The 72,089-nt window shown below is 42.4% G+C and overlaps 2 protein-coding genes across 2 annotated transcripts; both read left to right on the top strand.

Annotated features, from left to right (window-relative positions):
* Positions 1–24,110: 24,110 nt before the first annotated feature.
* LOC308297470 (uncharacterized protein) lies at positions 24,111–27,180 on the top strand (the record flags this gene model as incomplete). Its single annotated transcript, XM_080740875.1, has 5 exons — positions 24,111–24,232; positions 24,368–24,505; positions 24,635–24,852; positions 25,615–25,827; positions 26,732–27,180. 5 exons carry the CDS (start codon positions 24,111–24,113, stop codon positions 27,178–27,180), a joined length of 1,140 nt encoding a protein of 379 aa, XP_080597001.1.
* Positions 27,181–28,466: 1,286 nt separating this feature from the next.
* LOC308296918 (uncharacterized protein) lies at positions 28,467–33,145 on the top strand. Its single transcript, XM_080740272.1, has 6 exons — positions 28,467–28,904; positions 29,062–29,151; positions 29,455–29,601; positions 30,015–30,065; positions 30,707–30,763; positions 31,209–33,145. Exons 1-6 carry the CDS (start codon positions 28,496–28,498, stop codon positions 31,424–31,426), a joined length of 972 nt encoding a protein of 323 aa, XP_080596398.1. The 5' UTR covers positions 28,467–28,495; the 3' UTR covers positions 31,427–33,145.
* The last annotated feature ends 38,944 nt before the right edge of the window (positions 33,146–72,089 follow it).

The raw sequence follows: 72,089 nt of genomic DNA, 5'->3' as shown, positions 1-72,089 counted from the left end.
CAAGAACGTTACTTACTTAATGACTTAAGTATGGCGGATTACAATAAGTGTTTTGCCATTGCATTGCATGGCAGGCACACTTAATTATGGATACACAAAATATTAAAAACTTGTCTTCATGTTCTATTTTTTTTTCTTTTTTTCGGTTCATCTGTTTTCATTAGACGTCGAAAAATATGTCCCCACATCAGAAAAATTAGGTAAACAAGAGAAACTCAGCAGAAAACATTTAGCCTTTAGTAAGCTTTGCAATAGGGTGTGCCAATATGTAGTTCTAGAGCGGCCATTTGTTGGGTTCAACACAGCCTTACGCAGGTGTTCTGATTGGAGTAGAGCATTAGTTCTATGCCAATCAAACAATTGAAACACCTGTTTGACCCAAAATGTGGCCGCTCTAGGACTACAATTGCATCACCGTTGGCACGTACACTATAGAGACTCCTGAGTCAAAAATGTATTATATTAAACGTAAATACATATTCATTGATGTTTGTACAACATGAAATTCCTAAGTATTTTCTGATATTGTATTGATCAGACTTGAATACTCTATGCATGAGGTTAATTCCAGTTCTACGTATAGTGTAACCAGACTCTTTGGAGGTGGCAAGGTAGCATCAGTAAGCCTGACAATGGGTCTACTTTGGAGAGATTTCATGGCATGCTTGGAGTTGATCTTCTCCTTGGTCAGCGGGCTCCTGCAACCAGCAGTGCAAACTCTGCAAGCTGCATTTTGCCATCCTTGTAACTCTCCAGGTCATGCTGTGTCAGCCTGCCATCCTTCAGAGCGTCTTTGATGGGGTACTGGTCGCCACTCGTATGATCTTGTAGCACAGATGCCTCACCATAGGGACCCATACTGTTGGGTCAAACGTTCAATCCTTTTGAGTTGACGCTGTTGGGTCAAAGGTTGGGTCAGTTTGACCAAACATTGGATTAAAAATACTTAAAATTAGTAAACCATCTGTTGGGCTATGGATGGCCCGCCCACATCATCAGATAAAATGCATTGAGTTCATAACCCAAGTGTTGGTATAGGCTTTTGAATTCGAGTTTACCCAACACATGGTTCACTGCATTGCACCAACTTGGGTTAAAATAGACCCGCCCTCTCTGTCTATCAACACATTGGTTTGTGAATTGCACCACTATTGGGTTAAACTAAGTGGGTGGGCAGTTACCCAGCATGCAACTGTGCTCCCATACAGATATTTTTTACAAACTTTTCCATTATTTTATGGTTTTAGATAGAGAAAACAACATTGTATTGTAGATGATCGCAGTGGATGTAGCCCAGTCATAATCCCTAATTAAAAATATATAAAAAAACATAGTTGCTTACAGAAACAGAAACCATGGCTAAGATGGTCCAGACTGACACATACAAACAGGTTTGCTGTTCTTTTAGAGTGAAGCACCATAGAATCTGTTGTGTTAAAAGTTGTGACATATTGCCACGACCAGATGCATAATTTACTCCGCATGCATTCTTCCTTGAGTAGATTGAGCATGAAAAACGTCATTGAAGAAAATGTTGTAAAAAAAATGAATAGATTTAATGTGAATGCGCGTACAATCTCAACAACAAGGTCACTTTTAAGCCATTTTTGGGTGTTAGATTCCAACCCATCAGCAGTATCACATTAACCCAACAGCAAAGTCACTTTTAACCCATTACTTGGTTGTACAATCCCAACCCAACATGTAGGGTCACAGCCTTAACCCAACCCTGCTGGTTATCAATAACCCATGCTGGGCTGGTCCAAAACAGCGTTACATGTTGGGTTACCTAAATAACCAACTTGGGTTGTTTTTGACCCAACATTTTTAAGAGTGCATAGACACCTCCCAGTCACACAACTGTCCCTGCAGTTTGATGTACTGTTTCTGATCAATCAGACCCACCTTGGAAGCTTCAGCTGGAGACATTTCCTCTAGTGTGTCTGGATCCACAATAGACGTGGTGGTTTTGGTGGAAACAGAAACCCCTGTGTTTTTAGGCATAAGGAATTTTAAAACAGCCCATTATGATTAGCTGACATAATAGCCCATAAGATGATGATTCGTTCATAATATTTAGAGAGCTATCTTGCATATTACCAGTGCTTAATTTGTCAATGAATAGGTGCCAGATCCACATTATTATAAAATTAGCAGCAACATTGTGGCCCAGCAGAACACTGGTAGTCAATCTATCAATTTGGAATGATCAAATGTTGGGAGCGATGGAGAGATCAAACAAACACTAAACAGACACAATACAAACAAATCACAAGACTGGGGAGGAGAGCTCATTGCAGACATGCACCTAATACATGATTCATCCATGTCATTCATGCTGCACCAACACACATGATGCACCATATTTCATTAATTATTATGATTATTATGATGATGATCAGCTCAGCCCATTTTGATGGCCCTTTGCTAACATGGTGCCTTACAATGACTTTCTGGTGGCCCTGGCTATATCTACTCTTTAAAAGAAAAGACAAATATTCATCAGATGCCCAACACAAAGATAAAGAAAACATTTCATCTTACTTTTCTTTTCTGCTTCTTTCATTTCACGGAGCTGCTGAGCTGCAACGACAGATATTTGTACATTTATTTGTACACAGCCATCGACAGAACAAGCAAACTATATGCAAATCTTTAAATCAGTGGTTCTCAACCTGTGGGTCGGGACCCCCAGGGGTTTCCCCACATGATTTTGGGGGGTCCCCAGATGACAGTGAAACAACAATTTAAAGACTTTTAAGACCTTTTTAAAACCTCAAATAGAAAGAAAAGAAAACGACCATTACTGCATAAAAAGTAATCAACAAATTATACTATAAAAAGAAAAACTGGTCAAACATTGGCCAAATTATCAAATAAAAGTTATAGTCCTTGCCAAATGGCCGTTGTGTGTCTCATTGTATAACTTGAGAGCAGCAGGCGCAAAGGACTTTCCCCAGTCTCTCCCCTCCACCTTGAGATCCTCGGAAATGATAGATTTGTTTCAGGATTCCAAGAATTATTGTTATTAATATTATTATTATTATTATTATTATTATTATTTGGGGGGTCGTGGCCTGAAAAGGTTGAGAACCACTGTTTTAAATAATACATTTCTCACCAAGACGTGTGTTTTCAGTGATGGCATCTTCACATTCCTTCTTTGTCGTCCTCAGCTCCTCATCTCGTTTGAGCTGTTGGTCTTTCTCTTTTAGTCTTTCGTCTCTCTCTGTCAGTTGTTTCTGTTTTTCTGTCAGTAATGTATTACTTTTTGTAAGCTGGTCTTTTTCTGCCTGTAGTTTACTACATTCTGTCAGTTGCTGCCGGCCTTTTTCTGTTAGTTTATTGTCTCTCTCCACCAGTCTCTGGTTGATATTCTCCAGTTCAATCTCTCTTTTCTTCAGTAGTTGATCTTTCTGTTCTAGGCTCTTGTTTCTCTCTGTCAGTAGTTTGGAACTTTCTGCCAGTTGTTGGTCTTTCTCTTCTAGTCTCTTGTCTTTCTCTGTCAGTAATTTATTACTTTCTGACAGTTTTTGGTCTTTTTCTGTCAGTGATTTAATACTTTCTGACAGTTGGTGGTCTTTCTCTTCTAGTCTCTTGTATCTCTCTGTCAGTAATTCATTACTTTCTGCCAATTGCTGGTCTTTCTCTTCCAGTCTCTTGTCTTTCTCTGTCAGTAATTTATGACTTTCTGCCAGTTGTTTGTCTTTCTCTACTAGTCTCTTGTCTATCTCTGTCAGTAATGTATTACTTTCTGACAGTTTTTGGTCTTTTTCTGTCAGTGATTTAATACTTTCTGCCAATTGCTGGTCTTTCTCTACTAGTCTCTTGTCTCTCTCTGTCAGTAATGTATTACTTTCTGCCAGTTGTTTGTCTTTCTCTACTAGTCTATTTTCTCTCTCTGTCAGTCTCTGGTTGATCTTCTCCAATTCGCTCCCTGTTTCTGTCAAAACATAATGGATAAAACATATTTGTAAGTTTAGATAAACCACACACACTCAAAGAATCATATCATCTCTCATATACAGTACCATATATTACCAATTAGTAGCCCGGTGGCAAACTGCCGCCGGGTCTCATATATCCGCCGGGGGTCCGACCCCATTTTGCGCAATAAACACCTGTCTCAAATAAACGCCAGGTTCGTTTAAGCGCCTGGGCCATTATTTGCAATTAATATTATCCTGATTTGGTTTTATGTAAGTGTGGCGGAGAGAGTCGCAGCCCCAGCCTGAAGCCTCAAAAGTCTAGTATCTGCTCTTGCTCCATAGGGATGTCCCTTTGGAGAGATGGTTAAGATATTGGACTTTCGCGCGGGAGACCTGGGTTCGAAGCCGGGTGGGGACGTTCGGATCACCTCCGTTACATAAGAGCCTGGGCCATTATTTGCAATTTATCTTTGTTTGGTTGTTTGGTATTGTTTGCTATTTATTTAATTTAACTGGTAATTTATGTTGCATGGCAGTGGTGCGCTGAAAACAGCAGATCTACAAGCTCACAGCACGTCGCAACGCACCACGCTCGCTCAGTGCACGCACTGAGGCATTCAGCCAGACAGTCTGCTGCTGCCTCTGTTAAGATTGAGAGTCATGTAGGCTACTCTGAAAAGTTGCTAAGGTGCAAAGTTTGCGTGAATACTTTGATGGCAAAGGATTGTGATGTAGAAATCTCTACTACTGGATGTTAATCAATCGTTACCTCGTAGTTTACATGCCGTAGTTTACATTTAATCCACTATTTTGAGGTGAGACCATGGAGGCTGAATCATAAATTGGAGTTGGCTGAGAATTCCATACATTATGGTTTAAAGTAACATTGAGGAGAGCTGAGCTGGTCACTTGGTTGCATATGCTTCAGAGTCCAGAGTATGTGCAGATGCAGTGCGCTGGAGTTAATTGGTATTTAACCTAGATTTACGTCTTTGCTGGCTGATGTAATGACTTATGGAGCAGATTCCAATAGTATACATTTTTTAAAAGGCTTTCATATGCTCTTGATATTTTTTTCAAATGAGATTTGTCCTAATAGATTTAAATGTGCTCAGTTTGGATATCATTCCAATAAATAAATTAATCAATTAATTTTCAGATCAGTGAAATTAACCGCTAGGAACATCCCTAAAAAACAGGAACAGATTGTATCTGTGATAAAGAGGAAAGAAGCCCAGCCATAATATGAAACTGTGCATTAGTTGGGTGCACATTGCACATACAGTAGGCCTACATCTGCAAACACGCATGTGACATTCATTAGAATATTATGGATGAATTTTTTGGGGTAAAATATAAACCTTGCCATTTAGTTTGAGAAAAGTAACCAATTAATGGCCCAGTGCTGGCCGGTGCCAAAATAAATAAAAGCCTGTTACCAATAGCCGCCTGGTCTATTTTAAACGCCCGGGGTCCACATCAATTTTGCAAAATAAATGCCCGGGCTACTAATTGGTAATATACGGTATGTATCTTCAGGGCTGTTTTAATGTCAAACTGGGCCCTAGGCACAGGCCCATTTTCAGGCCCCTCCGCGCGCAGGCTAAAAATGTGGGTTTTTCCGTGAAATGATTTGTTTTTCTCTGTTAAAAACGGGTCACTAAACAATAATGAATAGCCGCAAGTCGCTCCCCTCCCCTCCTCACCAAACAATAATTAATAGGCTAATATAATGTAAATCACTCCCCTCCAACTCATATGTAAACACAACAGCACTCTACCCCCAATACAATTTTAAGGTAGGCCTATTTGTACTTTACTTGAGTATTTCCGATTTATGATACTTTTACATCTACTTCTAGCTTGGAGGTCGGTACTTGATACCACACTAAAATGAAGCATAAAAAGGCAATACTGGAGATGTAGCGTACATTTCTACACAGTGAGGGTAATTTTCAGGAGAGTTTGGACAAGGCAAAGCTCTTGAATGCTGCCTTCAGGTATGGCATGGAAAGAGGGCATTTGCATTTCTTTCACCATAGATACTGCATTCATGGTCTGGAGAGGGCACTTTTACAGGTGGATAAAAGAGCAGGGGCTCAAGCCCCCTTTGATGTATATGTGCACATGCCTGGTCCTGGAATCATACAGTGCACTTCTATGATTCGGTATACCTTATGAGCTATGATTCATTCATTTGTGTTCCCAAACAAAATACAAAATATAGTTATAATAATACTGCAATGCATTGTAACAGTGATTAATGGATTTTAATGGTGATTACTAGTAAGACGCCTCAGGGCGACAAGCAACCTCGCCCTTCACCACAGTCATCAGGGGTCTCCATATATAGGCATAAAAGGGTAGGTCGCGCCACAGTGATGTGGACATCAAGGATGTGGACATCAGGGATCTCCATATATGGTCATAAAAGGGATTTGTTCCCCCTGGCATCACAGGGATCTCTCTAACAGGGCATTAATATTGATGACATCAGGGAACTCCATATATGGGCATACAAGGGATTCTGTTAGTGTGAGATCACAGTGAAGCAAGAGTGTGATGTCAAGCTGTGACGTTTCTCATGGTAAACTGCGACCTTCGGTCGCAACAATTATGCATTACAATTATGTGGATTATTAACAATACTAGACGCTGGTTCGGGCGGCCCAGCGTCTAGTCGGCGACCTGGCCAACTCGGAACAATGTAAATAGGGAATGAATGCCCCGCCCTTTAGGACCAGTTTTGACCATCTGTCTGCCTGTGTCCATTTATGCCCATATATGGAGATATCTGTATCTGTCTGTCTGTCTGTCGGCGTCCATTTTATGTCCATATATGGAGATCACTGCAGTTATAGTTCTGGGTCCATTTTATGCCCAGATATGGAGATATCTGTCTATCTGCGTCCATGTTATGCCCATATATGGAGTATCTGTCTGTGCCTCCAACTGTGTTGCAGACACAGTGCCGGTTCCCCCTTTAATGCAAACCTCATTATACCTGTTGTCATAGGACCCGTTTTGAACATCTGTTTGCCTGTGTCCATTTATGCCCATATAGGACCCGTTTTGAACATCTGTTTGCCTGTGTCCATTTATGCCCATATATGGAGATATCTGTATCTGTCTGTCTGCGTCCATTTTATGCCCATATATGGAGATCTTTGACCATCTGTTTGCCTCTGTCCATTTATGTCCATATATGGAGATATCTGTATCTGTCTGTCTGCAATCCATTTTATGCCCATATATGGGGGCATTCATTGAACGCGCGTGCCCGTGGGACGAACGGTTCTCGAGATACGCGGATTACATACATACATACACACTCACAGAGATTTTTTGTTGACTCATGTGGCGTACGTGATGTCAGAGCCTTTTATGAAGTGATGTCACAATGAGTCAGAGCTTTCGCCGATTTCCTCCGGAACAGCCTGATGTCAACAATCAACCCCGCATAAGGAGATTCCGAACGTTTCGCGCCGGGTGCCCATATATGGAGTATCTGTCTGTGCATCCAACTGTGTTGCAGACACAGTGCCGGTTCCCCCTTTAATGCAAACCTCATTATACCTGTTGTCATAGGACCCGTTTTGAACATCTGTTTGCCTGTGTCCATTTATGCCCATATAGGACCCGTTTTGAACATCTGTTTGCCTGTGTCCATTTATGCCCATATATGGAGATATCTGTATCTGTCAGTCTGCGTCCATTTTATGCCCATATATGGAGATCTTTGACCATCTGTTTGCCTCTGTCCATTTATGTCCATATATGGAGATATCTGTATCTGTCTGTCTGTCTGTCGGCGTCCATTTTATGTCCATATATGGAGATCACTGCAGTTATAGTTCTGGGTCCATTTTATGCCCAGATATGGAGATATCTGTCTATCTGCGTCCATGTTATGCCCATATATGGAGTATCTGTCTGTGCCTCCAACTGTGTTGCAGACACAGTGCCGGTTCCCCCTTTAATGCAAACCTCATTATACCTGTTGTCATAGGACCCGTTTTGAACATCTGTTTGCCTGTGTCCATTTATGCCCATATAGGACCCGTTTTGAACATCTGTTTGCCTGTGTCCATTTATGCCCATATATGGAGATATCTGTATCTGTCTGTCTGCGTCCATTTTATGCCCATATATGGAGATCTTTGACCATCTGTTTGCCTCTGTCCATTTATGTCCATATATGGAGATATCTGTATCTGTCTGTCTGCAATCCATTTTATGCCCATATATGGGGGCATTCATTGAACGCGCGTGCCCGTGGGACGAACGGTTCTCGAGATACGCGGATTACATACATACATACACACTCACAGAGATTTTTTGTTGACTCATGTGGCGTACGTGATGTCAGAGCCTTTTATGAAGTGATGTCACAATGAGTCAGAGCTTTCGCCGATTTCCTCCGGAACAGCCTGATGTCAACAATCAACCCCGCATAAGGAGATTCCGAACGTTTCGCGCCGGGTGCCCATATATGGAGTATCTGTCTGTGCATCCAACTGTGTTGCAGACACAGTGCCGGTTCCCCCTTTAATGCAAACCTCATTATACCTGTTGTCATAGGACCCGTTTTGAACATCTGTTTGCCTGTGTTCATTTATGCCCATATAGGACCCGTTTTGAACATCTGTTTGCCTGTGTCCATTTATGCCCATATATGGAGATATCTGTATCTGTCAGTCTGCGTCCATTTTATGCCCATATATGGAGATCTTTGACCATCTGTTTGCCTCTGTCCATTTATGTCCATATATGGAGATATCTGTATCTGTCTGTCTGCAATCCATTTTATGCCCATATATGGGGGCATTCATTTTATGCCCATATATGGAGAACGCGCGTGCCCGTGGGACGAACGGTTCTCGAGATACGCGGATTACATACATACATACACACTCACAGAGATTTTTTTTTGACTCATGTGGCGTACGCGATGTCAGAGCCTTTTATGAAGTGATGTCACAATGAGTCAGAGCTTTCGCCGATTTCCTCCGGAACAGCCTGATGTCAACAATCAACCCCGCATAAGGAGATTCCGAACGTTTCGCGCCGTTTCGGAAAAAACGCGCGTCGGGTCGGGTCGAGGCCGGGCACTGCACTCCGCGCCGCGGCGGAGAACGTGCGTGCCGAATCTGAAGCCGGTGGGACGAACGGTTCTCGAGATACGCGGATTACATACACGCAGACAGACACGCAGAGACTTCTCGCATTTATAGATAGATGATCCTGGCCACAAATTAGTCATTATGAAATGCCTTAGAATGTGTTATGCTTATTGTTATAAAGCATTGTGAGTATCAATAAGTGTTTCTAATTATAATTGCATTGTAAATGTGTTCATGAATGCATTATAGACATGGGTGTTGTTTAACTAAACATATCGCAACTCCCCTCTCTTCACATACCTTTTGGTGTGGTTTCAAACCTCTTTGCAAGATCTTTCCTGTTGATCTTACTCAGGAAATGCACCATGACCAAATTTGAATTAGAGGGGTAATTCTGTATGATCACATCCACGGTCTTCATCTTGTCAGCGTTCTCCAGAAGACTCCTTGGGAGCGGCTGCAGACCTTCAACAGGTTCAGGCTTTTGCAGAAACCACTTGAACCTGTCGAATTCCTCTGCCTTCAGCTGGTCCAGGGAGTTTAAGATGCGATCCTCTGGGGTCTCCATGGTGGATTCCTGCTACAAACATGCAACGAATAAATATATATATATATATACGTATACGTGTATATATATATATATATATATATATATATATATATATAAAATATATAGGCTATATTTTTTCTTTTAAGTGCCTATCCCGAATTAGTTCGGGATATATTATCGCATCCCAGAGTGCCTATCCCGAACTAATTTTTTTTTTTTTTTTGAAAATTTTTTTTTTGATTTTTTTTTTTTGGACCCCATCAAATCTAGTGAACATGATTTCAATCGCGATTTTGCATGTTCCACCCCCATACAACCCCATCTAACATACAGGGCAGCCATGTTTGTTTACATAACATGTAAAACATAATGGCGATTATCTCAAGAATGCCTGAACGGATTTCCAATCGGATTTTTTTGTTTGAAAGCTTTGAACAAACTGCACAAATCCACTCCAATGCAATCCAGGATTGCATTGGATTTTTTAGAGCTCATTCTTCTCTGTTTTTTTCCCATGCATGAGGTGTGCAAGGTTTAATCATGGCTAAGTTGACGAAAATAAGGCTTCTAAAATGCTTGGTAGCCAATAGCTAACTTTAAGCTAACTTCATCCTCTTCCTGTACATGCACAAAGGAAAGTGTTCAGGCAAGTCATGGCTGCAGGGCTTCTGCATATACCAGCATATCTCTATGGGATTTTCTATGGCCACTGGGCGCCCTCTAGTGGTGAAAGGGGTGGCACTAAATGAGTTAAGGACAACTTTGTTTTTTTTACAACAAGGGTTCATATTTTAGATTGTAATTAGAGAAAAGAAAAAGTGAGTGTTAAAATATTTTCATTTGCTTCGTTCTATTGTTTTATCGCGTTTACCATGCTAAAATGTGGGGCATGCGTACGCATGGGGGCATGCGTACAAGTGGCTAAATATGTCTTTTTAGACACAATAAGCCAGCAGTTTCTTTATTGCTATTTACAATAACACTACTAGCCCCCATAAGTCACATCCAACCATGAAAGGTTGCGTTGTATCTTGGGAATGGCCTTATTCTGAGTGAAATGACATATTTAGCCACTTGTACGCATGCCCCCAAACACTGAAATAAGAATCTCTAAAACAATAGAAAGAAGTAAATGAAATCATTTTAACACTCATCTTTTATATTCTTTAATTACAATCTAAAATGTGAACCCTTGTTGTAAAAAACTAAAGTTGTCCTTTAAAGTTACAATGTTTGTATAGACAGTTTTCCTGAGCGCTTCCCTGTAGATGCAAACTGTGGTGCAAACAGCAGCCAGTGGTGGAGTAGAAGTACAATTATTGAAAATGGGAAATACTCAAGTAAAGTACAAATACTCAAAATTGTATTTAAGTACAGTACTTAAGTACAAGTTACTTTACGCTGCTGTTTACACCGCGGCAATGGCAGGCGACGCCTTCTCCAGTGTGTTGCTCAGGAAATCAGTCTACATAGCAAGTCTGATAAAATGAATATCAAATATCGAAATACTGAATCAAGCAACCTAAAAACGGTCCAGGGTGAAACACAACAGCCTGAGTACACGTTTGAAATTGAAAATCCTTTTAACATCTCAGCGTCATTGTTTTAATTCTTCAAATGTGAGGAGACGCACCACAAGCTTCAGTTGAAGTTGTGTACATCAGTGAATACATTTCTACATTACACAGTTCTCTACGTTGTTACTACAGCATCCCAGCGGTACGCAAGTTAGCGATGCCAACAGCCACAACACCAAAGGAAGCGCACACAATGATCTGATAACACATACCCATAAGACAAATATGGGTAAATTCTCCTTCTACAACACTGCCACCCAGGTGTAGAATTCCTTGACTAACTCCCTTAAAACACGTAGCTCGCTGGCATCCTTCATTCTGAAAACTCAAAGGCAGTTATCACTTCTCCCATAGACAGGCGAGAAGTGAGCATCCCCTCCCCCCATTTCTATTGTATTGACTATACTTGTAGGCCTACCGTTCTCCATTTTTGTCTAATAAAATAATCAATCAAAAAGAAAAGGGAAAAAGCCATCGGAACAGCTTCCGAGGCTGCAGAAAGAGCCTCAGGATGGCTCTGGTCGAGGGACAAGCAATGGGCCACAACGCATCTACCTGTAGGATACAGTTGTACTGTACAATGCTACAATGCTTCCTTACCTGCTGTCACAATGTAGTGCTGATTAACACACCGTCATCATCTGTAGAAAATGTATAGGTAATTATTGGTTTAGTGTCAGCTGCAAGTTGATACCAGATAATGATCAGGTTTCTATCGTGTGGTTCTTTAATGTGATGAGCTGGGCGGGGATACAGAGAGGCAGCTTGTCATACTGGATTCCTAAAGGATGAACAATGCTACTGCATCAGTAAGGCATCTAAATGTGCAAAAAAAAAAAGCCATTTGGCACACTGTCAGAGCATGCCCTTCCTTAGGATTTTTTAGGCACCCATTTGCTTAAAATAGGCTACCATACAGTATGTACTGTATAGGCTACTGTATGGCTGTATGAGTCCCCGGGTTGACTCCCGGGCTCTTCTCTGTACTATCAATTTAAAAAAAAAAAAAAAAAGGGGTTTGTAACTAATTGAAAAAGTTACCGTAGCCGATTTTACATCAAGCAGTGGTTTTGCTGCAAAACTAATGCTTGCCAAAACAAAAGAAAATCAGGTGAGGAGAGTGCGTGGCATGGCAGGTGAACAGGCGGTATAGCAGATAACATCAGAATAGTGAACTTCATTCCATTGGTGTGTGTGTGTGTGTGTGTGTGTGTGTGTGTGTGTGTGTGTGTGTGTGTGTGTGTGTGTGTGTATGTGTGTGTGTGTGTGTGTGTGTGTGTGTGTGTGTGTGTGTGTGTGTGTGTTAGAGGAGTGCTACAATACAGTAGTGCATTCCTTGAGTCAGCTCCTGTCATGGTGTTCATTAATCACTCATCATGTACAATTACCTGTTTTGAAGTATAAGAATATATAGTATAGAATATAGGCCTAAGTGTAAAAAAAAAAAAAAAAAAAAAAGTATATGACCTAGAAACCTGCCTCTGGTGACTGATATTGTCGCATTCATAAACCATATACCACAGGCGTCTTCAACCTTTTTCAGGCCATGGACCCTTTAGCTAAGAGAGACATGAAGCAGGGACCCTGCATTGTATAAATTGTGTTGCAGATTAGTAAACTCGACCTTTCACTCTGAGTGAGCTTGCAGAACTGTTATGTGCGGCTAATGTTCCCCTCAGAATAGGGATGCTAGCCTAGGGTTCAATTGTTTAATGTAAAAACAAAGTTCCAATCTCACAAAGATTTGGTGGGCCCCCTGTTGTAACTCTGAGGACCCCCTATTCTGAACCCCCTGTTGAAGACCCCTCCATTACCACATTCTTACTGTGTTTTTTTATAATATTAGTTGTATGTGTTACTCCTAGCTGTATCTTTTTTACGAGTTTTATAACTGTGGTACTACTGACATGACAAATTCATTTCCCCAGAGGAATCTATATAGGTCTAGTATATATCTATATATCTATCTACTGTTGTGACAAGAGCAATAAAAGATTTATGCACATTGATCATATTTTTATTCATGTTTGTTATTGTTATTTTCTTCATTCGGTATCAAACTAGATTACTCTGTCAAAGCCCATTAATTATACAATTATGAATTAATTTGAGTAAATAAAATTGCACCAGCACCATGCCCAAATATCTCACAATAAAACAAGGATATATATGGATATACAAAATATTAAAAACGTGTCTTCATGTTCTGTTTAGTTTTTTGGTTCATCTGTTTTCATTAGATGTTGAAAAATATCTTCCCACGTGATGAGACAAGTTTGGTAAACAAGAGCAACTCAGCAGCAAGCATTTAGCCTTTACAGTAAGCTTTGAAAATGCATTATATTAAACGTAAATACATATTCATTGATGTTTGTACAACATAAAATCACATTAATCTGATAAAGTATTTTCTGATATCTTATTAATCACACCAGGGATCTGAACATTCTATAGGCCATATCCCAAATATACACACATTAAAGATGACCTGCAAAAGAAATGTACATTCATAGAAATCCATCAGCATGTGATAAGGTTAAAAAAAAAAAGTTCAAAAGGCAGTTAGTCTTCACTTGAGTTGGAAGATATTGACTGAGGAACTCCAAAACCTGGATAGAGGGGCTCAACAAATCTGGTCTCTAAGCGGTGCAACAAAGTCATGGTGTTACTTATACTATAAAAGGCCAGGATGCCTGTGCCATGATCCAGGTTCCTATCCTGGGTGAGTGGGGACCGGTGACAGCCTTTTCCTTGTCCAACCGTGTCGGAGCAGAGGAGATTTGAAATTAAATAAATAATTAACTTTTCATGATTCCAATTAAAAAAGAACAAAAAAATTATTCAGGATGGCAATAAAAAATTAGCAAAAATAGCAGATTGCTCAAAACACTTTTTTTTCTTCTTTTTTTTGCTGCTTTTGTGTGACATTGACGAAGTAAGGCATTAATTAAGAAAAAGGTTAAAATACGGAGATAAGAGGTTTCGGCCCTGGAGTGAGCGTGGAAATATAGTGGCCCTCTCCATCATCAAAGTTGCCCACCCCTGCTCTACAGTATGCATGAATTCCACTTGTACGTATAGTGTAACCAGACTCTTTGGAGGCGGCAGGTAGCATCAGTAAGCCTGACAATGGGTCTACTTTGGAGAGATGCATAGCATAGCATGCTTGTAGTTGATCTTCTCCTTGGTCAGCGGCCTTCTTTAACCAACAGTGCAAACTCTGCAAGCTTCATTTTGCCATCCTTGTAACTCTCCAGGTCATGCTGTGTCAGCCTGCCGTCCTTCAGGGCGTCTTTGATGGAGTACTCCTCGCCACTCTTATGATCTCGTAGTACCATAGAGCTTATCACCTCCCAGTCATGAAACTGTCCCTGCTGTTCGAAGTACTGTTTCCAATCAATGATACCCACCGTGTAATTTTCAAATGGAGAAAAGTCCTCAAGTCTTTTTTCCTGGTATGTAGTACATGTAAGCTGGTCTTTTTCTGCTTGTAGATTATTACATTCTGTCAGTTGCTGCCCGTCTTTTTCTGTTAGACCTGTGTCTCTCTCCACCAGTCTCAGGTTGATATTCTCCAGTTCAATCTCTCTTTTCTTCAGTAGTTGATCTTTCTCTTCTAGTTGTTTCTCTCTCTCTGTCAGTAATCTATTACTTTCTGCCAGTTGTTGGTCTTTCTCTTCTAGTCTCTTGTCTTTCTCTGTCAGTAATCTATTACTTTCTGCCAGTTGTTGGTCTTTCTCTTCTAGTCTCTTGTCTCTCTCTGTCAGTAATCTATTACTTTCTGCCAGTTGTTGGTCTTTCTCTTCTAGTCTCTTGTCTCTCTCTGTCAGTATCTGGTTGATCTTCTCCAATTCACTCCCTGTTTCTGTAAAAACACAATAGATAACACATAATACAGTATGTAAGTTTAGATCAGTGTTGCGGCCAAGCTTCTAGTTATTATTATATGCTTTACAACTATGAGGATTATTATACACTATCCTTGCCACAAAAAAGTCTTCCAGCTATTATAATACTTTATAGACCTTATAAGTCATTATGAAATGCTTTAGAATGTGTTATGATTATTGTTATATAGCATTGTGAGTATCAATGAAATGTGTTCATAATGCATTATACAGTAGACATGGGTTTTGTTTAACTAAACATATCCTAACTCCCCTCTCTTCACATACCTTTTGGTGTGGTTTCAAACCTCTTTGCAAGATCTTTCCTGTTGATCTTACTCAGGAAATGCACCATGACCAAATTTGAATTAGAGGGGTAATTCTGTATGATCACATCCACGGTCTTCATCTTGTCAGCGTTCTCCAGAAGACTCCTTGGGAGCGGCTGCAGACCTTCAACAGGTTCAGGCTTTTGCAGAAACCACTTGAACCTGTCGAATTCCTCTGCCTTCAGCTGGTCCAGGGAGTTTAAGATGCGATCCTCTGGGGTCTCCATGGTGGATTCCTGCTACAAACATGCAACGAATAAATATATATGTATATACGTATATACGTGTATATATATATATATATATATATATATATATATATAAATAAAATATATAGGCTATATTTTTTCTTTTAAGGACAACTTTCGTTTTTTACAACAAGGGTTCATATTTTAGATTGTAATTAGAGAAAAGAAAAAGTGAGTGTTAAAATGTTTTCATTTGCTTCGTTCTATTGTTTTATTGCGTTTACCGTGCTAAAATGTGGGGCATGGGTACGCATGGGGGCATGCGTACAAGTGGCTAAATATGTCTTTTTAGACACCATAAGCCAGCAGTTTCTTGCTATTTACAGTATCACTTCTAGCCCCCATAAGTCACATCCAACCACGAAAGGTTGCGTTGTATCTTGGGAATGGCCTTATTCTGTGTGAAATGGAGAAATGACATATTTAGCCACTTGTACGCATGCCCCCAAACACTGAAATAAGAATCTCTAAAACAATAGAAAGAAGTAAATGAAATAATTGTAACACCTAACATCTTTTATATTCTTTAATTACAATCTAAAATGTGAACCCTTGTTGTAAAAAACTAAAGTTGTCCTTTAAAGTTACAATGTTTGTATAGACAGTTTTCCTGAGCGCTTCCCTGTAGATGCAAACTGTGGTGCAAACAGCAGCCAGTGGTGGAGTAGAAGTACAATTATTGAAAATGGGAAATACTCAAGTAAAGTACAAATACTCAAAATTGTATTTAAGTACAGTACTTAAGTACAAGTTACCTTACACTGCTGTTTACACCGCGGCAATGGCAGGCGACGCCTTCTCCAGTGTGTTGCTCAGGAAATCAGTCTACATAGCAAGGGGGAGTGTCTGATAAAATGAATATCAAATATCGAAATACTGAATCAAGCAACCTAAAAACGGTCCAGGGTGAAACACAACAGCCTGAGTACACGTTTGAAAGTGAAATATCCTTTTAACATCTCAGCTTCATTGTTTTAATTCTTCAAATGTGAGGAGACACCCCACAAGCTTTAGTTGAAGTTGTGTACATCAGTGAATACATTTCTACATTACACAGTTCTCTACATTGTTACTACAGCATCCCAGCGGTACGCAAGTTAGCGATGCCAACAGCCACAACACCAGAGGGATCGCACACAATGATCTGATAACACAAACCCATAAGACAAATATGGGTAAATTCTCCTTCTACATCACTGCCACCCAGGTGTAGAATTCCTTGACTAACTCCCTTAAAACACGTAGCTCGCTGGCATCCTTCATTCTGAAAACTCAAAGGCAGTTATCACTTCTCCCATAGACAGGCGAGAAGTGAGCATCCCCTCCTCCCATTTCTATTGTATTGACTATACTTGTAGGCCAACCGTTCTCCATTTTTGTCTAATAAAATAATCAATCAAAAAGAAAAGGGAAAAAGCCATCGGAACAGCTTCCGAGGCTGCAGAAAGAGCCTCAGGATGGCTGTGGTCGAGGGACAAGCAATGGGCCACAACGCATCTACCTGTAGGATACAGTTGTACTGTACAATGCTACAATGCTTCCTTACCTGCTGTCACAATGTAGTGCTGATTAACACACCGTCATCATCTGTAGAAAATGGATAGGTAATTATTGGTGAATGTCTTGCAGTTGCAGGAAAGTCCCAGAGTGTCAGGTGCAAGATACCAGAAAATACTCAGGTTTCTATCGTGTGGTTCTTTAATATGATGAGCTGGGCGGGGATACAGAGAGACAGCTTGTTATACTGGATTCCTAAAGGATGAACAATGCTACTGCATCAGTAAGCCATCTAAATGTGCATTGAAAAAAAAAAGAAAAAAAAAAACTAAACAAAAGATTAAGAGCCTATAAGCCATTTGGCACACTGTCAGAGCATGCCCTTCTTTAGGATTTTTTAGGCAGTCACAGATTTGTCACATGGCAATCTGGGGACCCATTTGCTTAAAATAGGCTACCATACAGTATGTACTGTGTATAGGCTACTGTATGGCTGTATGAGTCCCCGGGTTGACTCCCGGGCTCTTCTCTGTACTATCAATAAAAAAGAAAAGAAAAGGGGTTTGTAACTAATTGAAAAAGTTACCGTAGCCGATTTTACATCAAGCAGTGGTTTTGCTGCAAAACTAATGCTTGCCAAAACAAAAGAAAATCAGGTGAGGAGAGTGCGTGGCATGGCAGGTGAACAGGCGGTAGCAGATAACATCAGAATAGTGAACTTCATTCCATTGGTGTGTCTGTGTCTGTGTGTGTGTGTGTGTGTGTGTGTGTGTGTGTGTGTGTGTGTGTGTGTGTGTGTTTGTTTTTGCTACTTCGTGGGGACAAGCGTCTGACAACACACTCACCTACAGAGGACCCAAAACGGTGTGGGGACCAAAAACCGCGTCCCCACACCGTTTATCGTTTAAATCGAGAGTAAGCATTGCTGACATGCCTGTTGAGCTCCACACGGTTTTTTAGAAAAGTCCCCACAAAGATAGAAAAACATGAAAAGAGTGTTTAAGGAGTGTTTAATGAATCTCCTCTACCTCCCCCTATTGACCAAACCAATGCAACTGCAGAACAGTGTGTTTGCGCCGCTTTCACACTCCTATAGCCAATCATATGGCGTGCTGCCTATCACGTGCCACTTGAGCCAATCTACGTGCAGCAGTCAGCAGTACATTTCCACATACAAGGAAGTAGTCTACATGGAGCTGGAGGAAGGCAGGAGAATAATGTCTACACATGAGGTAATCTTTCAAACGATTTTGTATATTTGTTTGTAACACAGTGATGTAAATCTGATGCATATCGTGGCGGGACGCATTAACGCAAACCTCCTGGCATGCAACACAGCGAGCATAGCTGATGGATGGGAGCATTGCGAGGCAGAGAGCAGAGGCACACATGGGTATGGTACCATACCATGATTACAGGGGAAAATAATAAAATGTAAAATAAACTCATCGTGCATGTAGCTAATAGTTTGGCAACATGACTGGTGTGTTGCATGCGTGCCATCACGTGCAAGACCAGACAACAGTCATGTTGCCATACCTTAGCTTTTGCTGAACTGACGCACTGGTGGACGGATGATGAGCCGTCAAAAAATAAACTGAATAAATAAATGAACTGATGCCACTGGCAGTCTGTTATTTCACTGTGGAAGTCTTTGTCCCGTATTTGAAGGTTGGGGTATAAATATGAATGACGGGATGATTTAATTGAGAATTGACAGCGATTCCACTCTGCTCTCTGAGAAAAGTGCTGCTGCATCCCATTGCTGGGAGGGGCGCTGCGCTGTTTGGAGCGGCAGCCCATTGGCTACAGTGTTGCTAAGACACAGTCTCCGCCAATCCAATCCCATGGGCTGTAGGTTCAGTCTTGTGCCTGCGCAAGACGAAGTGACGAAGTGCATGCAACTAAGTGAGCATACAACAGTGCTCGGCTCAGAACATTGTTTAATGTCTTAAAAAAACGTGTTACAAAAGATTGTGTACAAACAGATTAGACATGAATCCATGATAGGTGATAGCCTAAACAACAAGGTGAAAAAGCAGGCAAGCAAGCAGAAAATAAGCCATGGATTGTATTCCTGAGAGTCTTGTCTGCCTGGGGGGGGGGGGGGGGTGTTGGGCGGCTTTTGGCACAGCTGAAGTTGATAACGCTGATTAGCTCGAGACAGTGTTGTGGGGGATGGGCAGTAAGCAGCTGGGTGGCTTGTGTGGAGAAGATCACTCGCACTATAACTGGGGTGCCGTTTGTTTTGCCATGTCCAGCATGCTTTGTAATTAGCATGAATTTGGGGTTGAATAAATGGAGTCTGGAGTCAAGGATAGGATGATTGATGTTTGATAGTTAGGCCAGGGGTCTTCAACAGGGGGTCCGCGACCCCTAGGGGGTCCGCGGAGGTACTGCAGGGGGTCCGTGAAATTATTGCTTAAAAAAAAAAAAAAAAAAAAAAAAAATGTTTTTCTTTTTTTTTTTACATTTATGTTAAAAAATAAATCATGATTCTATCCATTTTGAATAGCTTTGATACATGATTACTATGCAATTGACATATTGCTGATATTATTGGTTCTCAGTTAATAAGTAGTATGACAATACTACTTATTAGTACAACAATTAAATTACATTCTAGTGGAATTAAGGAGATTGACTCCATTGTTGCCTCCACTTATCATCTGCAGGTAGAGTTGACTAGACTAGCTCACAGCGCGGCACCGAGTGCCGCGCTGCAAGCTTGTAGATCTGCTATTTTTGGAAAAGTCGTGAAAATGTGTGCAAATCTTTGAATATATGTGTTTTCAAAGCAAACGTTTGTAACTGAAAATTTGCTTCTGGGTGGTCCCTGGAACTACATATTTTGAGATGGGGGTCCGTGGCCAAATAAATATCAGTTTGGGGGTCCTTGACATGAAAAGGTTAGAGAACCACTGACATGGTAGTCTCTCAAGAACCGACTAACTGAGCTCCAGTTGAAGTGAAAAGGACCTTTTCTTTGACGATGGCTGGCCAGTTTGCTGACATAGAAACATAGGTTTTTCAAAAAACCTTAGAAGGATTCAAAAGACACTTATAGAATCGGGTCAAAAATCAAATTTTCACGATTTTTTAAAAATGGCAGATCTACAAGCCAAGCTTGTAGATCTGCTATTTTTGACAAAGTCGTGAAAATATGTGCAAATCTTTGAATATATGTATTTTCAAAGCGAACGTTTGTAACTCAAATTTTGCTTCTGGGTGGTCCCTGGAACTACATATTTTGAGATGGGGGTCCGTGGCCAAATGAATATCAGTTTGGGGGTCCTTGACATTTAACCCATTTAGACCTGAACACAATCAATATGACTCAATATTTTATGCTTTAAATATAAAAAAATAGCAGGTCTACAAGCTCACAGCTGAAAAATCTTGACATTTTTAATTTTAATTCTATAAGTGTCTTTTGAATCCTTCTAAGTTTAAAAAAATCTATGTCAGCAATCTGGCCAGCCATCATCAAAGAAAAGGTCCACTTCAACTGGAGCTCAGTTAGTCGGTTCTTGAGAGACTACTATGTCAGTGGTTGTCTAACCTTTAAAGGAGTAGTTCACCCCAAAAATGACTTATGTTCTATCAATTGCACATCCGGCGAAGCCTTAAATTCATGGAGATTTAATTTTTTATAGCATTCCTAAGCCAGAAGTGTTTCCTAGAGGAGTCATCAAATTATTGGCATAGGAATGTGAGAAAAGAAAAATAAATCTCCATGAATTCAGAGCTTCATTGGGTGTGTAATGATATGTTTTTAACTAAATAAGCATAGGACCAGGGTAGCCTGATTTCAGACTCAGCTCACGCTTTAGTCTGAAACTGTGCTCTATTCTAAGCGATTTACAGGGAGGGACTTTTTTGCGAGCGTGCGCGCGAGTGATCGCGATGCACGGTGATCGAGACGCACGGTGGACGCGACGCACGGTCGCGTCCACCGTGCGTCGCGTCCGAGTGCCGCGCTGCGAGCTTGTAGATCTGCTATTTTTGAAAAAGTCTTGAAAATGTGTGCAAATCTTTCACTGTGCCAGTGACAGAACTGCAACCATAAACATGTAATAAACATAAACAGCTTGGTGAACTCAGCGTGTGTGTGCGTGTGCCTTCCTCAGCCTGCCTGTGTGTGAACTTCGTTTGAATCGTTTCAACTGCTGCGCGGATTGGATATTCGTTAGACCCACCCCCACCCCCCGCGCTCATTGGAGCAGCCGAAAATAAAAAGTGATTCCTGTACTCAGCTCCAGACCAGAGAAAGAGTCTCTGGTCTCTGAGCGTGGGGCGGGGTTTTTAAACCAATCTAGTAACTTTGATTTGTGCATGGATCAGATTGTAAATACCAATTTATTTATTTCACACCAGATAGATCCTTAACCCTTAAATTAAACGAATTGTTTTATTAATTATTCTAAAATCTTGTTTTATTCGATGGCCTTCCTGCCCTGGCATTTGGCCTTTGTGCCCTCAAAGTGGCCTTGCCCCTAAAATGACGAAATTCCAGGCCTGGTTGTTGATGATAACAATAATATATAAAATGTAATTTGGCAGGCCTTGATGCCGTCTTAATGAGTGATTTCACCCTTGCTGAAAATAGCAGATCTATACCGCATCACAACATGTTGTGAGGTTGTAGATCGGCTATTTACATCATGAAACCAAGTGTACAATGACTTATTTATAGTGGATATACTGGCCCACTAGTCCCTTCCAATTATTTTAGTCTAGTTTGTATTCATCAGCTTGTTTTCATTCAATTTCAATTTAGTTTTTGTCAGTGTAAAAAGGTAGTCGCTGAACATGTTTCGTCTTGTCTTTGAAAACAACACTGGAGCATTTTGGTCCTTGACATGTGAGTTGGAGTAGGTGTACAGTATGTGCAGAGGAAGATTCAGCCTAGATGTATAAAATACATTCACACTTAGAGGGACCTGTTTTTTTGTTTGTTTGTTTTTTTCCCCCTTCTTTATGCCTCTTAACTCTGGTCTTACTCCTTTCCTCTGCAGCCTAATGGCTCTTCCGGCATTGATCTGCTGCAGCCACTCAGAGAAGCCAGAAACACAAGGTAGGATTAACACACTTAGCTTAATCTGATACATGACTAAATTATTATTAGTTAGTGAATTCAGCCTGTAGAGCAAGGGTCTTCAACAGGGGGTCCGGGACCCCGAGGGGGTCCTCAGAGTTACTACAGGGGGTCCTCCAAATCTTTGTGTGATAGAAAGAAAAGAAAAAGAAAATCTCCTTTATTCACGATATTCCTGGCCATTCTATGGAGGCTGCCATTTTCCTTTTACAGAGGGCGCTGGAGCATTTTTAAACATCTTTTCACTTCCTCCCAAGTCGAAGAACAAGAGATCCCAAGGAAGTGACAGGGAATTGTCTGTTGCCAGATATTGCCAGAGACAAGCGGCCAGGTCTATGAATAATAAGCCCAATAGAATTAACTAGGTTCAGTTTTACTACTTTACATTTACATTTGAAAATAGCAGATCAGCAAGCTCACAATGTGTCACATTGTGACACATTGTGAGCTTGTATATTTGCTATTTAAAAAATATAGAGGAAAGAAAAAACGAAAATAATTTGAATATTTTTGAAACATTTTAACAACACAAATCTGTGTGGCGGTCCCTGGCACCACATATTTTCAGATGGGGGTCTGCGACTGTGGACACATCTGTTAATCTGGGGTCCTTGATATGAAAAGATTTGGGAACCACTGGTTTAAAAAATATTAGAAAGTAAGCCCAATAAACAACGACACCAATTGCTTATTATAAGCAGACATGGCAACACCGGTTCATTCAGAGCCAAGAGCCCAGAGCGCCTCTACTGACACTTTAATGCAAGGACACAGGAAACCAAATGATGTTTTTTATTTTCTTTCAGGATATGAACAGGAAGCCGGGGGCGGGGCCAGGAATATCGTGAATAGACAGATTCTTAACCAGATTTGGAGAACTTTGGCCAAAAATAGCAGATCTACAAGCTCACAATGCCTCGCGCTGCGAGGCGTTGTGAGCTTGTAGATCGGCTATTTTCGGCAAAGAGGTTTGGTGTAGAGGGGAGAAGTATTGACAGTTCAAGTGGTTAAAAAACACAAATTGACATGAATCCAAAATACCCTAATGTATTGTGCTGGCAAACAATATGGAATCTATGATAAGGTTGTGGGCTTCATCTCTCTCAACTAAGGGGTCCTTGCCCTGACAACTTTGAAGACCCCTGCTGTAGAGGCTTTGCTGTTGTTTCTTTAGGTGAGACTATGTAATGAAACTCTTGTCACAGTGTTAGGGTACAGTTGAAAGGTTTATCTCCAGTATGGGTAAGCTGGTGTGTGTTCAGATTACTTAAATGACTGACTCTTGTCACAGTGTTTACAATGGAATGGTTTTGCTCCAGTGTGGACATGCTGGTGTCTCTTTAGATCAGATGACGTAGTGAAACTCTTGTCACAAAGTATACACTTGAAAGGTTTTTCTCCAGTGTGGAGATGCTGGTGTGCTTTCAGACTACTGGACGCATTGAAACACATCTGTTGGGCTTCACCAGCTCCTCCAAAGTCTTGCTGCGTGTGAGATCATCTGCAGGGTTACTTGCTGAATCCACATATTGCTGGTGTCTTCATTTTGTCTGCATTTCACTCATACAATCCAGAAGTGTTCTTTTGTATTGAGATTTCTGCCACCTGTTTTTTTGTGTCCTGCCTCCCTACAGCAACAAGGTGAAATTCAGATCTGAGGAGGAGTTGCGGCAGCTTGCAGAATACATTGCCGATGCCTCTGATGAGTCGCTTGGAAACACCAAATCTAGAACCGCCAAAAGCAGAAAGACCAAGTAGGATTTGCACACTTACAGTAGCTTAATCTGATACATGTCATTATTATGTTCTTTTGTAATGACTTTTCTGCCACCTGTGTGTCTTGCCTCTATCTACAGAGACGGGGTTAAATCCATGCCTGTGAAGGAGTTGCAGCAGCTTGCAAAAGACATTCCCCAGGTCTCTTTGCAGCCTAATGCCTCGGATCAGTCGCTCGGAGAGTCCAAATCTAGGAACACCAAAAGCAGAAAGACCAAGTAGGATTTTCACACTTACAGTAGCTTAATCTGATACATGTCATTATTATAAACCGGACACCTCACTCAAGCACTACAGAAGTGTTCTTTTGTAATGAGTTATCTGCCACCTGTGTGTCTTGCCTCTATCTACAGAGATGGGGTTACATCCATGCCTGTGAAGGAGTTGCAGCAGCTTGCAAAAGACATTCCCCGGGTCTCTTTGCAGCCTAATGCCTCGGATCAGTCGCTCGGAGAGTCCAAATCTAGGAACACCAAAAGCAGAAAGACCAAGTAGGATTTTCACACTTACAGTAGCTTAATCTGATACATGTCATTATTATAAACCGGACACCTCACTCAAGCACTACAGAAGTGTTCTTTTGTAATGAGTTATCTGCCACCTGTGTGTCCTGCCTACAGCAACAAGGAGAATTCCATGCCTGTGGACGAGTTGCGGCAGCTTGCACAAGACATTGGCCAGGTCCCTGGAGAACAACTCTTTCAAGTGGTAGCACTTATCCAGTCTGACCCATCCCGTGGCTCCGCACACGAAGAGGATGAGGTTGATCTCCTTACACTCCAGCCCTTCACACTGCAGATGTTGAAGAACAAATGTATCTCCATCCTCCACAAAAAAGGTACTGTGTGTCCTGTTTGTGTTGTGTTGAGAGTAGGTCTAGCCTCAGTGAGTGACCTATGAAGGAAATGTGAGCTGTGTGCAACAGTGCATGGCGCGCTCTGCTGGACAAAGTATTTCATTGCACTTCCAAATGCAGTCCACAGACTCCACACAGCTCTAAGGCACTGCAGCCAGTTTTATTAATTTATTTTTATATCGGCGGGAAATTTCACCGATACCGATATGCCCAAATAAGGTCATATCGGCGGCCGATAATCGGTTCCCGATATATTGGTCTCTCGCTACTGGTGGTGAGTTTCCTGTCAGCATGAGTACTGGCTTTTTCAGGCAAAAATATTTATTCTTTACCTTTACCACCAGTCTCTGCACCACACTCATGTTATCTAATACCAGTAACATTGGGCATTTGTGAGATTTACCATTAGATATCTACCATTCCGCCTCTAGTGTCTACAACTGGGATGGTGTATATCCCTATGGGGCTTTTAAGCCGTGACATAATTTTGTAGGCAGAGGAGAATCTGCCCCCAGAGCATTTTCTGTCCCTCGCTATTTCAAAAAACAACGACTAAAGAATAACGACTAAAGTATAATTCTAACACTTTCCTTTCAACAACAAAGAGAAGAAAAATGTGTAAATAGTAAAAATAGTAAAAAGATTCACGGAAACTGGGGGCAGAAATTCTCCTCTGCCTACAAAATGATGTCATACTTAACAGCCCCATACTAATCTTTGCTCTCGTCCTCGTTTCCCCTCTAGAGCATTCGAACAGCAAGTCGTCCCTCAACGTCCTGGATGCTGCTGCTGACAGACTCCGACACCTCCACTTGCCCGCCTACAATAGTCTCTTCACCCTGCCCTCCACCTCTTCGGCCCCCAGGCCTGTGCCCTTCTCCCGTGACAACCTGTCACGGCGCAATAGACCTCCTCCTGACCTCTACAACTGTGGCAACTCCTGTACTCCCGACGAAGGTAACAGGGATTGTGTGTGGCGACAAATGTTGATACTGTTCAAAATTGAAGCAGATCTGCAAGCTCAAAACCTGTTTGATCTGCTGTTTTAGGTACTTTATGTAACAGTAGTAATTGTGACTGAGCCCAAGTCATTGGGGCAAAACTAACTGTTTAGGAGAAGAGAAAACAAGCTCGCCGCGCTGCGAGCTTGTAGATCTGCTATTTTTGAAAAATCGTGAAAATTTGAATTTTGACCCGATTCTATAAGTGTCTTTTGAATCCTTCTAAGATTTTCTGAAAAAACCTATGTTTCTATGTCAGCAATCTGACCAGCCATCGTCAAAGAAAAGGTCCTTTTCACTTGAATGGAGCTCAGTTAGTCTGTTCTTGAGAGACTACTATGTCAGTGGTTCTCAAACCTTTTCATGTGAAGGACCCCCAAAATTATATGTATTTGGCCACGGACCCCCATTTCAAAATATTTAGTTCCAGGGACCACCCAGAAGCAAAATTTGAGTTACAAACGTTCGCTTTGAAAATACATATATTCAAAGATTTGAACACATTTTCACAACTTTTTCAAAAATAGCAGATCTACAAGCTCGCAGCTGCTGTGAGCTTGTATATCTGCTATTTTTCACTGGTTAAAGCATTCTAGAATTATTGATTCAATAATTCTAGGCCTAAATGGGTTAAAGAGAAATACTATGTAAAAGATCGTATTGCCACAATGAACCAATATATCCATGCATCGTTGAGTCAACCATGTATCGTTGTACGTATCATATCGCTGTTAAAATGTATTGTTACACCTCTATTATTAGTAGTAGCCTTATGTAAGTTGGTGAATCCTCTTTAGTTTGCAAGGTTTTATATACTTGGCAACTAAAATAACCGAGATTGTCTTGTTTGTCCTGTACAGGTCCAGGCTTCAACTCACTGCCCCAAGATTTATCTGATGACGACAGCGATCGGTCTTCCTTTTCAGACTTAGACGACAAAACATACTCCCCCTCTGCCGATAAGAATGCATATTGCAGTGATTCGTCTGAGGAAGTGAAAGCAGGGAGTGAATTTGAGGACTTCAGCGAGGGACAAGTGGAACTTTGTGATGATGTGGCAGCAGAGAGAGATGTCCAACTAAGGAGAAACAGACAAGACTCAGAAGACATCACATACTCCCCCTCTGCCGATAAGAATGCATATTGCAGTGATTCGTCTGAGGAAGTGAAAGCAGGGAGTGAATTTGAGGAGACCAGCGGGGGACGGGTGGAACTTCGTGATGATGTGGCAGCAGAGATAGATGTCCAACTAAGGAGAGACAAACAGGATGTGACAGACACACACACACTCTCTAAGACCACACACTAAGACCCAAAATGTCTTGAGAACCTCTGTGATAATTCCTGCCGTCACAAGAAAAGCAGACGGATCTCGTAAATACAGTAAACAACAGTTCTGTTTGTATTGTGAGTTGCCATTCTTAAAGATGGCAAGGCATTTGGAGAACGTTCATCCCAAGGAGATCGAGGTTGCAAAAGCATTCAGTTTCCCAAAGAATTCTAAAGAAAGGCGAATGCATTTAGATAAGCTCCGCAACAGAGGCAACTATGCCCACAATGTTGAAGTTTTAGAAACAGGCTCTGGGACACTGGTACCAAGCAAGCAGCCAAAAAAAGATATGTCAGGGCAAGATGTCCTGCATTGCGTCCACTGCCAAGGTTGCTTCACAAAATGGTCACTGTGGAGACACATGAAGAAGTGCAAATTCAACCCACAAGTCGTTAATCCAAAACCTGGAAAAACAAGAGTCCAGGCCTTGTGTGCATTAGCCGAACCCATCCCCCATGGAGTGTCCAAAGGTGTTTGGAATGTCTTGAGTAAATTGAAAAGGGATCGCATCGCAGATGCAGTCGAAAAAGACTGGTGCATTATGGAGTTAGCAAAGTCCCTCTACAAGAGGCACGGATCCAACGCTGCGAAACATGACTACATCCGGAGTAAGTTAAGAGAGCTGGGGCGACTTGTCCTTTATGGAAGTGAGATCACGCCACTGAAGAGTATCAGAGATTACATCCAGCCAAAGAACTATGAGCTTACAGTGGAGGCAGTGAAATATGTCGGACGAACACATACAAGAAAAGAGAGAGCTGACAGTCTTCCAATGAAACTTGGATACAGCCTCAAGAAACTTGCGATTCTTCTGGAGGGTCGTGCTCTCATCAGCGGAGACAAACAGTTGGCTGAAGAAGCACTTAACTTCCAAAGGATCTACGACGCAAGATGGGCTGAGGATGTAACAAATGAATGTCGGAAGACCCTGTCTCAAGCCAAGTGGAATGCCCCACTGCTTCTTCCTCTGACTGAAGACGTCGCAAAATTGCACAAGTACTTACAGAAAGAGCAGCAGCAATACCTTGAGGATCTCAAGTCTACAGTGTCTATGGAGAACTGGAGGAAACTGTCCAGGGTCACTCAAGTTCAGGTTATGCTTTTCAACCGTCGCAGACAAGGCGAGATGAACCAGATTAAGCTACAAGACTTCTTGTCGAGAGACAAATCGTCCAACCACGAAGACATCAACTATGCTCTCTCTGACCTCGAGAAAAGGCTGTGCACACACTTTGCGAGAATCGAAATTGAGGGAAAGTGTGAAAACAAGGTACCCGTTCTATTAACTCCGCTAATGCTGGAATCAGTGGTCTGTCTCTGTGAATACAGAAATGAATGTGGTGTCCTTGAGGACAACCCCTATCTATTCGCCATACCCACCAGTATGTCATTCTTTCGCACCAGTGATATTCTCAGAGAGTACACCAAACTGTGTGACCTCAAGAATCCCCTAGCAATTACAGGAACCAAACTGAGGAAACAACTAGCAACCCTTTCAACGGTTCTGAATCTAAGAGATACGGAGCGGGGGCAGCTAGCAGATTTTATGGGACATAGCATCCGAGTTCACGACAAGTTTTATAGGCTTCCGGAGAGCACCCTGCAGCTCGCCAGGGTGAGCAAAGTGCTCCTGGCCATGGAGAAGGGACGAATGGGAGAATTCCAAGGCAAGAACCTGGATGAAATTCACATCGATCCAGATGGTGGGTGTTTCATGCATTGTTATACTTTAGCTATTGAAATTTAACAGATGCGCAAGCTCGTAGTGCAGCACCGAGTGCCATTGTGCCATGCTACAAGCTTATATATATATATATGCATTTTTTAGAAAAATCTTGAAAATGTGCCTTTAATCCTTAGAAGTGTGTGAGGACGACGCGTTTGAGGACGGGTGTGGGGACGGCACGTGTGATGACAACAACATGTGTGAGGGGCCTGAGGTCATGGAAGGTATATACTTTGATCATTACAGCAGCACATATTCTGTTACATCTTTATAGCACCCCTCGACTGTTGAGATACATAACACATTTTAGCATAATGTTGTTTTTCACTGTCACATGCAAAACGGAACAGTTGATGTTCCAATGTTCTTGCCAGTTGTTTGCTTCTCACAGTTATCAGCTTGGAGACGGCCACCCTTTTACAGCTCTCGCCATTTGTAATTGACACAAAGACATTACAGGGAGAGATGGCAGACACAATTATCTCCTGCACATTTACTTAAATAATATTTGACTTGTCATTATATAGTTGATGGCCTGAGCGGATCGCTGCAAGATGGGGAGGCGGTGCCAACTGTTGATGGCCTGAGCGGATCGCTGCAAGATGGGGAGGCGGTGCCAACTGTTGATGGCCTGAGCGGATCGCTGCAAGATGGGGAGGCGGTGCCAACCGGAGGTAAGGATATTGGACAGGGTTTTCCTTTTTATCTGACCCAGGTCAGCTGGGTGGTCTAAGTGGCTTTGTCAAATTCAGATTCAGATTTCTTTATTAACCATTGTGTAATACACATAGGAATTTGCTTTGGCATACTACATTTTTGCATTCAAATCAATTTTTTCACATATAACATACAAAAACAAAAAAACAGACAAACACAAAAAACACTAACAGAACACAACACGTAGTCACCACAGCAGCCATGGGCGGCGCTATCTTGGAGAACCTGCGCAACAATTCAGGGCGATCGGCCAGTCTGTTGCATGTGTCGATTCTCACCAAGTTTGGAGATGTGTAGCAATCAATGCCCGTAGCTTTACTTGGCCTATCTGTGGCACTAACAGAATAATGTTGTTCTTGTCATTCAACAGTTGCTAAACAGAGTGGGTCAGCAGGAGTCGGACAGACGGAGCCAAAAACAGGTAAGGATATTGGACACTTGCTGTACTATTTCCTTATGACCCCTTAGAAAAAGTAATACATTACTAATACATTACTTATTACTTGAATCAAAGAGTAATATGTTACATTACTTTATTACTTTCCCCAGTTCCCCCCTGCCACCCGCAAAATTATAGAGATGTACAACACAATCTGTTTAGAGACAACTTGTAGTGTATGTCGTGTGCAGAATGCTGCGGTGGATTAGGATCTACAAACTCCTGCACATCTCTGTTGTTATCTGCTGATAGCTTGTAAATCTGTTCTATTTTCACATCATGCAACAACAAGCTCATTTGTAATTAGGATCTACAAACTACTGCACATCTCTGCTGTTATCTGCTGATAGCTTGTAAATATGTTCTATTTTCACATCATGCAACAACAAGCTCATTTGTAATGAGTAATGAGGTGTGTTTTGGCAGTAATATCGTTACACTACTTTTGCTGGAAAAGCTAATAATATTACAGTAATATGTAATTTGTTACTGACAAACACTGGTAATTTCCCACCAGACTTAAGTTTGATCCAGACCAAGTTTGGAAATGTGTAGCATAGTAGGAGAATCTCCGCCTTACTTGACCTACGTGGCAATTAACAATGATCTTGTTGTTCCAACAGTTGCTAAACGGAGTGGGTCAGCACCGACAGGAGCCAGACAGACGGAGCCAAAAAGAGGTAAGGATATTTTGACAGCTCTGTGTGTTCCTGGCTGCGTCTGTCTCTGTCCGAGCACGAAATAGCGTTTGGTTAGTTTTTAGTTGTAGTAGTTTTTAGTGTTGGTCTTGCGCAGACTAACACACACATTATGTGTATGTATGGTATGATAATTTGGAGTGTTACAGTATAAGCACAGTGAGATTTCCCTTGACTTCAAAGTTCAGCGTTACTTTGTTGCTGCATAAAGGCTAACATGTTTTTGTTTGTTTACCTTTATATACAAAATCAGTTGTTAAACAGAGTAACAAAGTGTGATGTGCAAAACATACAACACACTACAAAATGAAACTACACTGGCCAATCAAATGCTGAATCTGTGTAGAAATAGCCAGTGGTAGAAATAATTGTAGCTTTTAGGTTAAAAATAATACTACACAAATCGGTTATTCCTTTTTCGTTTTAGCTCGGCAAGAAAAGAGGAAGAATTGGGAACCAGAAGAGAGAGAGGCCGTGGAGAGGAACTTTAAGAGAGCTATAAATACTTGTAAGGTCCCAGACAAAAGTGCATGTGACAAGTGTCTGAAAGCAGAGCCTGCACTTATAAAGAGAGATTGGAAATCTGTAAAATATTATGTCCATAACAAAATTGCCACCCTAAAGAGGAGGATGCAGAAGATGTAGAAAACTACTTCTGCACTCTTAAAACATGATCCTGTACCTGAGTGTTATTATGTTATTGTGTTCCTGTTAAAACATGATCCTGTATTTCACTGTAGGGAGGAGAGGGGAGACCAGTGTCTGTTCATTCCCTATGCAAGTCACTGTCCTTAAGCCACAAGGCAAGCTTCATTCAAACCGTGACTTCATTAGGGGACAATAGACACTGCTTTCCTCCACGCAGGGCAAGCGGGACAAATGCTTTAACAGTGAGTGCAGTCTATGGCAGTTCTATGCCTAAGGCAGTTCTATTCTAAGTTACTGGCGTAACAGTCTTTTGTTTTTGACTGCTTTTGTTGTAATCTCTGAGCTGTCAGATTTTATAGTTCTATTGATGCATAATGACTAATTTGAACTACTGTATTTGCACTGCCAGATGTACTGCCTTAGACAGTACCTCGAGTATTTGTCCAGGCAGCACTACATTTCATTAATACAGTACCTGGGTGTTATTCTGTTATAGTGTTCCTGTTAAAACATGATCCTGTATTTCACTGTAGGGAGGAGAGGGGAGACCAGTGTCTGTTCATTCCTTATGCAAGTCACTGTCCTTAAGCCACGAGGCAAGCTTCATTCAAACCGTGACTTCATTAGGGGACAATAGACACTGCTTTCCTCCACGCAGGGCAAGCGGGACAAATGCTTTAACAGTGAGTGCAGTCTATGGCAGTTCTATTCTAAGTTACTGGCGTAACAGTCTTTTGTTTTTGACTGCTTTTGTTGTAATCTCTGAGCTGTCAGATTTTATAGTTCTATTGATGCATAATGACTAATTTGAACTACTGTATTTGCACTGCCAGATGTACTGCCTTAGACAGTACCTCGAGTATTTGTCCAGGCAGCACTACATTTCATTAATACAGTACCTGGGTGTTATTCTGTTTTACTGTTCCTGTTAAAACATGATCCTGTATTTCACTGTAGGGAGGAGAGGGGAGACCAGTGTCTGTTCATTCCTTATGCAAGTCACTGTCCTTAAGCCACAAGGCAAGCTTCATTCAAACCGTGACTTCATTAGGGGACAATAGACACTGCTTTCCTCCACGCAGGGCAAGCGGGACAAATGCTTTAACAGTGAGTGCAGTCTATGGCAGTTCTATTCTAAGTTACTGGCGTAACAGTCTTTTGTTTTTGACTGCTTTTGTTGTAATCTCTGAGCTGTCAGATTTTATAGTTCTATTGATGCATAATGACTAATTTGAACTACTGTATTTGCACTGCCAGATGTACTGCCTTAGACAGTACCTCGAGTATTTGTCCAGGCAGCACTACATTTCATTAATACAGTACCTGGGTGTTATTCTGTTGTAGTGTTCCTGTTAAAACATGATCCTGTATTTCACTGTAGGGAGGAGAGGGGAGACCAGTGTCTGTTCATTCCCTATGCAAGTCACTGGCCTTAAGCCACGAGGCAAGCTTCATTCAAACCGTGACTTCATTAGGGGACAATAGACACTGCTTTCCTCCACGCAGGGGAAGCACAGGACGCATGCTTTAACTTAACAGTGAGTGCAGCATAAATCACTTTTGTGATGGACTTTTGTTTTGGAGTGCCCTTATTGCAATGTTTGAAATGTGAGATTTCAATTCAATTGTTACAGTTCAATTGTTACATAACTGTATTTGCAGTACTGTATGCACCGTTACATTTAGGCTACTGTCTTAGACAGTACCTTCTGTTCAGACTGGAAATAAATTTAAGTAATACCTGAAGAGTGTGTGAAGTAGTATATCTGTGCTATGGTGAACCCAGAAAAATGTGGAGAGTTATAAGAATTCATTTTCAAATCAAAGGGGTTTTATTGGCAGGAGAAAATGTACATTTGAATTGCCAAAGCAAGTGTCTAACTATAAATACAGTTGAAAGAGGGGAACATAAAAGAGTTGTAGGGGCACAGCACAGTGTAAACAGCTGTCACATTTTGTTATTATATATACGTATATATACATTCAGGGTATAACAAATGGCAGACATCTTTTGCAGTTGCTTTAGGACAAAAAGCTGCTTTTTTTCTGCAGTGATTTTAAAGTATTTGATGTAAAATGCATTTAAAGGTAGCAGAACTGTTTATATATACAATGCTAGCAGTCCATAGGGTGGTTGTAATCCATTCTCTAGCCTTCTATCGCAACAGTACACAAGTCTTTTGTGCTGTCTTCCCACATTTTTTGTATTTCTTCCTGTAGGCATGTTCCTAGTGTAGCTGAGTGTCTCAACCTCAACCTGATGGCAGAAATATCTACCTTGAATCATTACTAAGTATAACTCATTAACTTGTCTGTGGGTACTGTACCATAATGAATCATGAATGAATGATTGTTTGATACAAGCAAACTGACAACTTCACTCTCTGTCTGGTCTGTGCTTTACTGAGCAAGTTTTCTACAGGTAGTTCATTCTGAAATGGACAAACCTTTTTGTCCAGTCCAGTCCAGTGTTGCTCGACGAGTCAGTAAGTTGCCATTTTAATACAGCGGCACATGACTAAGTTAGTGATTTGATCTGACCTCCATCATGCTTTGTGGCGGTCCCAAGACCAACACAGTCTATCTCTGCAGTCTGTCAGGGTGAATAACTGATCTGGATACTCTGGTACTTGTTTATGGGGGTTGAACCAATAGTGACCATGATCAATTATTAGACTCAAGCTTCCTCATACTCAGACAGAGCTGGGCAAGACAGCTTTCTCTGTCAGTGGCCCAACTTCGTGATATGATCTCCAAACTCTAAAACGCAGCTCCCTGACCTCCCTGGTGTCCTCAGGAAGACATTAATCTGAAAGTGTGTTATGGTGTCCCCAGGAAGACATATCTGAAAGTGTGTTAAGGTGTCCCCAGGAAGACATATCTGAAAGTGTGTTATGGTGTCCCCAGGAAGACATATCTGAAAGTGTGTTATGGTGTCCCCAGGAAGACATATCTGAAAGTGTGTTATGGTGTCCCCAGGAAGACATATCTGAAAGTGTGTTATGGTGTCCCCACGAAGATGGTTGTATCTGACATCCCCACGTGGGACGACCCAGTCAGATCTGGGAGAAAAAGTATTGAATTTTGATAATTTAAAGTCAGAATCTTGTTCCTGATTTTTTTCTGGTCATGCCTGATTTTTTTCAGAGCTGTAGCATGTCTAGAAAGGGGGGTCCCCAGGAGGGACGCCGTTGTCTGATTGTCCCACGATGTAGCAAAAACAAGTATGTGTGTGTGTGTGTGTGTGTGTGTGTGTGTGTGTGTGTGTGCCTGTGTGTGTGTGTGTGTGTGTGTTCGTGCATGCGCGTGCCTGTGTGTGTGTGTGCGTGCGTGTGTGTGTGTGTGTGTGTGTGTGTGTGTGTGTGTGTGTGTGTGTGTGTGTGTGTGTGTGTTAGAGGAGTGCTACAGTACAGTAGTGCATTCCTTGAGTCAGCTCCTGTCATGGTCTTCATTAATCACTCATCATGTACAATTACCTGTTTTGAAAACGAGTTTGGCTGTTAGAAGTTGATTCATCTTGTCCTCAAGTAACCCTGTCTTGAGATACTGTAGCTGAAAAGCCACCTATCTGTATAATAAGTGTATAACTCATCAGTGTGACTGAATGGGTGAATGTAATGCAGAATCTCAGTAATGTGCCTTGGATAAAGGTGCTATATCAGGGGTGCCCAACCAGTCGATCGCGGTCGACCGGTAGATCGCGGGCTGGTTACCAGTGGACCGCGAGATGATTTCAAATAAATAATTTATTAATTCGGGGGGGAGGACATATATCGGGCGTTTCAGTGAAACGACTCCGAGCGAGTGGATGATGTTGACTGAACTCAACTCAACGTGTAGTAGTGTGTGTGTCTGTACTGTACCGAAAATAGCAGATCTACAAGCTCTCTACAAGTTCACTATGCATCGATTCCATCATGTTGTTTGCTTGTACATCGGGGAGGGAGGGGGGGGGGGGGGGGGGCTACTGCACGTGAATAAATTAAGAATTGAGAGCTATCATTGGTCGATCACAGGGTCACTCACAGGTCACCGCCCGGTGCATGCTTTTTGTTGTGGGAAGTAGTTGTTGTGTCCGAGCGATAAGGAAGACAGCTGTTTTTGAGAAACACAAAAATGGCACAAGCGCAGGCCAAGAGACCCAAAACGTACCATTTCCACAAAGAATGGGAGGAGGATTACTTTTTTGTTTATTTCAAAGAAAAACCAATCTGTTTGATGGAGATCGCTATGAAGATTGTGTGCTCTGTGAGGGCACGGGGCTTACAGAGGAGGCTGTTCCGTGCTCACATGGAGGAGACAGAGGGAGAGCACACAGACCTGCTGCTGCACACGGATGTAAGGTGGCTGAGCAGAGGTAAATTTCTTGACAGATTCAGCGAGTTGCTGCCTGAAATTAAAGAGTTTCTCAAGCTTGGTAAACATGTGGAATATACACAGCTAGAGGACAACACATGGCTTTTGGATTTGGCATTTTTAACCGATCTCACTGGCGGGCTAAATGACCTGAATTTAGAATTGCAGGGAAAGAATAAATGTGTGATAAACATGATCAGCTCAGTGAACGGGTTTAAAAGCAGAATGGAAATGTGGGCAAGACGGCTGCGGCGCAGTGACCTGCGCAACTTTCCTCACATGCAAGCTGAAGTTCAACGTCAGGCTGGGGACAACGCACAGCCTGATAGCACACGTTATGCGGAGCAAGTTGAAAGCATCATATCAGAGTTTGATAGGCGCTTCACAGACTTTGCAGCTATAGAACCTGTTGCAAGCTACATGTGTTTTCCATTTGGAAATGTGGATGTGGATGACATCACACCCAAAGTGGCCTCACTGTGTAACCTGGACAGCTCTGCTGTGGAGGACGAGATCATCAAACTTCAAAATGACATCGAAATTAAATCCAGGGCAACACAGCTAGGGACTAAGGGAGAGTTCTGGGAGCTATTGATGCCTGAAAAGTATCCTAACCTCAGGAGATGTGCCATGATCATAACTGCTTTATTTGGATCAACCTACCTGTGTGAGTCTGCTTTTTCTCACATGAACTTCATCAAGTCAAAGTACAGATCCACAATGACAGATGAGCACCTTGTGGCCTGCCTAAAACTTGCACTCAGCTCATACGACCCTGACTTTGACAAGCTAGCCTCCTCTTCCCAGTGCCAGGTTTCCCACTAAGGAAGAGACTGACATGGAATAAAGGACAAAAAAAATAAAAAGAAAAAAAAACTATAAAAAAGAAAAAGAAAAAAAATATATATAAAGAAAAGAGAACTATCAGTGACTTTTGACATAATCCACATGTTTTGTGTGAGTGTGTTGTCAGTGTGTATGCAGAGTGTGCAATAAATGGTCATGCTGTCTGTATGCCCAATGTGAGAAGTTGCAATCGTTCCATTCAATTACAATTCCTACTATACAGTATGAGTACAGTACAGTACAGTGAGTACACTGTTATAATCCCTATTAATATTTTCTGTTTTTCACGTGTATATTGAATGGGTGTTACGGTACATTTTGGGCTGGTAGACCTCAGCTAGGTGGCAAATTTTAAAGTAGACCTTGGTTCAAAAAAGGTTGGGCACCCCTGTGCTATATAAATGCACCATTATGACATTGACCACCTCTGGTATAATTGTCTATAATATATCCTCATCTCACCCCAGTAGTAGAATGTCCTATAAGAGTGTGGCCTACGCATATGTATTTGGCGTAAGTCTGTGGCTTAATTAGTCAAAATGCTAACATTATTATGATATTATATTATTACAGCCCACCAGGCAACACCTTATCCAGACACAGAGTCATGACACAGAATGTCCAGCAGAGGGTAGCAGTAGCACATAAACAGGTTGAATGTGTATGGTGCTGTTGCTGTGTTTTGGTGGAATACTGAGAGAGATGAAGCAGGGACCCACATAAAGCAGGGACCCCTATTGTACTAGTAATTGTATGCATTAGACTTATTTGACAGCACTGTCTTCAGTGTTTTGTAAATTCTTGTTTTCTGGTTTATTATCTTTTCTTTGAATATGTTGGATACATGTTAATCTCGATCAGAACACACCATCAAACCTCTTTGCTGAAAGTGTGCCCCCAGAATAGAGATGCTTGAGTTCAAGTAAAAAAAAAGAAAAGAAAAATAAAGTCCCTATAGCAAATGATTTGGACACGCCCCCTGTAATAACTCTGAGGACCCCCTAGGGGTCCCGGACCCCCTGTTGAAGACCCCTGGTCTACAATATAAATGATTGTGACATCACTCTGAAGCTGAATAAACACTGACAGCAACAGCAGGAATGCAGCTTTGAGTACAACCCGACTAAACGTTACTTTTTCTTTCTTCCCCTTTAGGCAGGGCTGGGGAATGATGTAAGAACATGCAAAAATCCACCAGATTTTGACAGTGAATTATTTGAGAATATTTAAGTAGGAGGCATTCATTCAGCTCATGTTGTTTTGCACTTCCCTTGTGTGTGACAACAAACATCTGCCTGTATGGCAAGTGGCGGACATTTTGTAGCCCCCCTAAACTGCTCTTGTCTTGCATGGTTTCCCCTGCCGTCAGTGTGTGAATGTGACATACATTGCAATGAGCTTTGAAAGGTTTTCTTGATTGAATAATTTAATTTGTCAAGAAATCTAAACGTATGTAAATGTGAAACATTTGGACTAAAAGGATAACACAAAATGGTCCGGGGGACTTGTTTCCATCGAGGTCTTATGAAATCAATTCATCAACCGAGCATATAATATTAACCCCTCATTTCAATGGGAATAATATCTCCACGTGTATTTTTTTGAAAGGGGGGGAGGGGGGGGGGGGGGGGTCACCGTTAATGTCCTGGTTTGTTTTTGTTCTTGTGAGATCGTTCATGTGCTTGATTCTGTGTGTGTGTGTGTGTGTGTGTGTGTGTGTGTGTGTGTGTGTGTGTGTGTGTGTGGGTGTGTGTGTGTGTGTACGCGCCTGTGACTGTGACTGTGCCATCAAATCTTAATCTCATATCACTCTGAACGGCATTAGCGGGACTAAACGTGCACGCGCTCCTCTGTGTGTGCGGGTCCACGTGTGCGTTATGTGTCATACACTCTTTTTGTTCGTGCGCTGACTGTGCTCATCACCAAAACTGTTTGGATTTGTGTGTTTGTGTTGTGCTTGCATCCGGTACGCTGTTGCATTTGTGCGTTGCACTGCATATGTTTGTGTGTGTGTGTGTGTGTGTGTGTGTGTGTGTGTGCGTGTGCGTGTGCGTGTGCGTGTGCGTGTGTGTGTGTGTGTGCGCGTGTGTGCGTGTGCGTGTGTGTGTGCGCACTGCAGTGTGTGTATAAGTGGTTTATGTTGGCGTAAACAGATTATGTGTGTGTTATAATCCTCTGTGTGTTTTCAGTGGATCAGGAGGCAGAGTGGATCCATCTGGCATATGGAGGGTTGCCGGTTCGATGCCTGCGGCTCCTGCTCCTCCTGGCTTTGTGCCGAAGTGTCCTTGAGCAAGAACACCAAACCCGATGAGCAGTTGGTGCCTTGCATTGCGTGTGTGTACATCCTTTTGTTTAAAGTGATAGTTCGCCTATTTTGTAACCACAGCTGTATGGAGTACTCACCTATAATGGACTTGTTTCGAGGGCATTATTTAGTCAACTGAATGCAGTGGTCAGAGATGTGGTCAGTTTTCTGCTGAATTAAAAGTAGTTCCATTGAGTTGCCCGACCCATTTTTTTGTAATCCACAAAACCGCCGTCATTATTATTGTTGACATATTTCTACTTCTACGAGTAATGCTCGTTCAACTTTGACCCCTCTGTAACATGGTACTATTTCTTCTCTTGAGTAGATCACTGCGCCGCACTATAACTCTATGGCGCCGCATCACTCACAGCGTATGCTCTGTGCTGCTGCGAGCTGCTGCAGCACACGCTGTTTATTTGTTGTGTGGTCGCTGCTGATCGCTCCTACTAGCCTTGAATAGCAGCTTAGCTAACCTTATCTGCCATTGCTAACACAAGGGAGATATATCCACGCATTTCTGGGTAAAAGAAAAAACGTCTTCACCGTTTCCCCAAGGATAAAGACAGCCAGCGAGCTTTCCCCTCTGGTCCCATATCTAACACTACGCTATGTCACTGGTGAGCACTTGCGCTCATAGCCACGGCAGCCCAGGCTGCTCAGCCTCTCGTCTGTAGTAAAAATAAAATATACACTTTCACTACTCACCAAAACAAAGACGGTTCTAAGATGTCGAAAGCCTACTGTCCTTAGTGGCAACACTCGTAGCCCCCCACCTCACGTCTAAAATACACATTTGGTCCAGAAAAGAAAATATTTCACTGGAAGTTTTAGCTACTCCACACCGCCCTCTACAGATCTTGTCAATAGAAAAGTCCATTGACCAGATTTTGCCTTCGGATGAAATAGTTTTTCTTTTATGGCAAAAAGTGCATTTTAGACGTGAAATTTAGACAGATTGCCCCCACTTCTGAAAGCAGGCTTTTTACTCTATGGAGATGTCTTTGTTTTGGTGAGAAGCGAAACTGTACTTTGTATTTTTACTACAGAGGAAAGGGTGCGCAGGCTTTCCTAAAGCGTAAGGGCTCATCGGTGACATAGCGCTACGCTATGGACCAGAGCTACCGATTGCCGAGCGTAAAACAACACTGGACTAATAAAATATATCGTCTGTACCATTGGTTCTCAAAGTGGGATCCGGGGACCCTCAGGGCAGGGTCTTTGAGGGAATATAAGGGGGTCCACAGCTAATAGTTAGGACCGAAGGCAAGATTTCAGCTTTCAGGAGCGACCAGGCGGATATCAGTGCAGACTGTTTTGGGGGCGTGTGCTGCGGCTGCCGCGGGACGCGCCCGTTGAGTTGAATGCGGCGCAGTGATCTACTCAAGAGAAGAAATAGTACCATGTTACAGAGGGGTCAAAGTTGAACGAGCATTACTCGTAGAAGTAGAAATATGTCAACAATAATAATGACGGCGGTTTTGTGGATTAGTTTATTACAAAAAAATGGGTCGGGCAACTCAATGGAACTACTTTTAATTCAGCAGAAAACTAAACCACATCTCTGACCACTGCATTCAGTTGACTAAATAATGCCCTCGAAACAAGTCCATTATAGGTGAGTACTCCATACAGCTGTGGTTACAAAATAGGCGAACTATCACTTTAAATATGTATCAATGCAATGTAAACGCAGTCCGACATGTGGACGCTGTGAGACATGTAGACTAGAGCAGTATTTCTCAAATGAAGGTACGTGTAATAGACTAGAGCAGTATTTCTCAAATGAAGGTACGTGTACCCCTAGGGGTACGCGGAGGTACTGCAGGGGGTACTCAGAAAACTTCCCCAAAAAAGAAAAATAGAAGTATAAATCATGATAATATTTTACATAGTTAAAAAATTAACTATGATCGAATTAGAAGGAGAAAAAACATTTATTGTTATGTTTAATGATGACACTTGGAGAAACCTTTTGTGATTCTGACATAAACCCAAAATACATGGTACCAGGCAACTGGGATGTGTTTGAATGTTGTTTGAATGTAAACTGGACTGAAATGTCATGGCCACATGCAGTGTTGAAAATAAATCTGTTCAGGAGGCACTGTTTGAAACTCTCACTCCCCATGTTTTGTGATGTTATACTCTTGAAAAGGGGCGTTATCAGAGAATTATATGGGGCTTTTAAGCCGTGACATCATTTTGTAGGCAGAGGAGAATCTGCCCCCAGAGCATTTCTGTCCCTCGCTATTTCAAAAAACAACGACTAAAAAATAACGACTAAAGTATCATTCTAACACTTTCCTTTCAATAACAAAGAGAAGAAAAATGTGTAAATAGTAAAAATAGTAAAAAGATTCACGGAAACTGGGTGCAGAAATTCTCCTCTGCCTACAAAATGATGTCATACTTAACAGCCCCATACCACTAGTTATGGTTTTAATTGCAGTTTTGTATGGAAAATGTTGTCGGGTAAAGGGGGTACTTGGATTCAAAAATCAGGGAAAGGGGATACTCTAGCCAAAATAGATTGAGAAACACTGGATTAGAGAATGACACAGGAGTGGATTTTCACTCCCGTCACGTCCCACTCCCGCGAAAAAAATCCCGTACCCATCCCAATCCTGGGCCAGAGTAAAAAAGAAAACCCCGTCCTGTACCACTCCTGTACAATGTCTCCTGGTCCCATCCCGCTCCTGCTCAGAATGGATCCTGATCACCTCCCGCTCCCGAAAAAAATAAAGTATCGCACAGATTTCTTTTCCATTTTGATCCATATTATATTTGATATCATGTTTGTTATTATATAATGTATAATTTTATAATGTTGGCAATTCGAAGACCTCACTTTCCTGTGCTTTTTTCCCTCCCAAACTGCTAATAAAGTAGCCTATTAAAGCAGTCATACAGGGCTGGGGATGATTTTTTTAAAGATTTTTCTTTTTTTATGCCTTTATTCGATAGGACAGTAGAATGACAGCAAAATGGGGGGAGAGGAGAGATGGGGAGTGACATGCAGCAAAGATTGTCTGTTTCGGGAATCAAACCGGCAACACCTTGAGGCACAATGCCTATGTGGCAATGCCTATGTGGTATACTATGCACCTAGACCAGTAGGCCAGCAGGCGCCCTGGGCTGAAGATGATTGCTCCAGATATGAATTCAATCATTGCAACTTTCCTCTGCACTGCGCAGAAAGTTTGAGTTCATACCTGGAGTTGTTGTCTTCTGTCTTGCTCCGCTGTACTGTACTCACTACTCAGGGATTGTGTATTCCATAAAGGATGAAACTGCGTTCACTTTACATATAATTATCCAAAAGACGATGACCCGCAGGAATTCCCGTCAAATGTCATCCTCTAATGTAGACACAGTAAGACATGTGGACCAGAGCCTTGTATTAGAGAGTTCTGCCAATGCCGGGTCAGAAACAACGCTGGTCACGTCGTTCATCTAACTCGAGATGTCACTTTTCCCTCATAGACTCCAATGCATTCTGTAAACCTCCGGTTTGTGCTTTGTCACTAGTCACCAATAGATGTGTTTGTAGAAGACCTTGCCCCATGAAGTGAACGAAGTTGGCGTAACTCTCCTAGAGCAGTGGTTCCCAACCATTTCAGGTCGCAACCCCAAAAATAATCATATTTTAACAGGGGACATTTTTAGAGGTATTAAAAGGTCCTTAAATTGTCACTTTAAACATGTGCAGATACCCCTTATACATTTACACTTTATGTTGGTTTGTTTACTGTTGAGTGAGGAAACAATGTTGCACATTAAGTAATTCATCTGGGGACCCCCCACTATCCTAGAGGGCTCTGATGTGGACGTATAGTGAGACATGTACACGCAGTGGGACATGTACATGCAGTGAGACATGTACACGCAGTGAGACGTACAAGCCGTGAGACATGTACACGCAGTGGGACATGTATGCAGTGAGACATGTAGACGCCGTCAAACATACGAACGCAGTGAGACATGTCATGTGTAACTTGAGGTGTGTTTCATTTCCTGGAGCTGTCACTCTGTCCGATGACATCACCACATGACTTTAACCCTTTAACACCCACTGAGGGGCCCCAAACTCTGTGTGTGTGTGTGTGTGTGTGTGTGTGTGTGTGTGTGTGTGTGTGTGTGTGTGTGTGTGTGTGTGTGTGTGTGTGTGTGTGTGTGTGTGTGTGTGTATAGGTCAGAAAGTATGACCCTGTGCCATTAACACGCTCCGAGGCCCCTGAACCGTGTAATCACAAAGTTGATGACCATACTGTGTGTGTGTGTGTGTGTGTGTGTGTGTGTGTGTGTGTGTGTGTGTGTGTGTGTGTGTGTGTGTGTGTGTGTGTGTGTGGTAGACTAAACACTGACCTACATTGCTATTTTTACTGATTGGAGCTCGTAATGAGCCCTATTAACTCCACTCACACGCACGCACGCACGCACACACACACACACACACTGCTCATGGCTCATTGTTATCCTAACCACTTGGACCCGGGGGTCCATATTAGGCAGGGGGGGGGGGGGGGGGGTCATTCGGTGTAAGTAGCCGCTCACAACAAGCTTGTAGGCCTAGATCTGTTACTTTGGCTCTTTGTCGTATGATCAAGTAGGACACACATGGGCAACGTATGTGCCCGGTCCTCAGTCTGACCATCTCTATTCGCTTTTAATGCCAACCCACTTTCCCTGTTTAAACTATGGCACTGCAAAAAATCACAACAACTTTAAAAACATGAACATTATATAAAAAAAGTCTTACTATTTAAAATAGTGAAACCATCAAAGAGAGAGGGGGGGGGGGGGGACATTGGAGGTCATATTATTGTACAAAAAACACAAAAAAAGGAAAAGGGGGGAGCAAAATAGCTGATCTACAAGCTCAGTGTGAGCATCGCTGCATTACTGCACCAAGCTCACTTAGTTGGAGCTTGTAAAAGATCGTCTATTTTCGCCGTTCGTCATGCACGATGGTCTGCGTGTCAGTATATTTCACATGTATACATTCTTCATACGATCTGTCACTATGTACATGCAGCATCTGGGCAGCCTGATTGCAGTTGTTGACCTCGGACATACCTTCATCAGTCAGTCTGAATATACGTACCAAACTTGGTAGACGATAGACTCAGATAGCAGTTGCTGGAAAGGGAAGTGTGCATGGAGGTCTACAACAGACATGAACAAGTCATGTTGAGGATGGGTATGTATCCAGCCCAGTGTAACCAAATTTGAGAGATCCGCATGATTCTCCATCTCACAGTGAACGCTGGAACCCTTCTGGTCTGGTACCAGCAAATGAGTGACGATGCACTGATCATTGGTCAGTCTTCCACAGAGGTATCCAGGGACGTGCTGGCCATTGGGAAAAGCGGGACAACTCCCGAACGGCTGGTTCACTTCCAGGCCGGCCATTAGGAAAAAATGTAAAATGAAATGTCTGCCTTCGTTTCATTTTGGGGGCTGGGCGGCCAACAAAGTAAATCGTCACTGTTGGGCAGAAACCTCGTATCTTCAAGTTTCAAATTTGTAAATGTTTTCGAAAAGCAAAGCCCTGCTTCATCATGCAAGGCCGTCGCACAAAAGTAGTGAAAACAGCAGATCTACAAGCACACAATGCCTCGCGGTGCGAGGCGTTGTTTAAATCAATACAAAACAAACGGTTGAGGACATACAAGGTTTCCACCCGACAACAACGAAATATAACTCATGTAATTGGCCCACTGGCTTGTCACTTGTCATGATCTGAAATGGCAAATCTTTGAGTAGCAGCAGCGCTACAGAGAGATCTCTCTATAGCGCGCAATGAGGGCCTCTCCAACTCTTTTTCCCAGGCTGAATCAGGGGCCCAGCATGTCCCTGGAGGTATCCACATGTCTCCACACGAATGCACTTATCAAATCACGGGGGTTATCATCTTCCTGAGACTCTGTACTTTAGTGACTGAGCCGTCCATCTTCTCAGACACCTTAGAATAGACAGGTAAAAACCTATAAAAACCTGATTAAAGGGTGTATCAAACTTCTCCCTATAGTGATTCTGCTTGGGTAATTTTTGTATCGTGCATAGTTATATTTGCAGAAATGAGCAGAAATAAGAAGTAGAGGTCACCTAACTTGTGTTTTGCTGGTTTTCTGGAATATTTTATCTAATTCAGGTGTAAGGATGTTTGGTACTTTTCTTTTTACAAATATTATTATTCCTGTGTATTTGATCATTGCAGAGGCTGTAAAAATCACAATAATCAGTTATTTGGCCATTTAACAAGATAATATGGCCATTAAGATATTTATTAAGTCAATATTTTTGTAAACCAATGGTCACTACCAAACCTTTTTCAGTTGAGCAATGTACCTTTCTCTGTAGAATACATTTCTGCTCAGGAAATATTTGTATTGTGCATATTTGAGATAAATAAAGTAATTATTAAGGGTGGGGAAGTTAACGCGATATTAACTAATTAACGCAAAATCCTTTTATCGGCTATAATATTTTTAACGTGCGATTAACGTGGTGATTTTTGCCCCCCGGTGCAGTGAGTTTTGAGCCTCGGTGCACCCCGTAGTCAGGAAGTGAATGCAGCCTCAGAGACGCGCAGTAGTAAACAAGAGAGTCACACAGACAAGCCGTTTTCCAATCCGAAGGGTTCGCACTTTGAAGTGCGCATATGAAGGGCTATGACGTCACTGGGCCGCGCCTAGTGCTGTCCCATTTAGTAGACTGCGTTAACCTAGGGTAACCTACCCTTGGAATGTGCACTACTCCACAGTGCAACGCGCCTCCACGATTCAACCCGGATCAAAACAAAAACAACAGTGTCTGCTGTCCATCGCATAACTTTTATCCACAAAAGAGCTCTCTAACTTCTTGTTTGGTGCCACAGAGTTTAATTGTAAGGTGTTTTAGGTATAGTATTTAGTTGTATAAACTTCATAATTAATCATGACAGAGCCTATTTAAAAATATGATCGGCGTTGTCGGAAGGATCTGAGAACCGCAGTGTCTCGTCTCGGGGCGGGCAGCTCTACGCATCGAATCCCTCTGAAGGCAACTTGTTCTCGGCTCCACGGCTCTGCTCCCCTCCCTTGGAATTGGTGGTGGAACATGACAGATTTGTTGTTGTGGCTTAATTAACAGGCAATCCATCAAATTGTTTTCTTAATATGATTAGATATGAAAGAAACCGCCTCTGTATAATGCTTGGTTGAATGTTTTGTTTTCAATGTTTTCAAGTAACATGACAAACTCATGTTAGTCTATATAGTTTATACCATTCATTGCATATTCTACTGAGCATACCGTTATTAATTCAGATTGTCCAGTGTATTGTATATGTGCGTTATGTTATTTCCAATTAAATAAACAATCTAACTACCACTGAGTTCCCGTGGCAAAGAACTTCGAGCATCAGGTTTGGTATTTGAGTGTTGTTTAACATAATATAGGTCTATAGCCAGTGCTTAATTTGTCAATGAAAAGGTGGGGGATTCTGGGTTTTGTGTGCACACGCGCACATGCACGCACATGCACGCGTGCACGCACACCTGCACGCACATGCACGCACACCCGGTGCACATTTTCCGAATACACCAAGTATAACATTATTGCGGAATCAACAGTAATATCTATAATAGGCCTATATTAAGTTATATTACTTTTTTTTAACCCGTAAAAGAAAATAGATAGATGTACGACATCCAGCTCCTTTTAAAACAGAATCCAATTTATTGGAAAAATACGTCTCCAATCAGTCATACAAACTTTATTTGACAGCTGTGATCAGTGCATTTACCAGACATTTAAACTGTCAGTAATTTTACCCCATGCTCTGTATGGTCTGCTCTTTCCCCTACACCCTACCTCAGAATAAAGGGATAGGGGTTTAAGTCAGTAGTGAGGTTAATAAATCACACAAGGATAGACCCCTGTAGATAGACCCCCTGTAGTAACTCTGAGGACTCTGAGCAACCCCCTGTTGAAGACCCCTGCCTATATTATCCTGGCTTAAATAATAAATATTTTCTTTTCTGGATTCTGGCTAAAAAGTGTATTTTAGACGTGAGGTGGGGGACTCTAGCTGGGTGTTCCCACTAAGGGTCTTTCAGCTCCCTAAAACAGTCTGTTTCGGTGAGTACACGTCAAAGTGTAGTTTTATTTATTAACAGGGGAGAGGCTGAGCAGTGAGCACATAACGTTAACGACCAGAGCTCCTCCAGTTTGTTTGGCTAACGTGAAGGCTAGGCTACGCTAACTGGCTAACAGCAACAGTCAGTGCTTGAGAATTGAATGTGCTGCGGGTTATGCAAATGCTTTATCATAACGTGCACAAAACCGTGCTTTAAATGTAAACGTCGCATGATCCACACATGTAAGCGTGCCGGGCTGGTTACAGGTCTGTCCCCCTCACGGCTCCCGGCCGTTTGACAGCATTCAGCACAGCACAGCGCAGCGCAGCTGAATCTGATCCAGTCAACGGCCGCGTCATAACTGTGCGCAAGTTGCTGCGCTGACAGACCTACAAGCCATATTGCATCTCTGGTTGATATGGGTGGATAGCTTGTAGATCTGTTCTTTTTGTGCAGGGAAGGTCCCGGATCCTTGATTCCAAATCGAATAGGTGGCGGATCCAATCAAATAGGTCCCGGTCCGTAAAAGCGAGGTAGCGGAACAAGATCCGGCTTGTTCCGGCACAAATTAAGCACTGTCTATAGCCTATAACAACGTGTGAACGTGTCCACTAATAAACGAGGAACCAATTCAGAATATAATCAAACATCAGAATGAACTGTAAATAGAAATGGATAGAGAGTAGGCCTACTAGGCTATGGCAACATCAAATCGGGAATAGAGTATTTCCCTTAATTACAGATGTTATGAATAGGCTACGTGAAACAATAATAGCTATTGACATAATGTGTGATTTAGTCCTAAATTCGCATAGGCTATAAATAAATAAACGTTAACGATGGGGGAACAATTATTTTTGCTTTATTCTCCACTGCTCTGTAATATACAAAACAGATGCTCAGAACTCAAATGACAATTAGTGGAAATGTTTTATTCTCTCACCTTCACACACTTCAGAATGAGAAAATACTGTATTAGGGTCCATTTGATTATAGGCCTATCCTAGTGTAATATCTGTGGGTTAGAAGTAGAACTCGGCATTCAGTCTTCACTATAATAACTAAATAAAGCTTCAGATCTTTGTCATATTTCCGTAAAAAGAATTACCGGTACTAAATAGGGGTGCCATAATTGTAACACCAGTCCAGGGTGCAGTGCCTCAGAATACTTTGATAATGTTTCAAATGTAGCCTATCAATATTACTTCAGTTAAACCTAGAGCCTCTATGCTTTGTAAAAGGCTGCACTGTACTTGAGTAATTTTTCCATACACAAACTCTTCACACAATAGATTACAAGCTCACAACGCATCTTATGTGAGCTTGTAGATCGGCTATTTTTGGTGAATGTTCCACCCAGAATAGGGATGCTATGGTTAAAGTGATTAAATGCCAAGTAAAAAGTTAATTTATTTCTAATCTGTCCTAATGGAAACGCACATTTTGCCCCAGAATACTTTGATAATATTTAAAATGTAGCCTATCAATATTACTTCAGTTAAACCTAGAGCCTCTATGCTTTGTAAAAGGCTGCACTGTACTTGAGTAATTTTTCCATACACAAAATAAAAGATTAAAAGCTCACAAAGCATCTTATTGTGAGCTTGTAGATCAGCTATTTTTGGTGAATGTTCCCCCCAGAATAGGGATGATGTGGTTAAAGTGATTAAATATATAAAAGTTAATTTAAATCTGTCCTAATGGAAACATTTTCTCGAATATTCTGGACAGTAAGCCTATTTCTCATATAGAATTTGAATAAACTAGGTATTTGTCTACCTCCCATGTTGATATGAGTATTATATATCTGTTTATGGTAGTTTTAGAACAGATAAAAAATATGCGATTAATTTGCGATTAATCGTGATTAATTATGGACAATCGTGCAATTAATTCGATTAAATATTTTAATCGATCCCCAGCCCTAGTAATTATGCATTTAAATGTATGAATAATTTGGCACTAGGTAGACAGTAATTTCCTTAACCAAAAAACTATTCACATTGTATCAAATGTATATGTACATTTATGCTGATCAATTGTGCAAACTGGATCATTTTAAAGTATTCCTGAAGTGGTCACACAGGCTCCCTGCTTGAGTGACCAGCTGCATTCAATCGCCTCTGCAATCAAGCCAGCCCTATTTAAGCAGCAGTCTCACTCTAGGCAGTGCCAGATTGTCTTGTGTGTTCACCAAGCTCTCCAGCATTTTTCAAGCTTTATATATATATATATATATCAAAATTACCGTCCTCCTCTTTGTTTCTTAGACGACAACGATTTTTGCTAAGCCCTTGCCTGTACCTCTGCCTCACTGAAAGTGTTTTTTGGATTTTGATCTTTGCCTAACCACTGTTTATGATTTTGCCTGCTCCTTGTCTGTTTAAGTGCCTTTCTGCACCTTAGTACTTTGGACACTGCCTGACAGTGAGAAAAAAACAGCTCAATTCCTAGCTGACACAAAACCTCTTGGCAATGGCAGCTCAACCTTTTCTAGCGCCTCATTCTACAGAAGGCCCCAGGTGTTTGCTTTGTACAAAATACATTCATGATAAAGAAAAGAGACAGACCATTGGTACATCTGGCTTAAGCACAATAAAAGAAAAGGCAGCTCTGTGGGCCAAGGTGCCAGTACCTGATGGTGATGAGCCATATAAATCATTTACTTGTGTGCAAGAAAGAATCACAAGCATGAACACAACACATTCCACGGCACATTCCACTAGTAGGTTAATGTTTAGAACATATTTAGAGAGGAAACAAAAAGAGTATGGCATTAAGGAAGATGTGGATGTAGCTGATGTGGATATACCCAAAGAAGTATATGAAGATACACAACATAAAAAGAGAATCTCTGATCGAGTTGTCAATAAGACAAATTCCATCTGCTTCATTTGTAACAACAGAACAATTAAAGACACAATAGAGAAACAAAGCTCATGCTGATGGTGGCCTTGGCCATTATAGTGAAGACAGGGCATTCAAGAAAATAATTGACCAGTTACATTCACACAATGTACCCGGAGACAAGTTTGAAGGGGCAGCAAAGAGACTTGATCTCCTGAGTGGACAGTCTTTTGATATATTTGCTGTAGACGTGTACTATCATCACAGCTGCTATGTTTCACTTACTAGACCTGTCAAATGTAAAAAAACAGAACTGGACAAAGATGGAGAGGCAAAAGTGAATGATATGAAGACTTAAGTTATTGAGGAATTCATGACTTTAATTGAGATGAAAATTATTAAGGATAAGGAAGCTTATCTGATGTGCTATCCCTCCCCCTTTTTACAGCCACGGCCGCCACACCACCCCAAGTCCTTGGTCTTCTCCTCTGCCTCTTCCGCCATCTTCAACTGCTTCATCTCCTCTTCCTCCATCTCCTCTTTCTTCACCTCTTTCTCCATCGCCTCTTCCTCGATGTCCTCTTCCTCCACCTCTTCCTCGCTCTCCAACTCCTCTTCCTCGATCTCCTCCTTGTCCTTCTCTCCCTCTGTGTCCTCCATCTCCCCCTTGTTCTCTTTCTCCTTGACCTCTTGCTCCTGCACTGAATGCCCTCCTTTGCACTTCAACAAAACAGCTCTGGATTGCCAAATGTATTTGATATAGTCTTCGACCTCTTATTACAAGAGTAAATTCTTCCTGAGCCGGAGCGACGGAAGGATCCTCCTCACGCTCTGCTGGGTCCATTCTCTATAGGAATATAAATAAGAATATTTCAGATTGCAAACGAAACACTTAGGATAAAGCCTTTTTGAAAGAAGATAATTGATTCTGAAAAACTGTGGACAGGTGAACCACACTGGTACAAGACCGTCATCTGTCTGTTGCCAGCCATTGTTCTCTGGTGTGGGATAATCAATATCTTTCTGAAGACACTGTTTCCAAATGTTTGCTTGTAAGTTAGATCTCTTCAGATGTTCTAGTGAGCTACTTTTGTCAGGAAGAAGACCCAAACTAGATTTTACCCTCTGTTGCTCATACATTCGGATTCGTGTTTCAACATAGTCTTCCCCAGTGGTGAAAGTGAGCCGGAACGGCCGGAACCCCCGTTCCGTTAAAACATTCGGAGCCGGAACGGCGTTCCGTTAAGAAGAGGAGAAGCCAGCTGTCAAAATCCCATGTTAAATAGCCAGCCACAAACGCACGTCCAGGAAGAAAACAATAGCCTATACTAAAGTCAGATTAACATACAGTACACAAGTGTACTAGTTATATTTTCTGATAAAGTGCTTCTAAATTATTCCCGTGGGTTTGTGTAGGTCAGTGTGATCCAATCTGTTTGCGTTTCAGTGTTTGTTTGACACGGAGCGAGTGGGTGGGACGTTCGCGAACGAATCGAGTCTTTTGAACGGCTCTTTCTAATGAACAGTGGTGGGAAAATTACTCAATTTCTTTAGAAATATCAATACTGCAATCAAGTAGAAGTTTGGAATGTTAATGTACTTGAGTAGTAGAAGTTTCAAAATGTAGGCCTACGTCTTTTGAACGGCTCTTTGAAAGGAACGGATCCCAGAGATCCGGCTCACTTCAAAGAGCCATAAATCCCATCTCTAGGAGGACTCGTGTCTGTGCCTGCATGCGGCAATAAATGCAGAATAGACCAAAATTATTCAATTCTGCATCTGGAAATGGGAGATGTAGTGGAGTAGAATTAAAAGTATTGGAAATACTCCAGTAAAGTAGGCTAGGCTATACTTAAAACCTGTACTTAAATACAGTACTTTAGTAAATGTAGGTCTACTTAGTTACTTTAGATAACTGGTTATAATAATATTAATAATAATATATATAATAATATAATAAATATAATAATAATATAGGCCTATATATGCTTACCCTTCTGTATGGAACAATGAACAATATGAAGAGGCTTATTATAGAAGGGCAGCAGGTGGGCCTCCCAAAATGCAGTTTTCTATGCATTTCAGGGGTTTTGGGGGATTAGAGCCTCCCAAATTTTTTTCGGCCGCGCGGCCAATTTATGACAGTTCCGGCAAGAATTTCAAACCACTTTCACCACTGGTCTTCCCCCTCTTTTCCAGGGTACATTACTGTCTGCATGAAGGTCAGCATGCTCTCAAGGTGTTGCATTGAGACTGGAACAATCTCCACTGTAGTCAGTAGGGTATACTTGTTCTCTGCCACCATTTTCTTGAATGGTTTAACCTTTCCAACTTTTAAGGGATACGAGGTTGTGTCACATCCTGTGATAGTATGTTAAGATGGCAAGACATCACATACTTCCTTCCCATATGCTTTACATACATTGCCAATGTCTACGTATCTCTCTTTGTCTAACTTCATGAACCATTTCTCAGCAGGATCAACATTGCTAAAGGCATACAAAAGCAAAATATATATGTCAGTATCTGCAGCAACAATCACAACAGGTTTGTCTGACAATGATGCAAGGCAAGGCAAGGCAACTTTATTTATAGAGTACCTTTCATACAACAACACAATTCAAAGTGCTTTACAGAATAAAAACAGATAGAAAAAAATAAAATACATACATTTAAAACAAGAAAATAATATAATCATAGGGTAGAATAAGCAATATCAAATAAATAGGTTTTTAAATTGGACTATGGTTGGGGATTGTCTGATATAAAGAGGAACAATTGGCAGGCCAGCCCCAGATGGGGCTCTAGGGGGTTCATAAGGCTTCAACATGTCCAGGAGATAGCTGGGCCCAGAGCCACAGAGACATTTATAGACAAGTAACAGAATCTTAAAATCAATTCTCTGGGAGACTGGTTGCCAATGTAAGGATTTTAAAACTGGTGTAACATGGTGATATTTTCTAGTATTTGTCAGGACTCTAGCAGCAGCATTCTGAATCAGTTGAAGTTTTCTAAGGGCTTTGCTTGTCCTGTGAACAGACCGTTACAGTAGTCCAGTCTACTGGAAACAAAAGCGTGTATAAGTGTCTCTAAATCTTGCTTGGACAGTAAGAAATGACTCCCTGTCTCTGCTTATGCATGCCAAACAACTCTTGTTTCTGCTTCATGATGGTTGCATTGCTCAAGGACATCTTCAGATGTGATCAACAAAGCATTGTCAGATTCCGTAAAAACTAGTGGGATGTCAAAATGTGATCTGACTGAGTCACTCTTGTAGTAATTAGCAAGAAATGTAATTAGTTCTGCCTTGTTTTCACCACTATTTAAAAAGGTATTCCAATCTTTGCCCTGTGGCATGATTGTCCTGCTTGTCCCCTTCTCTTTTGAGTCAAGGCTTTGATTCTGTCTTTCCCATCCATGACCATCACTAGTTTTGCGGCATTCAATGGCTTTGGTGGCATGCAAAATCGAAGTAGACTATCTGCATATTCCCCCCATGTCTTCTTTGGGGAAACAGCAGCCATGCCATCAATAATCCACTCTGCTCAAATGGGGGCTTCACCATCTGCCTTAGCCTCTGTGATCAAATGGTTCCGGAGTGTTGCTTTTGATCCTTGCCTCAGGTCCTTATCTTCTGTAGAAAGAGCTAATGGTACAGAGGTTAAAAGATATGAATGAGCGTTTCTTGCACTGGTAGATTTGCCTACAAGACTGCCGAAAGCCTGCTTTTCCTCTTTCAGTATATTAATAACTCTTGGTGCTTTCTTTGGTTTTTCTAATCCAGTTTTAGTCGCTAATGGCCATAGTATCTTGTTAAATGGCCATAACTGATTATTGTGATTTTTACAGCCTCTGCAATGATCAAATACAAAGGAATAATAATATTTGTAAAAAGAAAAAGTATAACGTCACTAAAAGAAAATGACCATGTATTTGCATTGAGTCATTATTTAAGCATATTGTATGCTAATTAAACACTATAAACATGCTCAATGGTTATATTCCAAACATCCTTACACCTGAATTAGATAAAATATTCATTCATTTAGCAGAAAACCAGCAAAACACAAACAAGTTAGGTGACCTCTACTTTTTATTTCTGCTCATTTATGCAAATATGCAAATTATCTCATTAACTATGTGTCAAAAATCCCTATAGGAACAACGGAGAGAAGTTTGATACACCCTTTAATCAGGTTTTTATACGTTTTTACCATTCCTCATGATCAAATTGCGGTCATCCCCAGGCTTAGCTTGAGGCTCCCTGTCAAATATCCCCTGCATCTTTTTGACAAACACCTTCATCTTTTTGAAAAAGCCTGGATTTGTGCCATCCGATAACTGCTTCCTTTTGACACCTGGTGGGTTACAGGAGATGTTCTTGGCGCCCTTCGGATAGCGTTGGATAAGTTCTTCCACTGATATGTAGGGCAAGCTGTTGCTCAATTCGGAGGTCCTGGGTGCCGCTTCTCCGCTGTTAGTGGGAAGTTGAGTTTGGCTTTTCACTCAAACTCGCTCGCTCATTGTCCAATCCAGCAGATGACAATGTGGTCGCTGGTCTTGGTGCTGCAGGAACATTGGAGGTCTGAGCAGAGGTCTCAGAGAGGCTCAGAGAGGTGAGCTCCTTGTTCAGCTGATCCAGAATGATCTTCTGCTGAGGAGAGGCAGTGTTGATGGTGGACTGAGGTGCTGGGGAGTGTTCGGCACCGCTGTGGCATGTGTGCTGGATGGGAGTGGACGCACTGGTTCTTTGGCCACCCTAATCCACTTGTCGTTAACCTTAGTCCACCTGGCGCCTGTCTGAGTCGTCTTGGTGGTTTGGGAGCTCTGCTCACGTATTTGCGGCTTGACCATGGGTAGGCTGAAATCCTCCACTTGATTGAACAACCGGGAGAACAACTGGCACAAAAGGGTTGTAGAAGAAGGTGTCAACGTATTTTTCAGCAATCAAGAGAAAGTGGTAAACCCCAAATTGTTGTCAATTATTTTCAGGGCCGAGTGCACGTTCCACTTCCGACGCCTGGAAAAGATGCATTCATTCATCAAGAACGGGTCGAATCTGTGTGTATGTTCCTTAGTAGGAACCGTGTTTGTAGGGATAGGGAAGGTAATGGGGTAGTTCCACACCCCGTAGAAGTCAGTCTGAAACTGTTGCTTTACATTTTTTGAGATCTCCGCTATTGCTTGGTCGCTCAGAACCTCACCAGGATTGGGAATCAGATGTGTCTGACTGCCCAGCATACTTATTTCAACATCGTATTCCAGCCAGATTTGGCCATTTCCAAAAGAATAGGGTTTCGTGCATCTGAATTGACTCATCGTTCTCTTGAAGACGGCCACCATGATCTCGTAGATCTTGCAGATCGTTTCCCAATATGAAGGGAAGGGTTCAAGGTTCAAATACCACGAGAAGCTACCGTAGCTGGAGGAAGAATCACGCATCACAACCTCTTTCTCCACGCAGAAGACTCTGCTGCAGGTGTTGATGCAGGACTGCAGAAAGAGTTCATGTGGCTGCACGGCAGTGTACGGCTCTGCAGTGTTATTTCTTAGGGTCGCGACATGGATGAACCCTTCTTCTTTGAGGTATTGAATGTGAAAGAAAGATTGAGCTAGGTTGTAGGGCTGGCTAGCTTCACCATGGCTACATCGGTAAGGATGTGGATATCAAGGATAGTTGGGGTATTCCATTGTTATGTTATTGTTTTATTCTAAATAAGACAGAAATACAGATACATTAAATAATGCAACATAGTGACAACATTTCAGCAATACATACAAGGTAAATATTCTCTTCATAGTATCAAGTTAAGATAGGATAAGGATTACACTCACAAAGGAGCAACATAATATGCAATGTTCACTGCAAGTCATAAATAGCCTACATACTGTACTGAAATCAATATAACAATTCAATCCATCTTCATACAAACATTAGCACACTAGAGGGTATTTAAACACTACAATATCAATAAAAGAACATAATAACAAGGCATTCAACTCACTTAATGCAACGCATAGCAGGGTATGGTGCAGGCTCAGGCCAGGACTCAGGTGTTGTCTCTACTGCTGCTGAACTGGAGTGAGGCACCCAGGCAGTTTAAATAGCCAGCAGGTAATGAGTGTGAGTGGGAGCAGGTGTGGTGAAGCTGATCATGATGGGCCAGGGGGAGGGGTTGCTGTCCAATATGAATCTTTTGTACAGAATGAATATCTTGGTGAGGGTAATCCTGATGTTGGGTAATTCTTCTTTCATCTTTGGTAGATGCATATGGTATGTGGTTGCAAAGGGAGCGGCCCTTTCAATGGGAGCGGCCTCAATGACAAAAACCTTTGTAACAAGCAGTATGTCATCTTTTACAAGTGCCTGCACCTCCACGATGCTTCCTTCCGGGATCCCGAAGAAATACTCCTCCATGGCTGGTGATACATAAGGGCTGTGACAACTGCATCCAATTGACTGTATGCCTTTAGAGGACAGACTGCTACTGGAATTTCGGTTTGAAAGTTGGCGTAAGGAGTCGCATGGCTCAAACACGCCTTCCGTTATCACCGACGGGTCCACCGGAGACAGTTTCCTCACTCCGCTGCAGACCTCTGTGATTCTGCCACGTACCCACACTTTTCCTTTTCTGAACATAAATCACTGATATTCACCAGTTTGTGCACATTCTCGGTGTAGCGTTCCATGTTATCCATATTGGATCCTCCACGGTTATTGTACTCTTGTTGAAGTTCGGCATGTCTTGTCATTGGCTTGACCGAATGTAATTAATGTTTTCGGCCCAACCACCATCGCGGAACTGTCATAAGGAAGGCTGGTACAGGATATCTTTGTACAACTCCAATGCAATTTCCTCCACCTGGTTTTGTTGACCTGCTTTGTGTGTTTTTAGAGACAGCCTCTCTCACAAAGTGGAGAAAGCCCTATCCACAGCAGAATGCCACAGGGTTAGTTTGCAGCTAAAAAATCTTGCAAGCATGCTCTCGTAATATTGTCCGTTTTCCACCTGCGTTTACTATGACCCTGGTATCTGCTCCCACTACAAGAGTGCCATCCTGCAATTTGATGGCACAGAAGCTGGTTCCGGTGATTTCCAGTTCCTCAGACACTCTGGTCTCCGTGTCCTGGGTGATCTGGGCCTGGGCGTCATCCAGAGCCTCCCTGGCGGACTGGAGGACCACCCTCCACAGCTCCTCTGTGTCCTGGACCGTCTGCTGGACCTGCTGCCTCCCGCTCTCCTCCACGTGCTGCTGGTCACACAGACTCTGGCCTCGCCTCCTCAGGTTGTTCACGATGCAGTCTCCCTCTGGCTGGGAGCTCAGTATGGCCTCTGCCGTGTGGCATCTCTCTCCAGTTGGTATGTGAAGGCCCAGGACCTGGATGGGAGTGGACGCACTGGCTCTTTGGCCACCCTAATCCACTTGTCAACCTTAGTCCACCTGGCGCCTGTCTGAATCGTCTTGGTGGTTTTGGAGCTCTGCTCACGTATTTGCGGATTGACCATGGGTAGACTGAAATCCTCCACTTGACTGAACAACCGGGAGAACAACTGGCACTGTGAGTCCAGGTAAAATTTACCACCAGCATGACGGGGGACAAAGTGGTCGTAGAAGAAGGTGTCAACAGGCTAACCCCTGTCACCTTTGAAAAATGCTCAATTAATGCTAAGATTTTAATGTGTCATCATATGGCTTTAATCAAGTAATTGTGAACATAATGGCAGGAATAATACTTAATTTGTGTTTCTTGGTTGCCATGTCAGCCCAGAAGCTGCCCATGCCCATCTTCATTGGATCCTTTGGGGCCTCCATGGTCTGATAGTCAAGAAACTCGTTGGCCAGCTGGTCATGCTCCTGTGGCCCATGGTAGGGAAGCAGGTGCGGATACCTAATGAAGACAGCAGAATTAGTTACATGTTTTTAAGATGTGAACTACACAAGCAGCCAGGGTCACATTGGCCGCTAAAGCACAGCTCACTTCAGTGGGTGTGATCTTCCTATATAAAAGTAGGAGGGACTACTTTCCTAGTGTTAAAGTGTCAGTATAGAATATAGGGTAGTGTTTCAGCCAACAAGCAGAAATGTCAGGAAAATATTAACCTCTCAACAAAGTAAAGAGCATCTTCCACAGCACAGTCCAACCTCTGCCGGACATCTACGAATTTGGCGCGCTTCAGAAGTGGCTCTTGTAGGGGTGTTTTTTTTTTTTTTATTGCATAGGTGACTGCTTCGATGAGAAACGCGATGGCAGCTTTGTGGAATTTGTCCATCTGGTACGGGGTGATGTCTCCCTGATAGAGCAGTTTGTTGAGCTTGGCCCTGGTGGTGAACCCAACATTCAACTTTTTTCCTGTTGAGATCAGGTTAACAGAAATATAGCCTCAATCATATGCTCAGGAACGTGTCATAGATTACTATAGTCTAAATCCCACATAGGAAATAATATTGAAGAATTAGAACATTAAACACTGACCTGGCAAATGATTTGCCTTTTCATTAAAGGCAATGTCCAGAGGCCCTCGGTGGCTCTGGAGTGCTGCAGGCACCATGAACCTTGAACACAGCTTGCGGATGAAGTTGGCCATCTACAAAACAGCAATTCAGAAAATCATTATCTGTCAAGAAGGTTACTCCTATTTTATATGAACAGCAGAAACATATCCCCACCACTCACTTCATACCTCATCATGTAATAAGAAAATGCACGACTGCTCTCTCTGGAGGAGGAGGTTGAAAGAGGTGAACACTGGTATGGTGGCCTGGTAGAAGAGCAGATACACCTCCGTCATGGGGTCACAGAATGCCTCCTTCAGTCTCCTGAACCGTAGCTGTTTCTCACCTGAGTGAAAGCAAACAAGACTGTCCGTATCACAAGTATACAGTTACTGTGGCATCTATTGGTAGCTGCATGATGATATATATACACAAGGACATACCTCCAGATTTGAAGTAGCTGGCTAGAGGTTCATATAGCCTGAGAATGCGGGCCACGCAGGTGTCAAGGCTCAACCACCGAATAGAGACATGCTGGAGGAGCTCCATATACTCTGCCTCGTGGAGCTCACAAAATTCTGTGACAGACCATTGATTTCACATTTATTATAATTGTTTTGCATTCAAATGCCTTCTGTTTCAATAAATAGGTATTCTTAAAAGTTTACCTGTCAAGTATCCTTTCCTGTTGGTGCTACCTTTAAACCAGAAGGCCACATCAACGACAAGGTCCTCCACGTCGAATTTGGATACCTGCGATGAACCAGACCATACATATGTTAGGGCATGCATGATGCAATTAAGTGCACAAATAGTGTTGCAACACGCTCATGTTTTAACAAAAGTGGAGGCTGTCTGTTCTGGATGTTCTTCTGCATGTCTCTGTTCTGGATGTTCGTCTGCATATAAGAAAACAAAGCCTCAATCACAACAACTGTGCAGAATAGTACAAAAATAATATCCAACCATAAGAGTATGATAGCATACCTTCAGAATCAGAATTTGTCACAGACTGATCATCTGGTTGTTCTGGTGGTTCGTATTTTTCTCCAATCATCTTCGATGAATTGAGAGAAGAGAAAATGGTTAACCCAAATGTTTGTCAATTATTTTCAGGGCCGAGTGCACGTTCCACTTCCGACGCCCCGAAAAGATGCATTCATTCATCAAGAACAGGTCGAATCTGTGTATATGTTCCTTAGTACGGACCGTGTTTGTAGGCGTAGGGTAGGTAATGGGGTAGTTCCACACCCCGTAGAAGTCAGTCTGAAACTGTTGCATGACATGTTTTGAGATCTCCGCTATTGCTTGGTCGCTCAGGACCTCACCAGGATTGGGAATCAGATGTGTCTGACTGCCCAGCATACTTATTTCAACATCGTATTCCAGCCAGATTTGGCCATTTCCAAAAGAGTAGGGTTTCGTGCATCTGAATTGACTCATCGTTCTCTTGAAGGCGGCCACCATGATCTCGTAGATCTTGCAGATCGTTTCCCAATATGAACTGACGGGTGTCAAGTGAGGTGTTTTATCTCCTTCTGTAAATATCATCTCAAGGTTCAAATACCATGAGAAGCTACCGTAGCTGGAGGAAGAATCACGCATCACAACCACTGGAACCTCTTTCTCCACGCAGAAGACTCTGCTGCAGGTGTTGATGCAGGACTGCAGAAAGAGTTCATGTGGCTGCTCGGCAGTGTACGGCTCTGCAGTGTTATTTCTTAGGGTCGCGACATGGATGAACCCTTCTTCTTTGAGGTATTGAATGTGAAAGAAAGATTGAGCTAGGTTGTAGGGCTGGCTAGCTTCACCATGGCTACATCGGTGTGGATATCAAGGATAGTCGGGGAATTCCATTGTTATGTTATGGTTTTATTCTAAATAAGACAGAAATACAGAAACATTAAATAATGCAACATAGTGACAACATTTCAGCAATACATACAAGGTAAATATTCTCTTCATATTATCAAGTCATAGGATAAGGATTACACTCAAAAAGGAGCAACATAATATGCAATGTTCACTTCAACTCATAAATAGCCTACATACTGTACTGAAATCAATATAACAATTCAATCCATCTTCATACAAACATTAGCACACTAGGATAAAGGGCATTTAAACACTACAATATCAATAAAAGAACATAAGAACAAAGCATTCAACTCACTTCATGAAACGCATAGCAGGGTATGGTGCAGGCTCAGGCCAGGACTCAGGTGTTGTCTCTACTGCTGCTGAACTGGAGTGAGGCACCCAGGCAGTTTATATAGCCAGCAGGTAATGAGTGTGAGTGGGAGCAGGTGTGGTGAAGCTGATCATGATGGGCCAGGGGGAGGGGTTGCTGTCCAATATGAATCTTTTGTACAGAATGAATATCTTGGTGAGGGTAATCCTGATGTTGGGTAATTCTTCTTTCATCTTTGGTAGATGCATATGGTCTGTGGTTGCAATGGGAGCGGCCCTTTCAATGGGAGCGGCCTCAATGACAAAAACCTTTGTAACAAGCAGTATGTCATCTTTTACAAGTGCCTGCACCTCCACGATGCTTCCTTCCGGGATCCCGAAGAAATACTCCTCCATGGCTGGTGATACATAATAGCCCAGTCAATCTGAGGTTTGACCCAAAAGAAATTGCAATAGTAATGGTTCAAGGTTTTTTATGATCCTTAGAGTCATCCAAAACACATGTTAAAAATCTACCAAGATATTCTTAGTGGATCAAGGTAAATTCAGTTGGTTCAAGTTTGGGTCCCTTCACTTACTATATAGGAAAAAAAGACTCCCCAAAAAATCTTCTTTAAGTAGCATGTGAGGGGTCTAACTAGGGGGTTTTCATGATTCTGAATCCATTGCAAGCATTTGTTTTGCACGAAAAACATTCCTCTGGCAAAAAATGGACCCCACAAAGTGTGAAAAGTCCTGTTATCCTGTTTCTGTTGTCATGGCTGCAAGTTCCTACTTGACGTGCGGGAGTCCTGACTGCTCCAGGCCATACTGAATAACAGCTAGTTTGCATAACGTCTTCAGACTAGGACTGAAGTGTAAGAGAGAGAGGCTGTAGGATGAGCTCGTCCCTATTGGAATTGTGTCCATATGAATGACTATTTACATCAGTGGTGGAAAGTAACTAATTTCATGTACTGTAGTTTGAGTACATTTAGATTTTCTCCCCCTTTTTTCAAATCTCTTTTTTCTTTACTGGAGTAATTCTGATTTTCAATACTTTTGATGTTGTTACAAAATGTGCATTAACCACTTAAAACCCATAATATACTTCAGCAATTTCAAAATAGGCAATCTGCAAGCTCACACAGTGCCGTAAGGCGACTGTAGATCTGCTAGTTTCAAATATTGCTGCACTTTCTGAAAATTGAGACATTGGACATTCTGCGTAAGGAGTGCTTTTACTTTCATACTTTAAGTATATTTTGATGCCAATACTAGTCAAAAATATGCATAAAGTCAAAATTTAATACAGGAATCATCAAATCACATGAGATATTTATTTGCTTCTTTCAAAACCAAAACAAAACTAAATACCATATTAGAACTCTCTCCATATCAATCCACACTTAGAAAGGGATGACAATTTTTAAACACAAATCTGGACTGGAGCACAATCAAGCTGAAAAACGAATAAAAAGCTAATGAAGCTGATGCACCTGAAAACCTGAACAAACACTATAACAATGATTACCATCTGAATTTAGAGCTTTAAAGAGGTGGTTCCATAGTTTTGTATTTTCTGTTCTATGTGTCTATGGAGTTAACATTACTCTAATAGATCCCCAAGTATGGTTTTAAAATGCAAATATGTCTTCCCTTGTATTTTTGGTTACTTCCTGAAAGTCAAAAGGCCCAACTGAAATACACTGATAATGACATCATAATATCATCCCCTCCCCTTTTTACCACACAACACAGCGGGTGTGGCTAACTTCAGCTGTCCTGGGTGCCGCTTCTCCGCTGTTAGTGGCAACTTGAGTTTGGCTTTTCAGTTGGGCATCACTCAAACTCGCTCGCTCATTGTCCAATCCAGCAGATGACAATGTGGTCGCTGGTCTTGGTGCTGCAGGAACATTGGAGGTCTGAGCAGAGGTCTCAGAGAGGCTCAGAGAGGTGAGCTCCTTGTTCAGCTGATCCAGACTGATCTTCTGCTGAGGAGAGGCAGTGTTGGCGGTGGACTGAGGTGCTGGGGAGTGTTCGGCGCTGCTGTGGCATGTGTGCTGGATGGGAGTGGACGCACTGGCTCTTTGGCCACCCTAATCCACTTGTCGTCAACCTTAGTCCACCTGGCGCCTGCCTGAGTCGTCTTGGTGGTTTTGGAGCTCTGCTCACGTATTTGCGGCTTGACCATGGGTAGGCTGAAATCCTCCACTTGATTGAACAACCGGGAGAACAACTGGCACAGTTTAAGTCCAGGTCAAATTTACCACCAGCATAACGGGGGACAAAAGGGTCGTAGAAGAAGGTGTCAACGTATTTTTCAGCAATCATCTTTGATGAATTGAGAGAAGAGAAAATGGTAAACCCCAAATTGTTGACAATTATTTTCAGGGCCGAGTGCACGTTCCACTTCCGACGCCCTGAAAAGATGCATTAATTCATCAAGAACAGGTCGAATCTGTGTGAATGTTCCTTAGTACTGGCTGTGTTTGTAGGCGTAGGGTAGGTAATGGGGTAGTTCCACACCCCGTAGAAGTCAGTCTGAAACTGTTGCATGACATGTTTTGAGATCTCCGCTATTTCTTGGTCGCTCAGGACCTCACCAGGATTGGGAATCAGATGTGTCTGACTGCCCGGCATACTTATTTCAACATCGTATTTGGATGGATTTGGCCATTTCCAAAAGAATAGGGTCTTGTGCATCAGAATTGACTCATCATTCTACCGTAGCGAAGCTACCGCAGCTGGAGGAAGAATCACGCATCACAACCACTGGAACCTCTTTCTCCACGCAGAAGACTCTGCTGCAGGTGTTGATGCAGGACTGCAGAAAGAGTTCAGACGGCTGCTTGGCAGCGTACGGCTCTGCATTGTTATTTCTTAGGGTCGCGACATGGATGAACCCTTCTTCTTTGAGGTATTGAATGAATATCTTGGTGAGGGTAATCCTGATGTTGGGTAATTCTTCTTTCATCTTTGGTAGACGCATCTGGTCTGCCGTGGTTGCAATGGGAGCGGCCCTTTCAATGGGAGCGGCCTCAATGACAAAAACCTTTGTAATAAGCAGTATGTCATCTTTTACAAGTGCCTGCACCTCCACGATGCTTCCTTCCGGGATCCCGAAGAAATACTCCTCCATGGCTGGTGATACATAATAAGGGCTGTGACAACTGCATTCAATTGACTGTATGCCTTTAGAGGGCAGACTGCTACTGGAATTTCGGTTTGAAAGTTGGCGTAAGGAGTCGCATGGCTCAAACACGCCCTCCGTTATCACGGGTCCACCGGAGACAGTTTCCTCACTCCGCTGCAGACTTCTGTGATTCTGCCACATACCCACACTTTTCCTTTTCTGAACATAAATCACTGATATTCACCTGTTTGTGCACATTCTCTGTGTAGCGTTCCATGTTATCCATATCAGATCCTCCACGGTTATTGTACTCTTGTTGAAGTTCGGCATGTGTGACCTCCCCGTGAGCAGCGAATATTTTCTTCTCATCCATGTTCTTGTCATTGGCTTGACCGAATGTAATTAATGTTTTCTGCCCAACCAACATCGCGGAACTGTCATAAGGCTGGTACAGGATATCTTTATACAGCTCCAATGCAATTTCTTCCACCTGGTTTTGTTGAGCTGCTTTGTGTGTTTTTAGAGACAGCCTCTCTCACAAAGTGGAGAAAGCCCGATCCACAGCAGAATGCCACAGGGTTAGTCTGCAGCTCAAAAATCTTGCAAGCATGCTCTCGTAATATTGTCCGTTATCCACCTGAGTTTACTATGACCCTGGTATCCGCTCCCAAGAGTGCCATCCTGCAATACTCGGTGTAGGACGGCCTGTCTCTCAGCCTTGTGGAGTCTTCTCCACCGTTTGCTCTGTGCCTGGGTGAGTGTCACACTCTGCTCTTGAGTGAGGGTAGTGTAAGGCCAAAAGGCACTTGATTTGATACCCAAACACTAACAAACTGGCTAAATATTAAAAAATAGCAAGACAGGCAGAGTCCTTTGTTGAAACAAAACCCAAGTGTTTTATTCACCTTCCAAGTCCACAGAAATGGTGTTCACGAAAAATGCAGCAGAAACACAAAACTATATACAACAAGCCTGGCCAGATTGGCATTGGTCTGTACTGCTCACAGCCCTACATCGACTGACTAGCACAGGTGGCAGGTCCCCTTAAATAAGCTAGGCCTCCCCCGGACCATACCAATCTTAAATGGAATCCACCATTTACCTATGAACCAGTATACAAGTTTTCCATGTACAGAGACAATATGTTTTTTCCATGTCAATTCCATGACAATACAAATAATAAATATACTTATAAACTCACATTAACCCACAGTTGATCATGGTTCAACACACATTCTGATTGAGCACAGGTGTGCTTAACAGGCTCCCTACAATGGAGTCATTATCAATCAATCAATATATCAGTACAAACAAACACATATCATTATTGGTAACAATTAAACACAGTGCAACCAAAACTTCTCAAATTCAAATAGTGTCCGACTGTCCGTTAAAACATGTGGGGAAACATTGGAAACATACTTTAGTCTGTTAAAAGTATGTTAGTGGCATGGTAAATTGCCACAGTGAGGAACCTGTCACACTCCCCCTGCAGGGTGCTCTGGGCCTCCGCCTGCCTCTCCAGCCGCGCCAGCAGGTTACGGTAGTGCTGCAGGAGGTTGTCTCCGTCCTTCAGCAGACTGTCGGCTCTCACTCCCTGCTTCCACACCGACACCAGGAGCTCACGCAGGGCCTCGGCTCTCCCACTTTCATTGTGAAGATCTTTGACAAGTTGGCCGACTTGTTTTGGTTCAGATGGCTGTTTCTCTCTGGTTTGAAGCCAATCACGGAACTTCTCATACTGTTCCTGCAGACCTTTCAAGGCACCGATGGTAGCCTCCATCTGCTTCTGTCGGTTCTGACAGTGAGTTCTGAAGGTTGCCACCTTGAGGCAGGGACTGAGGAAGGACCTGTCTTCCTCCTCCGGCTCTCTCCAGGTGCTCCTTCAGTCGCTCCAGACGCTTCTCTCCATCCTGGGACACCAGGAAACCCTGATTGGAGCTGGCTGGTGGCTTGCTGCTGGCCTGCACGCGCTGTGCGGCTGCGGCTGCGGCAGGGGTCTCAGGACGATGACGAGTTGGTGGGGGGAGGACAAATCTCCTGTCTCTTCAGAGGGGACGGCGGAGGACAACCTGGCACGTCGTCCGTGGCGTCACCTTTGCTGTTCCTTAAAGACCACCCAACAGTCGCCTGTTTTCCTTGCATGCTGTGTGCTTTTGTTTTATACTGCTTAGTGTGATTTCTTTGGGCAAGTGTTGGTGTCTTATTACCTCAGCTACCTTAGCTTAGCCTCCCCCTGTTTTAGCAGTTCTGCTGTCTACTCTGGCCCATGGTTGAAACGTATTATTATTATTGTTTATTTGATTATATTGTTGCTTGATATCGAATGTATTACACTGAAGCTCTTATTATTGATTATTGCATATATTGTTACTTTTAACTACTGATGCTATTAAAGTATGTTGCCTGAAAGTTAAATAAAACCCTCTTGTTGTTCGGGGGAAACTTCTAAAGTCTCAAACCTTGTTTGATCTTGTTTGTGGGGAACCTAATTTTACATGGTACTGAGTATTTAAATTTCCTCGATTTCCTCAAAGGGGCGTTGTCTGGTAATGGTAATTTGATTAATGCTAAGCCGCACCAGGTCACAATAGTGCCTGCACCTAGTGCAGTGTCTCAGTAAACTATAGGATCATAGAATGCAGAGAGACAGTGTAGTGTCTCAGTAAACCATAGGATCATAGAATGCAGAGAGACAGTAAATGGTAAATGTGTAGTGACAGTGTAGTCTCAGTAAAATAGGATCACAGGTAAACCAACAACCTAGTCAACAAACTATTGAAATAATAATCGGTTCAAGTTCACCAGCTTCATCTACAGGAATTATAGTATCACCAGTAAGACTCCCTAATCGGGAGATAAGCGACCGTTGGTCGCTTATCTCCACAAATATCACAGCCTCCACCTCTCACGTCATACGGGCAGCCATAGTTACACCTGGAATGTTGAATCTCCATATATGGAGATAACCTACCCATCACACAAAGTCTGACCTCACCAGCCCATACCTGGGCATGGACGACTTATATCTCCATATACGGAGATGGCCATATATGGAGATACGATGACATCACAGAGTCCACAGCTGATGATGTGGCGTGATGTCATACAATACACAAACAAGCCCTATATAAAGGGGCAATTCTCACCAGGGAAGAGAGCATTCCCCACTAGCTGAGTATCTTAAGATGGTTGGATGTGATGATAAGCCACAAATAGGCCAAAAGTTTGTTTTACCAATTATCAAGACATACGGGCAGTTGACAGTTTGCCATTGTTACTCATTGAAGTTGAATCTCCATCTGAATCCCTTTTATGCCCATATATGGAGATCCCTGCTCTGAGTATCTGACATCACTAATCCCTTTTATGCCCATATATGGAGATCCCTGCTCTGAGTATCTGACATCACTAATCCCTTTTATGCCCATATACAGTATGGAGATCCCTAACAGAATCCATTTTATGCCCATATATGGAGATACCTGCTCTGAGTATCTGACATCACTGTGATGTCACCTGTTTATGCCTAAATATGGAGATCCCTGCTCTGAGTATCTGACATCACTGCGATCTCACCTGTGATGTCACAGTGACACATCACCTCAGTATCTGTGATGTCACAGTGACACATCACCTCAGTATCAGGCGTTACACGTATACATTGAGCAGGGCAAAGGTGTGACGTGTGTGACGGACGGACGGACGGACGGACAGACGGCGGAGGTTTTCATACTAAACTGCGACCTTACGGTCGCAATTATAATACCAGTAAGACTCCCTAATCGGGAGATAAGCGACCGTTGGTCGCTTATCTCCACAAATAGGCCAAAAGTTTGTTTTACCAATTATCAAGACATACGGGCAGTTGACAGTTTGCCATGGTTACTCATTGAAGTTGAATCTCCATATATGGAGACATAAGTTGCTCATACCATAGCAACCATGTTTTTTACAGGGCCTGGGATTGATGACATCAGAAATCTCCATATATGGGCATGAAAGGGATTTTGTTTCTGGAAATATGTCTGTGGGGTGCCACATTTGGAATAAAACACTTACATCACACATCTGGATATCCATACAGCCCATCTAGTTTGCCTGTGTCCATTTATGCCCATATATCTGATGACATTGGGACACTGATCTCCATATATGGGCATAAAACTTATGTTAATTAGTAAAGCCTGGGGATCTCCATATATGGGCATGAGGGGTACCCTAAAAGGGCATCATCTGGGAATAGCAAATATAGTTATCCTAGAAAGTGAAAATCTTACATCAAAGGCCATAACTACCTACCTACCACCATACTGCATTCCTCATTAAACTACCTACCAGTAAGATGCCTATAGGGAGAAAAGCAAAGGGCGAGGTTGCACCATTTCTTGGTCTTCTGGCCAGTGATGTATATCGGACCATTTAACCATATATGGAGACATCTGGTACCCAAAGATATTCACAGATATGGGCTTAATATTGATGACATAAGGGATCTCCATATATGGGCGTAAAAGGGATTTGGTTCCCCTGGCATCACAGGGATCTCCATATATGGGCATAAAATGGATTTGGTTACCCTGGCAACACGGGGATCTCCATATCTCCATATATGGGCATAAAAGGGATTTGGTTCCCCTGACATTACAGTGATGTCAGTGGCTGGTTCTACAGAGGGGATCTCCATGTATGGGCATAAAAGGGAATGTATGTATGATGATGTCAGATATCATAGACGTCATAGGACTTTCACATAACGAATAACTGAGTAAGCATGTAAACCCGTAAAATCTATATTTGGGCATGGCTGATTTATGACCTCATCATGATGACACGAGCAAACACAGCTGAATTGTATAAATGATCAGTGCAGAAACCAACAGAAGTATTTGACCAAGACTCTTCGATTTAAACATCAACAAAGGTGTGACGTTTGTTGATGGTCACAAAGGTGTGACGGACGGACGGACGGACGGACGGACGGACGGACGGTGGAGGTTTTCATAGTAAACTGCTCCCTGACGGTCGCAATAATAATGTTACTTTACAACAGGGGTCTTCAACGTTTTCAGGCCAAGGTCCCATTAGTTGAGAGAAAGATGAAGCAGGGACCCCCACAACCTCTTCATAGATTCCATTTCAGTTTCATTGTTTGACAGCACAATCGTCAGTCATCGTCAGTGTATTTTGGATTCATGTCAATTTGTGTTTTCAGATACGTATTTAACCACTTGAAGTGTCAACACTTAACTTGACATTTCACTCTGTACTTAGTCTGCTTTTTTCCCCCTCTACGCCAAATGTCTTTGCCGAAAATAGCCGATCTACAAGCTCACAACGCCTCGCAGCGTGAGGCGTTGTGAGCTTGTAGATCGGCTATTTTTGCCTAAAGTTCTCAGGATATGGACGCTAGGATTTAAGTGGTTAATATAAAAAAGGAGAAAAAATGTTCTATCACGCAAAGATTTGGAGGACCCCCTGTAGTCACTCTGAGGGCCCCCTAGGGGCCCCGAACCCCCTGTTGAAGACCCTTGCTTTACAACATTTAGGACTTAATTTTTGATAATGTGAGTGATACTGTACAGCTGTAAAAAGGAGAGAAACAAAAAGAAAGTAGGGTTAGGGTCCTCCAACAGAGAGAACTCACACAATGCTTTGCGTACAACATAAATAAAAATACAGCATGAAGCATTTAAATGATTGAAAAACAACAAAAGCACAAACTGTACATGAATCTAAAAAAAAAAAAAAAAACAGTAACTCCCTAATCGGGAGATAAGCGACCGTCACGTCTTAGAAAGCTTTAGAAGGCAATCATAGCGAATCAGGAGGGAATATGGGAAATGGGACAGATCCATGTTGATGACATGACTTTAGAGATACTGTATACCGCTTATGTGATTTTCGGCCAAGATCTGTAGGAGGCTAGGAGCAGTGTCCAAAAATGTGTTTTGCAAAAATCTGCCTGATGGTGGCGCTAATTGGGACAGATGCATGTTGATGACATGACTCTAGACATACTGTGTACCGCTTTGCTCCTACAGAAAATCTGTAGGAGCAGTGTTCAAAAATGTGTTTTGCAAAAATCAGGCCTGATGGTGGCACTAGAGGAGGGCCATGTGAGAAATCAGGGGTGGAGGTTGTGAGTTGCCATCCAAGGAGTGTGTGTGCAAAGTTTGGCATCGACAGGGCCAACGGTGGCAGAGATAAGAGTTGGGCAAAAGTGTGACGTGACGGACAGACTGACAGCCGGTGGAGGTTTCGCAACAAAACAGCAGACACATTAATACTCCGGGGGGAGAAACCCAGAGAAGATCCACAAACGGTTGTTTCGTTCTGTTTTCACAGGATGGGTTGCCGGCGCCGCACATTGTCAAGCTTGTAGATCTGATATTTTTGGCTGAATAGAGAATATACTCAGTGTTCATATGGTTTTAAACAGAGCAGGGGTTGACACTAACGCCTGCCCGACTGCCTGGGGCAGGTAAATAATATGGTCGGGCAGGGGAAGTTTGCTACCAGGTTGCCCGACCGGGCAAGTGCCCATTTTGAGTAACATAATATAAGATATGTTTTGTTAGCCTACTTGAACACTGAACGGGGCTATATTAGACTTGTGTTCCGCCTCTCTCTCTCGCTCGCTCGCTCTCTCTCCCCCAGTCCATCCCTCCACACACACACACACACACTGAATGAATGTTGTGCAGTGGGATAGTTTGCTGCGACATGAGCTCCCTTGAAAACCAATATTCTAAGCTCACATTATGCTAAAAAAAGACGTGCATGGGACACGATGAGTGCTCAGCTGCAACTAATTAGAAATCGCGCGATGCAACCCGTAAATGCGACATGCCTCATTGTGCGAACATGAAGTGACTGCTATGGAGAAACTATTTTAGCTATGAGTTCTCTCAATCCCCAAAACAGGCGCAGGAGTAGCGCTAGGTAGAGTAGCGCGTGTGTGTGTCTTTGTTTTCAAAGAGTCAGAACAAACGTCCTCAGCGTCCTGGTCAACACTGCTTTCCCAAAGTTTCCTCCCTGCAGCGAAACATATCCACACGTTACTGAGCAGCATGAGTGTGCAGCGAGCTTGCAAGCGTTTGTGTGCTAAGAGAATCACATCTTCGACCGACTACAACCGTTTGCCCACCGTTGCCATGTTTTGTTTATAAGAGAAAAACTAGTAATCAGGTCTATGGAAATAAAACTTTTTTTTTCTTTTCTTTTTTTGCGGTGGGAGGGAGGTGAGGGGGGGGGGGGGGGCAAGTGGCCATGACCCGAGGGCAAGTAGAACATGACCTGTACTTGCCCGACGGGCAAGTGCCTCTGAGACCTTAGTGTCAAACCCTGCGGAGAATGATTCCAGATTCTAGATCCAGTTTGTTCCAGTGTGTTTGATGGCTGTAACAAAAAAAAAAGAAAGACAATACAATACATTCTGTCATGTTCTTAATGTATTATACATACATACATCATATTTTATATATCATCATAATATATTAAATATCATATATTATATATGATGTGGATGTGCAGCCATAGAGACATTAACACAGTAAAATGTGTGTGCGTGTGTGGGGGAGAGAGAGAGAAAGAGTGTGTGGGTGCGTGCGTGCCTGCGTGTGTGCATGCCTGCATATAACAAGGTTGAGTGTAGACAGACATAAAGAGACATGCCACTCTGTTTCCTTTCACGTTTTGTTTACCTCTCGTACTGTGACTCCCCTCCCCCCACCCTGCATGTGTGCTTGGGGCTGTGGTCGAGTGTTTATGGAGAGAGAGAGAGAGAGAGAGAGAGAGAGAGAGAGAGAGAGAGAGAGAGAGAGAGAGAGAGGGAGATGGTAATATAATGTGACTATAATGTGTTTCTGTTGTTGTAACATTTAGTTTCTTCCTTTCAGACAACAGTCCAGAAACATCCCATAATGCAGCAGTGATCAGGTCCACTCGGAAACATCCCATAATGGTGGCGGGCGGCCTAGCAGTCCGGACGGACACACACCACCTACCTATAGGCTCTAATGCGCCCTTGACAGTGCGGCGCAGCAGGGTTCGAATCCCGCTCCCGATGCTCTTTGCTGCGTCTCTCTCTCTCTCTCTCTCTCTCTCTATCTCTCTATCTTGTTTCCTGTTCAGAGTTTCTTCCTTTCAGACAACAGTCCAGAAACATCCCATAATGCAGCAGTGATCAGGTCCACTCGGAAACATCCCATAATGGTGGCGGGCGGCCTAGCAGTCCGGACGGACACACACCACCTACCTATAGGCTCTAATGCGCCCTTGACAGTGCGGCGCAGCAGGGTTCGAATCCCGCTCCCGATGCTCTTTGCTGCGTCTCTCTCTCTCTCTCTCTCTCTATCTCTCTATCTTGTTTCCTGT

The sequence above is a fragment of the Nannobrachium achirus genome (assembly GCF_963921795.1).
Source record: "Nannobrachium achirus genome assembly, chromosome: 13".
NCBI lineage: Eukaryota > Metazoa > Chordata > Actinopteri > Myctophiformes > Myctophidae > Nannobrachium > Nannobrachium achirus.
The sequence above is the reverse complement of the archived record's forward strand: the minus strand, read 5'-3'. Positions and strand labels throughout refer to the sequence as shown.

Bases quoted from the DNA above. Each gene is read 5' to 3' on its own strand.
- LOC308296918 (XM_080740272.1), top strand. From the start codon at position 28,496: ATGCTGGAATCAGTGGTCTGTCTCTGTGAATACAGAAATGAATGTGGT. The intron at 29,152-29,454 runs GTATATACTTTG...GTCATTATATAG, and splicing joins GGGGCCTGAGGTCATGGAAG to TTGATGGCCTGAGCGGATCG. The intron at 30,066-30,706 runs GTAAGGATATTG...TTGTTCCAACAG, and splicing joins ACAGACGGAGCCAAAAACAG to TTGCTAAACGGAGTGGGTCA.